The 60,406-nt window shown below is 37.7% G+C and overlaps 5 protein-coding genes and 1 long non-coding RNA gene across 9 annotated transcripts; 3 read left to right on the forward strand and 3 right to left on the reverse strand.

The window, feature by feature from the left end:
* The first annotated feature begins 466 nt into the window (after positions 1–466).
* On the forward strand, positions 467–4,855 carry LOC130470162 (uncharacterized). The gene is made up of 4 exons (XM_056839786.1): positions 467–770; positions 858–2,059; positions 2,150–2,333; positions 2,433–4,855. Exons 1-4 carry the CDS (start codon positions 467–469, stop codon positions 4,853–4,855), a joined length of 4,113 nt encoding a protein of 1,370 aa, XP_056695764.1.
* A 221-nt stretch (positions 4,856–5,076) lies between these two features.
* On the reverse strand, positions 5,077–9,012 carry LOC110778430 (uncharacterized). 3 transcript variants are annotated; one of them, XR_008930069.1, is made up of 8 exons: positions 8,687–9,012; positions 7,085–7,267; positions 6,673–6,910; positions 6,344–6,553; positions 6,156–6,248; positions 5,955–6,059; positions 5,486–5,850; positions 5,077–5,386 (listed from the first exon to the last, which is right to left on the reverse strand). It is a non-coding gene; the product is annotated as an uncharacterized lncRNA (long non-coding RNA). The 3 variants fall into 3 exon arrangements; XR_008930067.1 differs by having other exon boundaries at positions 5,079–5,386; positions 5,467–5,850; positions 8,687–9,011; XR_008930068.1 differs by having other exon boundaries at positions 5,079–5,386; positions 5,467–5,850; positions 6,149–6,248; positions 8,687–9,011.
* Positions 9,013–13,154: 4,142 nt separating this feature from the next.
* LOC130470163 (uncharacterized) lies at positions 13,155–20,501 on the reverse strand. The gene is made up of 14 exons (XM_056839787.1): positions 20,198–20,501; positions 18,909–20,110; positions 18,635–18,818; positions 15,627–18,535; positions 15,385–15,398; positions 15,042–15,201; positions 14,688–14,961; positions 14,521–14,608; positions 14,304–14,425; positions 14,123–14,201; positions 13,900–14,029; positions 13,651–13,808; positions 13,441–13,561; positions 13,155–13,349 (listed from the first exon to the last, which is right to left on the reverse strand). The coding sequence occupies exons 1-14, from the start codon at positions 20,499–20,501 to the stop codon at positions 13,155–13,157; spliced, it is 5,940 nt and encodes a 1,979-aa protein (XP_056695765.1).
* A 1,832-nt stretch (positions 20,502–22,333) lies between these two features.
* On the forward strand, positions 22,334–23,359 carry LOC110793373 (uncharacterized). Its single transcript, XM_021998246.1, has one exon. It carries the CDS (start codon positions 22,334–22,336, stop codon positions 23,357–23,359), a length of 1,026 nt encoding a protein of 341 aa, XP_021853938.1.
* A 10,139-nt stretch (positions 23,360–33,498) lies between these two features.
* On the forward strand, positions 33,499–39,297 carry LOC110793364 (probable E3 ubiquitin-protein ligase LUL2). Of its 2 annotated transcripts, XM_021998231.2 has the most exons (5): positions 33,499–33,737; positions 35,869–35,931; positions 37,427–37,500; positions 37,596–37,887; positions 39,044–39,297. In XM_021998231.2, the coding sequence occupies exons 3-5, from the start codon at positions 37,434–37,436 to the stop codon at positions 39,132–39,134; spliced, it is 450 nt and encodes a 149-aa protein (XP_021853923.1). In that variant the 5' UTR covers positions 33,499–33,737; positions 35,869–35,931; positions 37,427–37,433; the 3' UTR covers positions 39,135–39,297. The 2 variants fall into 2 exon arrangements, with proteins under 2 accessions (XP_021853923.1, XP_021853922.1); XM_021998230.2 differs by lacking the exon at positions 35,869–35,931 and having other exon boundaries at positions 33,503–33,737.
* Positions 33,593–36,837, reverse strand: LOC130470164 (glycine-rich protein DOT1-like). Its single transcript, XM_056839788.1, has 2 exons — positions 36,477–36,837; positions 33,593–33,654 (listed from the first exon to the last, which is right to left on the reverse strand). The coding sequence occupies exons 1-2, from the start codon at positions 36,835–36,837 to the stop codon at positions 33,593–33,595; spliced, it is 423 nt and encodes a 140-aa protein (XP_056695766.1).
* Positions 39,298–60,406: the final 21,109 nt, after the last annotated feature.

Consider the following 60,406-nt stretch of genomic DNA (forward strand, 5'->3'; position numbering starts at 1 on the left):
TTATTATCCCTTAAATATATATAGATATATATATATATATATATATATATATATATATATAATTAAATTTTTTCCTCTCTGCTTATTAGCTTGACAAGTTATGTTTGATTAGAGACCCGTTATTCATACCTCATTAAAAGGTAAATGAATAGATTTTAATTCCGTGGAAAATAAAAAATAAAAAGCATCAAACTAAAATATTTTATTTAATTTAAATTGAACTTTTTGTTTAAAGAAAAAAGAAAAATCAAAAGGAAACACAATAAAATATTTATTGTAATTTAAATTAAAACATTCGTTCAAGTAGAAAAGAAAAACAAAAAGGCATCAACATAACCATAAAAAAACTTTAAAGTAATTGTTTTTTAAAAAAGCACATTATTTAGTAAATAACTTACATTATTCACTCTCCGATATACTTCGTACAACACGTGAATTTTAATACGTGTAGTTTTAGATTTTTGTAATGGACGAGAACGAAGATCAATGTATGCAAGATCAAAGATCCATATGGAGGGATCAAAAGCGACGACAGAGAAAATCGCTCACCCCAGAACAAATAGATCGTCTAAATACCAAACGAAGACTCACTTATGCCTCTGAAAACAAATCAAATGCTATAGCATCCCCTGAGAGTCAACCCCAAAGGCCATGTTCAGAAGGGCCTATGATTGTTAACAACACTCCCAACACTTTGGGAGCTCGAAGGGCTATGGCAGACATCACTAATCGTGCCAATAATGTCACGACTGGATGTGAAAGACGTGAACGTAAGTAATCCGAACATAAAAGATTCATTTAAGTATGTAAAAATTACCACTTACCTAACTAATCAAAAACACGATTTGATAATGCAGTGCAACCTATTGATGAACTTCGTTTACTCGATACTCGGGCAAATCTAGAAAATCGATTTTTTAGCGTCGGTGAAGGTAGGGCAACAAATCTGACAATATCATACCCAACATCAAACTCAAGAGATATGCCCAATCGATTCTTTTGTGTTGGCGAGAGCAGTACAGCCAATGCACGTATACCAGACCCTACTTCAGACGATGGAGACATGCCGCATTTTGTTGAGGCGGAGAATGAAATACGCATTCCGGGCCTATTATTCAATGTCGGTGAATGTCATGCAGTCGACACCAACAACATATCAAACCCTATCTCTGATGATATAAGGGTCTGGACAGTAGGGAGAACTGGTTACAGAAATTGTGCAAGAAATTACCACGAGAGTCATGGGGTTCCTATATTCAGTTTGCCATCCATGAAAACATGTCCACATTTCCAGGCACGCCTTTTCCATTGTGAATCTACTGAACTATGTTGCTTAAGCGGGAAGGTTAACTTACCTGATTTTCCATTGTCCGCTAATATGCTTGATCTATATTCTGATCAATCGGAATATGGGATTTATTTTAGGCAAAATATTCGTAAATACAACCACGTATTTTCATTCACTTCAATGGGAGTTCATTTAGATGACGAACTAGCAAATGCACGTCAAGGCGTGTACACATTTCGTGCACAAGGTTCAATTTACCATCGCATTGGAGGTTTCTTACCTTTGAATGCAGAATATCGTCCCCGGTTTCTTCAACTCTACATTTACGATACTGAGCATGAAAATGAAAATCGTGCAGCCGAGAACTCATCATTGCGGCTCGAAGTCATCGACAGAATCAAGAATATTTTGAATGCTCACAATCCTTTTGTCCACAATCTTCGTCATCTTGCTCAGCGTAGTGACTTAAATGATTGCAAATTTGTCATCAAAGAGCAACCTACAAATAAACATCAATACTCAATGCCGACAGCTTCCCAAGTAGCAGCAATTGTCGTTGGCAGTGATGACATTTCCAACTTGAAAGATAGGGATATCATGATAGAGTCAGTAACTGGGCAACTGAGTTATATCAAAGACACTGCCGGTTATTATGACCCATTGCAGTATCCTCTACTTTTTCCTTATGGTTCTTACGGCTGGGATTTAAACAGTCGAAGTTCCACTGGTAAAAAGTTGACATGCCGGGAATTCTATGCATACATGTTTCAGGTGCATATTTCTAATAACTCTTTTTAAGCCTTATCCTAAAAATTGTATACTTATACCTTTTCTGACCAAAACAAGTATTTTGTGATATAGATGCGTCAAAATCTTGATTCTCTAATCTTGAGAGGCGGCCGTCTACTCCAACAATTTGTTGTCGATAACTGTGTAAAAATGCAAGCCAATAATTTGAGGTGGATTGCACTCAACCAAGATAAGATACGTGCTGATTTATACAAGGGTTTAGAGGATTCTTTACATGCTGGAGAGCATAACACAGGTCCACATTTAATTAATTAAATTGATTATATTACACTCAATATAGTTCATACATTGTTTCACATGCAATAAGGTTTGTGTGTATAATGTCCATTTGCAGAAAATGTTGGACGACGGACCATACTACCATCTTCATTCGTAGGAAGTCCAAGAGATATGCACCAGAGGTATCAAGATGCCATGGCATTGGTTCATAAGTTCGGCAAGCCCGATTTATTTCTTACAATGACATGCAATCCGTCTTGGCCAGAGATACAATCAGAATTGTTGGCCGGACAAGTACCAAACGATCGTCCAGACCTGTTGACACGGGTTTTTCATGCTAAACTTGAAGAGTTGAAAAAGGATGTTTTAGAAAGGGGCATCCTCGGAACGGTTGTTGCTTATGTATATGTGATTGAATTCCAAAAGAGGGGTCTTCCACATGTTCATATGTTATTGATTCTTGATCAGAATGACAAGCTAACCACTCCGGATGACTTTGACAAGATTGTGAGAGCAGTAATTCCCGATGAACAAGTGGAACCAAAATTGTATAAGGCAGTTCTTAAACACATGATTCATGGCCCATGTGGTGTTCTCAACCACAAATCCCCATGTATGAAACAAGGAAGTTGTAAGAAAGGATTCCCCAAGGAATTCTCCAATGATACAAAGCAAGGCAATGACTCATATCCTCTTTATCGCCGTCCACAAGATCGTCCAGCAGTACCATTGCGTGAAAATTCACGAGTTCGTGTAGATAATCGGTGGGTAGTCCCATATAATCCATTTTTGCTCCTAAAATATGATTGCCACATAAATATTGAGATATGCAGCAGCAACAAGTGTGTCAAATATCTGTATAAGTACATCCATAAGGGTTCAGATAGAGTCTCTATGGAAGTTCATAACGGAGATGAGATTGCACAATATGTTGATGCACGGTGGATTTGTGCACCCGAGGCTATGTGGAAACTTTACAAATTTCCCATGACTAGAATGTGTCCTTCCGTAGACCGTTTGCAGGTTCATTTGCCAAACATGCATCAAGTGAGGTTTGAAGCGAACCAACCAATCTCAAGCGTGTTAGAGAACCCAAGAAACTCTAAGACGATGCTCACTGAATTTTTCAAGATGAATTCGATTGATCCAAATGCAAGGAGATATCTTTATCGAGAATTTCCAGAGCATTACAGGTGGTTATCGACTTCACGTGAATGGCAAAAGAGAAAAAGTTCACAACGGGTTTTGGGTCGATTGTATGTAGCTTCACCGTTGGAAGGAGAACGGTTTTATATGAGAATGTTACTCAATCACGTGAGGGGGCCTACGTCGTTTGAACATTTAAGAACGGTCAATGGTGTCATACACCCAACATTCAGGGCTGCAGCTGAAGCCCTCGGTCTAATCGAAAATGATGAAAGCATTCGTCAATGTCTTTCAGAGGCATGTTCGGTACGAATGCCAACTGCATTACGTCGATTATTTGCAACCATCTTGATATATTGTCAACCAACAGGATTGCGTTCACTGTGGGATGAGTTTTTCCCTTACATGGTTGAGGATTATCCAACTTCCAACACAACAAACAATTGTGTTTTTCTCAGTAACAAACTTTTGCAAGACTTGGATAGGTTATTACGACCGCTAAGAAAAAAGATTTCTGACTACACGGAGTTACCAAGTTTACCTGAAAGTACTGATGACATAGACGAGCTTCCTTCTATCATAGAGGAGTACTTTTCTATTCCGGTTCCAGATGAGGATTTAGCATGTGTTGCCACTCTCAATAGTGACCAACAAATTGCATACGATACAATAATGAATGCTGTCATTTCAAAGGCTGGTTGTTCTTTCTTTGTTGATGGTCCTGGCGGCACCGGAAAAACATTTTTATACAGAGCCCTTCTTGCTACTGTAAAAAGTAGAGGCGAAATAGCTATTCCCACTGCAACATCTGGAATTGCAGCAACGTTGTTGCACCAGGGAAGAACATCACATTCAACTTTTCAGCTTCCACTTAATCCAGATAGCTCATCAACTTTCTCATTCACCAAACGTTCTAAAACTGCAATTCTCCTAAAAAATTCTTCCATTATCGTATGGGATGAGGCCCCAATGACACACAGATATCAATTTGAAGCTGTTGATCGGTCACTCAAGTATTTAATGGGGAACGATTTGCCGTTTGGGGGGAAAATTATTGTGTTCGGTGGTGATTTCAGACAGGTTTTACCGGTGGTTCGAAATGGAACTAGAGCTCAAATGATTGATGCATCTTTTGTCAGGTCCCCTATGTGGAGACACATTCGTATTTTGCATTTGAGAGAAAATATGAGATCAATTGATGATAACGGCTTTGCTAATTTCTTACTCTCTGTTGGGAACGGTAATGAACCTACTGTTTCAGATCAGATGATAAGGTTACCGACTGGCATGATTATACCAACAGTGGCAGATAGTTCGATCGAGGCTTTGATCGACCAGGTCTTTCCAAGTTTAAGTGAGCACGTTGGTCACTACAACAAAAATGGGTTTTAACGGCATTTATTTTGTGCTTAAGCGGCATTTAAAAATGCCAGTAAAACCTTTAGCGGCTTTTACCTATGTGCCGCTAGATCCAATGTCGGGAGAACATCTAGTGGGATTTATTTGATTCGCCTGTAAAGGGTCGAATATATGCCGCTAAAGACCGTTTTTTAAAAAAACAATCCTGTAGTAAATATAAAGCTTATATCACATGCTCCCTTGATGTTTTCAAATCAATTGCTAGCTTCCATAATACATAAAATATATTTCAGCTCCCACACAACAATACACAAATGTATAGTATAAGGAAGATAATTATAAATTTAATAGATATGAATAATCGTTGTTACATCATCATCCAAGGTACCAAAAAAAACTTGTTACATCTTTGAACAACTTCAAAACTGATTACACATGATCCAAATAGACATTTCAAAGGCTATTTATGCTCTTCATAACTTCCAAAATCAGCAAAAATCAGCAAAAATCAGATTCAAGCTTCACAAATAATCGACAAATTCACCCCACTTGATAAAAAATAACCTGAAAAACAAAGATCCTATTATTGAAACAATATAATGGTAAATTTAGAAATAAGTATCCATATATAAATTTAAAAATACCTGTTCACTAAGTACTGACATCAAGAACTCTTCTACCTAGCAAGAATGCCTTTAACAACTTGACATCCTCTTTCATCTGAGCTAGAGATTCAGCATTGTCTTTCTCTAATTGTGCCGATTTTTCTTGCACTCTTTTGAGTTCACACTCTAAAAATTGGATTCTTTCATCACATATGTCATGATCATCATGGTAATCTCTTTCTTCATTAGATGAAACAGAAGACAAGGACTTTGGACATCTACCCAGACCACGAACTTGACCCTTTTTTCTGGGCCTACAATAATACTCATTACTTGGGAATATATGTCACCTTCCCATGCAACCTTGCCATTTGTTTCCTCAACACCATTTGGATGTTTACTTAACTTGCCATTTATCAGTTCCTATTAAACAGTGGACACATATACCAACAAACAATCACCCATTGTTCTAATATGATTTAAAAAGCAATTCAATAATCAGCTAAAATAAAATGCATGTTTCTAACCACAGCTTGTTTTGACTTTTCATCCATTGGTGTTGGCACAATTTTACGTTCCTTATGAGTATCCAAGAACACCATAGCTCTTGACGGTGTTGCCCCATTGATAGTCTTGTAACATAGATATGTATATTGGTCACTAATTCGATTTTTTTTAACAAAAAATGAGTATAAAAAGGTAACCTTGCAAGATGTAATACCTCATACCTTGTCATCAGCATAACACGCAAAGCTTTTCGTTCCACCAGTATGAGCCATAACTTGTACCTCACGACTTTTTCGATTTTTTTCAGATCTTTCCTATGTATGCATGAAATCAAAAGATCACATAGAGGAGAGGCAAGGTAAATATATTGTGATAAGCTAAACTAAATGTAAAATTACAAAAAGTTTACCTTGCCTTTAGGAGAATTCCAATAAGTTACCAGATAAGGCTATTGCTCCTCGGGCACAAAATCAGGCTTAGCTTTAATAATATTTGTTATATTTCCAAGGTGTGGTTCACAGCAATCAAGTTTGAGTTCTCCCTTGAAATTGTTCCACTTTTTTCCCATTGATTGTTTTACGTACTTTTCTGCTAACGGGTGAGGAATGATGAACTTTGACTATTGAACAAAAAAACGTTTGTCAAAATACCACTCATGTAGAAATATCGTACTATAAAGGGGCATTTTCACAAAATAACCAAAGCATTCAAATTACTTATTTAGGAAATCACTATTACCTTCACAATATCAAGTGCTTCTGTTCGTTTTTTTCCAGTCTCCAGTCATCATATACCAAGGGACATAATCGAGGATTTCTTGCTACAGTTCCAATAAAGTGAGCAAGATCAGAATGTTCATCGCCAATTGGTTGCCAACATTTATTCCACCTCAGAACTATTCTCTTTTCCTTAGGTTGATTCCAAATATGTGCCATTAAAGTAGGTCCTCTGCGTTTCTTAGTAGAGGTTTCAGAATCTATGGCGAAAAAAATAGAAATTAAGTTGACTTATTTAACTTGAGTGAAATATTCTATATACCAATTTTCACCATGCTAGAAACTACAACATAATAAAGTACGACAAAAAAAAAATGTATATTGGTCTTTACATTATTTACAAACGTTAACAAAAATAATAAAACAAAACTTACCTTCAACATCTTCATTCTCTAAATTCTCATCAATCATCTGATCTTCTAGTTCTTCTAGACTTGCTGATACAGGAGTCATATTTCTTGGAGTGTCCACAATATTTCCACTAGCTCCCTGAGTATCAGAATCTTCATGTGAATGAAGAGTCACTGTTCGAAGCTTCTTTCGTCTTCCCATTGAATCTGTATGCAAGTCAACAAACTCAAATAATAGTTATCTTAATATTCAAACATAAGCTAATATCAAATAAAGAACAAGCAGTTATAGATATACTCAAGACATTAAAAGGCATAGATCCCATAAATAAAGTGCACATCACAAATATTACTCTACATTTAAAAATGACCCACGTGACAAGTAACAGAAAAATGAAGACAAGCTACATAAAAACATCTACACTAATTATACGAATGGTCTTCCATCTACATCTCCATCTCTTCTTCGGTGTCTTCCATTTGATCATCATCTACAAAAGTCCCTTCAAATGCAATTTATATTAGACAACATCATGTCTAATTACTATGCTTCTCGTTTTTTCTTCTTCTCAAGTCAAAACATAGTGGACACTTGCATATTTGAAGAATAACAAAATATCTAGTATTAATTATATTCCTATTACCTTTCTAACTAAAAAGGGTATCCTTGGTGGTCCAATTACTACCTAGTCTGCCACTAAACAAACAAAAAACCTCCAATATTACTAAGATAGTATATAACTGACATATTAGTATTAGTATAGTATATACTAATAGAGGATACTAAGGGTATACTCGTAATTGTACTATTGTATGATATTTATTATATATATGAGTCTCAGACACCCGTATTAGGGTAAATCGTATCATTATATTCACATGGTAACAAGAGCCCTAGGTTTTTCCTTTAGATCCAAAATCCTAAAATCTGATAGTTTTTAATACTGCAAATTCACATTGCAAAAAATACTTTATTGTTCCCAATTGAAAATCAGATTTATTTTAATCAAACTGTTCTTCAGCAATTACATGATGCTGTATTATTAACAATTATTTATAGTTAGCATTCCCAAAAGTCAACTTCTTTGAAACTCTTTTATTTAGCTTCTGCCATTCACTATTAATTCATTGGGTTTCCATTGAAGGAGAACACAGCTTCATTACCACCATATGTTCATAGGAAGGGATTTTGTTGCCTTCTTTGCTAACCAATTGACCTCCATAGTTTACGATTCTACAATTTGTCCTATTCCATCTTCTATGGTTCTACAATTTGTCATGTTCCATCCAAAATAATGGGATTAAATTGCATTAACTTCATTTTCACCCAGGAAAACAGAATTGATGTGAAATAGTTGAAGTATAAGATATTCAACAACAATAGAGTTGTATCCAGGAGATAAAATCAGAATAAATGGACAATAAGGCAATGAAAATGTGAATAAGCCAGAGACTATAATAATGCAAACTAAATGAAACAAAATCTGGCGTAACTAAATCATTAGACCAATTTCCATATGCAATTTTTAAAGCTTAAAGATGGTACAAAAATCAATCCCTTATAAACTTAAACTCTTACCAAATTCAAAGAAAAAAATAGATCTTTGATTAACAAGTTAGACTTACCCGTCCGATCGAAGAAGCACTAACGCCGGACAACACCCGATGCCGCCACCACCAGCTCAAACTCCACCTCAATTCTTCTAATTTTTAGCAAGATTCACCAATTTGTAGTGAAAATATAGTTACAAAGATGTTCGTAGAGAATTGAATCAGTATTTTGAGTATTTAGAATTGTAGATGAGAGAGAAAATGTTGGGGGCGAGGGTTTGAGTTCTGGTTTATGAGTTATGTGAGGGTTTCTTTAGGTTGGAAAAATTGAAGCGCGAATAGAAAAAAAATTGGTCCAAATCATCGCGCCTAGTGGGCTGATACACCGCCAAAGAAATTTTGGGCTTTTACTGGCATATTTTAGAAACGCCACTAATTATGCCGCCTAAAGATGTATTATAGTGGCATTTAACATAAATGCCGCTAGATATATGCCGCTAGATTAGTAAATTGTTGTAGTGGGTGATGGAAATTTTATAGTTGAAAGGGCAATCATCACACCTCTAAACGAAGACGCTGATAGGATAAATAATAAGGTTGTCGAAAAGTTTCTCGGAGAAGGAAAAACGTACTATTCGTTTGACTCTGTTCCTGAAGATAAGAGAAATTTGTATCAACAAGAGTTTTTGAATTCGATTTCTGCGTCGGGATTACCTCCTCATGCTCTCACCCTGAAACCTGGGGTACCTTTAATGCTTTTGAGAAATATTGATCCTAAACATGGTCTTTGCAATGGAACACGGTTGCTTTGCCATTCATTAAAGGAAAATTTCATTGATGCTGAGATATTAACCGGACATTCTAGGGGAAACAGAGTGTTTTTGCCAAGAATTCCCTTGAAAACTGCTGAAGATATAAAATTGCCATTCGAGATGGTCAGAAAGCAATTTCCTGTGAAGTTGAGTTTTGCCTTGACTATTAACAAGTCTCAGGGACAAACTATTCCACACGTTTGCATATACCTCCCTGATCATGTATTTAGCCACGGCCAGCTATGTGGCATTATCACGAGGAATTTCAGAAAACACGACAAAGATCGTGATAGAAAAGGGAAAGGTCCAAGGCTGTGAAGGCATATTCACTAAAAATATTGTGTACAAAGAAGTTTTGTTGTCTTATGATTAGAGATACGAAACTAGAGTATTATTTTGTATTTCCCAGTTTTGTAATAAACGTTATTGTACTCTTGACACTGAGTAGTGTGTTACGTCAGCGTTAGCCGTATTTTTTCCAATGAATTTTATAATATATCGGACGAATTGAGGGATGTGATTTTTATATATCGGAGTAATTAAATTTATTCATGTACATAGCTTTCTTTTCATGTGATATCCATATTCATACATTGTGAATATCGGTTTATGTAATTCTAATTTTATTCTGAACTAACTTTACAGGATGACAGAGTACCATTATCCAACTTTTGAACATTTATATCCTAGCGGGGTACAACGATATGATGTACGAGCCCGACTAATTCGTAATTATGATATTTTCAACTACAACCACAAAGGAACAACTAAGAAAGCATGGAAAATGCTTTTTGTCGATGTTGAGGTAAATGACCATACACTTCATTCAATTTTTTCATTGAATCTGAACTATATCACAACTTTTACATGTGTTTTCTTTTGTAGGGTGAGGGCATACAGTGCAATATTTACGAGTCCGCAATTGAAAAGTTTATAGGACGGTTTCAAGAGGGATTCATTTATATACTCCTTGCTGTACAAGTGATATTTGCTGAAGGGAAAAACAAAATTGTCCCCAATTGGAAACAGATGATCATTAAAGAAGAAACAAATGTGATACGTGAAGAGGAGGATGACATTTCCATACCTTCATTCCACTATAATTTGGTTCATTTGAACAGATTAAGTTGTCACATCGACTGTACCAGTAGAGTTTATGGTACTTTTGTTGGCCTTTTTTCAATATATAGTTATCATGCATATGTCGTTTATTAATTGAAACATTGATGATCTTTTAGATGCAATGGGATTGGTCCTATACGTTTCACCAATTGAGAATATTGGTGTAGATTCATTCAAGCGAGACGTGGCAATAATGGATACAACGTAAGTCCCCTACATTATTAAAATGTTAATTACTTATCGAATTTGCCTATATTTCGATAAATTTGTCTTAATATTGTTTTACTTTCTACTTGCAGCTGGACTGTTATTAAATTAACACTTTGGAATGCTTTTGCGCACGTTCTTGATGAAAATCTTAATCATGTTGAGATTTGTCCAATCATTGTAGCATGTGGTCTGCATGTCAAGAGCTTCTATGGTACATCATTCAAATTAAATTAGATAGTAAAGTCTTTTTAATATGTAGTTCAAAGTATAATATTCATATGTGATAATATTTCCAATTGATAATTACAAACAGGTACATATCTTTCCACGGGATACTACACTAGGATTTATGTTAACCCAGTTAATGAAAAAACAACATCCTTATCTACATGGTATGCACAATTTCGCATAACCTTAATATTGTTTTAATATTAATGTACAACATAACCTTAAGTATTATGCTCACAAGTTTTTTTCACGTACAGGTATACATCGGAAAAACTGGCAAGGATAAGGAGAGATTGGTTTCGTTCATCGACTTTTTCGCTAAAGTCATCGATTGATATTTCTAATACTCCCCGTATCCGATTATCTCAATTTCCAACTGTGAGAAATGAATTGTTTCTAACCTTGAAGTTTGAGTGTTGTCAATATATTAAATACGATATTATGTACTTAATTGTCTAACTTTGTTTTTTTTTGTAGGTACAATACTGTCGAGTTGCCGCATATGCATGTCGTGTTGATGATGTTAATAACGTCATTTATGAAGCATGCAATCGTTGCCTAAAAAGGGTTGCCATTTTTCAAGGACTATTAAAATGTCAATCTTGCAATATCAACAACACTGTAACTATCCCAAGGTAACTATCTAAATCTCTATTATACTGAAACACACATTATATATTGGTAAATATCTATAATAGTATTTTTTTTTAATTTCTTCTTGCTGCTTCGACTTACCATATTTGATAAAAGTGGTAATTTGAAAGTCACGATATTACACGATCTTGCACAATACCTTTTAGGTTGTTTAGCTACTGAAGTAAAATCAGTACTTCAACAGGTTTCAATCTAATACTCTAACAACATAATTTTTTAATATAATTAACTCATGTTGTTTTTACATCTCAATATATTTTTTAACGTTCATGCAGCCTAACGGACGTAATCGAGTGATGGAAAAAGTATTTGCATGTTTCGGAAACAGAGCTTTTTCATGGGTGCTACATCCACCAACTGGAGCTTTTAATCCTGAACATTCGTATACGGTTGGTTATGTGTTGCATATCGATTGGGCGGAGGAGTGCATGTGGTTAAACAAATATATTGCGAGCAAAAGAAGAAAGTGATACTCGCTATTTTGTATGTTTAATAACTATAAGTTTAGTACTTCAAATTTGGTTTTTCGATGGGATGTGTTAGTTGTATCAAAATAATGTTAAGTTTTTTAAATAGCTTTAATTGGTCATAAGATTCGATCATTCGTCATGTAAAGCTACGAGTATTATATGACCTCAATATCACAAAATATGGACTTTGCGAATGATTTTTAGTGCCAATTTTTTTTAAAATTCCGCACGCAAGAAATATTAGGCACAATAAAATTTCTAAAATGCACGCACGCATCGCGTGCATAAAATACTAGTAAAATATATATTAGGATGGATGCCCATTATACCCTTACCCCTATATAATATATGTATGTGTATATATTATATATATGTCTATGGATATGGATGAATAATACATAATTGACATACAGTTTCTCTCTTCCTCTCTCTCCCTTTCTCTCTACTTTCATAATACGTTATCAGCACCATTGTTAACCGTTGATGGAAATCAAAGGAAATCGCGATTGAACAACGAGAATACAACAACAAGAATTGATCATTATCGGTTAGTCAAATATTTTTGTATGATAATTATATTCCTCAATTTCTTTTACAAGTATTATTATCTGGTATCGATTTTAATTGTTTTCGGTTAGTAAAATTATCAGTATTCTAGACTTCATATGCTTTTAGAATTGTTAATTATATATATCAGAATTGTTAATTATTATTCGTATATCATGATTAGTGCGCCTGCGCCTATATATGACTAGTATTTTATGCACGCGATGCGTGCGTGCATTTTAGAAATTTTATTGTGCCTAATATTTCTTGCGTGCGGAATTTTAAAAAAAATTGGCACTAAAAATCATTCGCAAAGTCCATATTTTGTGATATTGAGGTCATATAATACTCGTAGCTTTACATGACGAATGATCGAATCTTATGACCAATTAAAGCTATTTAAAAAACTTAACATTATTTTGATACAACTAATACATCCCATCGAAAAACCAAATTTGAAGTACTAAACTTATAGTTATTAAACATACAAAATAGCGAGTATCACTTTCTTCTTTTGCTCGCAATATATTTGTTTAACCACATGCACTCCTCCGCCCAATCGATATGCAACACATAACCAACCGTATACGAATGTTCAGGATTAAAAGCTCCAGTTGGTGGATGTAGCACCCATGAAAAAGCTCTGTTTCCGAAACATGCAAATACTTTTTCCATCACTCGATTACGTCCGTTAGGCTGCATGAACGTTAAAAAATATATTGAGATGTAAAAACAACATGAGTTAATTATATTAAAAAATTATGTTGTTAGAGTATTAGATTGAAACCTGTTGAAGTACTGATTTTACTTCAGTAGCTAAACAACCTAAAAGGTATTGTGCAAGATCGTGTAATATCGTGACTTTCAAATTACCACTTTTATCAAATATGGTAAGTCGAAGCAGCAACCTATAAGAAGAAATTAAAAAAAAATACTATTATAGATATTTACCAATATATAATGTGTGTTTAAGTATAATAGAGATTTAGATAGTTACCTTGGGATAGTTACAGTGTTGTTGATATTGCAAGATTGACATTTTAATAGTCCTTGAAAAATGGCAACCCTTTTTAGGCAACGATTGCATGCTTCATAAATGACGTTATTAACATCATCAACACGACATGCATATGCGGCAACTCGACAGTATTGTACCTACAAAAAAAAAACAAAGTTAGACAATTAAGTACATAATATCGTATTTAATATATTGACAACACTCAAACTTCAAGGTTAGAAACAATACATTTCTCACAGTTGGAAATTGAGATAATCGGATACGGGGAGTATTAGAAATATCAATCGATGACTTTAGCGAAAAAGTCGATGAACGAAACCAATCTCTCCTTATCCTTGCCAGTTTTTCCGATGTATACCTGTACGTGAAAAAAACTTGTGAGCATAATACTTAAGGTTATGTTGTACATTAATATTAAAAAAATATTAAGGTTATGCGAAATTGTGCATACCATGTAGATAAGGATGTTGTTTTTTCATTAACTGGGTTAACATAAATCCTAGTGTAGTATCCCGTGGAAAGATATGTACCTGTTTGTAATTATCAATTAGAAATATTATCACATATGAATATTATACTTTGAACTACATATTAAAAAGACTTTACTATCTAATTTAATTTGAATGATGTACCATAGAAGCTCTTGACATGCAGACCACATGCTACAATGATTGGACAAATCTCAACATGATTAAGATTTTCATCAAGAACGTGCGCAAAAGCATTCCAAAGTGTTAATTTAATAACAGTCCAGCTGCAAGTAGAAAGTAAAACAATATTAAGACAAATTTATCGAAATATAGGCAAATTCGATAAGTAATTAACATTTTAATAATGTAGGGGACTTACGTTGTATCCATTATTGCCACGTCTCGCTTGAATGAATCTACACCAATATTCTCAATTGGTGAAACGTATAGGACCAATCCCATTGCATCTAAAAGATCATCAATGTTTCAATTAATAAACGACATATGCATGATAACTATATATTGAAAAAAGGCCAACAAAAGTACCATAAACTCTACTGGCACAGTCGATGTGACAACTTAATCTGTTCAAATGAACCAAATTATAGTGGAATGAAGGTATGGAAATGTCATCCTCCTCTTCACGTATCACATTTGTTTCTTCTTTAATGATCATCTGTTTCCAATTGGGGACAATTTTGTTTTTCCCTTCAGCAAATATCACTTGTACAGCAAGGAGTATATAAATGAATCCCTCTTGAAACCGTCCTATAAACTTTTCAATTGCGGGCTCGTAAATATTGCACTGTATGCCCTCACCCTACAAAAGAAAACACATGTAAAAGTTATGATATAGTTCAGATTCAATGAAAAAATTGAATGAAGTGTATGGTCATTTACCTCAACATCGACAAAAAGCATTTTCCATGCTTTCTTAGTTGTTCCTTTGTGGTTGTAGTTGAAAATATCATAATTACGAATTAGTCGGGCTCGTACATCATATCGTTGTACCCCGCTAGGATATAAATGTTCAAAAGTTGGATAACGGTACTCTGTCATCCTATAAAGTTAGTTCAGAATAAAATTAGAATTACATAAACCGATATTCACAATGTATGAATATGGATATCACATGAAAAGAAAGCTATGTACATGAATAAATTTAATTACTCCGATATATAAAAATCACATCCCTCAATTCGTCCGATATATTATAAAATTCATTGGAAAAAATACGGCTAACGCTGACGTAACACACTACTCAGTGTCAAGAGTACAATAACGTTTATTACAAAACTGGGAAATACAAAATAATACTCTAGTTTCGTATCTCTAATCATAAGACAACAAAACTTCTTTGTACACAATATTTTTAGTGAATATGCCTTCACAGCCTTGGACCTTTCCCTTTTCTATCACGATCTTTGTCGTGTTTTCTGAAATTCCTCGTGATAATGCCACATATAGCTGGCCGTGGCTAAATACATGATCAGGGAGGTATATGCAAACGTGTGGAATAGTTTGTCCCTGAGACTTGTTAAAAGTCAAGGCAAAACTCAACTTCACAGGAAATTGCTTTCTGACCATCTCGAATGGCAATTTTATATCTTCAGCAGTTTTCAAGGGAATTCTTGGCAAAAACACTCTGTTTCCCCTAGAATGTCCGGTTAATATCTCAGCATCAATGAAATTTTCCTTTAATGAATGGCAAAGCAACCGTGTTCCATTGCAAAGACCATGTTTAGGATCAATATTTCTCAAAAGCATTAAAGGTACCCCAGGTTTCAGGGTGAGAGCATGAGGAGGTAATCCCGACGCAGAAATCGAATTCAAAAACTCTTGTTGATACAAATTTCTCTTATCTTCAGGAACAGAGTCAAACAAATAGTACGTTTTTCCTTCTCCGAGAAACTTTTCGACAACCTTATTATTTATCCTATCAGCGTCTTCGTTTAGAGGTGTGATGATTGCCCTTTCAACTATAAAATTTCCATCACCAACGTGCTCACTTAAACTTGGAAAGACCTGGTCGATCAAAGCCTCGATCGAACTATCTGCCACTGTTGGTATAATCATGCCAGTCGGTAACCTTATCATCTGATCTGAAACAGTAGGTTCATTACCGTTCCCAACAGAGAGTAAGAAATTAGCAAAGCCGTTATCATCAATTGATCTCATATTTTCTCTCAAATGCAAAATACGAATGTGTCTCCACATAGGGGACCTGACAAAAGATGCGTCAATCATTTGAGCTCTAGTTCCATTTCGAACCACCGGTAAAACCTGTCTGAAATCACCACCGAACACAATAATTTTCCCCCCAAACGGCAAGTCGTTCCCCATTAAATCCTTGAGTGACCGATCAACAGCTTCAAATTGATATCTGTGTGTCATTGGGGCCTCATCCCATACGATAATGGAAGAATTTTTTAGGAGAATTGCAGTTTTAGAACGTTTGGTGAATGAGCAAGTTGATGAGCTATCTGGATTAAGTGGAAGCTGAAAAGTTGAATGTGATGTTCTTCCCTGGTGCAACAACGTTGCTGCAATTCCAGGTGTTGCAGTGGGAATAGCTATTTCGCCTCTACTTTTTACAGTAGCAAGAAGGGCTCTGTATAAAAATGTTTTTCCGGTGCCGCCAGGACCATCAACAAAGAAAGAACAACCAGCCTTTGAAATGACAGCATTCATTATTGTATCGTATGCAATTTGTTGGTCACTATTGAGAGTGGCAACACATGCTAAATCCTCATCTGGAACCGGAATAGAAAAGTACTCCTCTATGATAGAAGGAAGCTCGTCTATGTCATCAGTACTTTCAGGTAAACTTGGTAACTCCGTGTAGTCAGAAATCTTTTTTCTTAGCGGTCGTAATAACCTATCCAAGTCTTGCAAAAGTTTGTTACTGAGAAAAACACAATTGTTTGTTGTGTTGGAAGTTGGATAATCCTCAACCATGTAAGGGAAAAACTCATCCCACAGTGAACGCAATCCTGTTGGTTGACAATATATCAAGATGGTTGCAAATAATCGACGTAATGCAGTTGGCATTCGTACCGAACATGCCTCTGAAAGACATTGACGAATGCTTTCATCATTTTCGATTAGACCGAGGGCTTCAGCTGCAGCCCTGAATGTTGGGTGTATGACACCATTGACCGTTCTTAAATGTTCAAACGACGTAGGCCCCCTCACGTGATTGAGTAACATTCTCATATAAAACCGTTCTCCTTCCAACGGTGAAGCTACATACAATCGACCCAAAACCCGTTGTGAACTTTTTCTCTTTTGCCATTCACGTGAAGTCGATAACCACCTGTAATGCTCTGGAAATTCTCGATAAAGATATCTCCTTGCATTTGGATCAATCGAATTCATCTTGAAAAATTCAGTGAGCATCGTCTTAGAGTTTCTTGGGTTCTCTAACACGCTTGAGATTGGTTGGTTCGCTTCAAACCTCACTTGATGCATGTTTGGCAAATGAACCTGCAAACGGTCTACGGAAGGACACATTCTAGTCATGGGAAATTTGTAAAGTTTCCACATAGCCTCGGGTGCACAAATCCACCGTGCATCAACATATTGTGCAATCTCATCTCCGTTATGAACTTCCATAGAGACTCTATCTGAACCCTTATGGATGTACTTATACAGATATTTGACACACTTGTTGCTGCTGCATATCTCAATATTTATGTGGCAATCATATTTTAGGAGCAAAAATGGATTATATGGGACTACCCACCGATTATCTACACGAACTCGTGAATTTTCACGCAATGGTACTGCTGGACGATCTTGTGGACGGCGATAAAGAGGATATGAGTCATTGCCTTGCTTTGTATCATTGGAGAATTCCTTGGGGAATCCTTTCTTACAACTTCCTTGTTTCATACATGGGGATTTGTGGTTGAGAACACCACATGGGCCATGAATCATGTGTTTAAGAACTGCCTTATACAATTTTGGTTCCACTTGTTCATCGGGAATTACTGCTCTCACAATCTTGTCAAAGTCATCCGGAGTGGTTAGCTTGTCATTCTGATCAAGAATCAATAACATATGAACATGTGGAAGACCCCTCTTTTGGAATTCAATCACATATACATAAGCAACAACCGTTCCGAGGATGCCCCTTTCTAAAACATCCTTTTTCAACTCTTCAAGTTTAGCATGAAAAACCCGTGTCAACAGGTCTGGACGATCGTTTGGTACTTGTCCGGCCAACAATTCTGATTGTATCTCTGGCCAAGACGGATTGCATGTCATTGTAAGAAATAAATCGGGCTTGCCGAACTTATGAACCAATGCCATGGCATCTTGATACCTCTGGTGCATATCTCTTGGACTTCCTACGAATGAAGATGGTAGTATGGTCCGTCGTCCAACATTTTCTGCAAATGGACATTATACACACAAACCTTATTGCATGTGAAACAATGTATGAACTATATTGAGTGTAATATAATCAATTTAATTAATTAAATGTGGACCTGTGTTATGCTCTCCAGCATGTAAAGAATCCTCTAAACCCTTGTATAAATCAGCACGTATCTTATCTTGGTTGAGTGCAATCCACCTCAAATTATTGGCTTGCATTTTTACACAGTTATCGACAACAAATTGTTGGAGTAGACGGCCGCCTCTCAAGATTAGAGAATCAAGATTTTGACGCATCTATATCACAAAATACTTGTTTTGGTCAGAAAAGGTATAAGTATACAATTTTTAGGATAAGGCTTAAAAAGAGTTATTAGAAATATGCACCTGAAACATGTATGCATAGAATTCCCGGCATGTCAACTTTTTACCAGTGGAACTTCGACTGTTTAAATCCCAGCCGTAAGAACCATAAGGAAAAAGTAGAGGATACTGCAATGGGTCATAATAACCGGCAGTGTCTTTGATATAACTCAGTTGCCCAGTTACTGACTCTATCATGATATCCCTATCTTTCAAGTTGGAAATGTCATCACCGCCAACGACAATTGCTGCTACTTGGGAAGCTGTCGGCATTGAGTATTGATGTTTATTTGTAGGTTGCTCTTTGATGACAAATTTGCAATCATTTAAGTCACTACGCTGAGCAAGATGACGAAGATTGTGGACAAAAGGATTGTGAGCATTCAAAATATTCTTGATTCTGTCGATGACTTCGAGCCGCAATGATGAGTTCTCGGCTGCACGATTTTCATTTTCATGCTCAGTATCGTAAATGTAGAGTTGAAGAAACCGGGGACGATCTTCTGCATTCAAAGGTAAGAAACCTCCAATGCGATGGTAAATTGAACCTTGTGCACGAAATGTGTACACGCCTTGACGTGCATTTGCTAGTTCGTCATCTAAATGAACTCCCATTGAAGTGAATGAAAATACGTGGTTGTATTTACGAATATTTTGCCTAAAATGAGTCCCATATTCCGATTGATCAGAATATAGATCAAGCATATCAGCGGACAATGGAAAATCAGGTAAGTTAACCTTCCCGCTTAAGCAACATAGTTCAGTAGATTCACAATGGAAAAGGCGTGCCTGGCAATGTGGACATGTTTTCATGGATGGCAAACTGAATATAGGAACCCCATGACTCTCGTGGTAATTTCTTGCACAATTTCTGTAACCAGTTCTCCCTACTGTCCAGACCCTTATATCATCAGAGATAGGGTTTGATATGTTGTTGGTGTCGACTGCATGACATTCACCGACATTGAATAATAGGCCCGGAATGCGTATTTCATTCTCCGCCTCAACAAAATGCGGCATGTCTCCATCGTCTGAAGTAGGGTCTGGTATTCGTGCATTGGTTGTACTGCTCTCGCCAACACAAAAGAATCGATTGGGCATATCTCTTGAGTTTGATGTTGGGTATGATATTGTCAGATTTGTTGCCCTACCTTCACCGACGCTAAAAAATCGATTTTCTAGATTTGCCCGAGTATCGAGTAAACGAAGTTCATCAATAGGTTGCACTGCATTATCAAATCGTGTTTTTGATTAGTTAGGTAAGTGGTAATTTTTACATACTTAAATGAATCTTTTATGTTCGGATTACTTACGTTCACGTCTTTCACATCCAGTCGTGACATTATTGGCACGATTAGTGATGTCTGCCATAGCCCTTCGAGCTCCCAAAGTGTTGGGAGTGTTGTTAACAATCATAGGCCCTTCTGAACATGGCCTTTGGGGTTGACTCTCAGGGGATGCTATAGCATTTGATTTGTTTTCAGAGGCATAAGTGAGTCTTCGTTTGGTATTTAGACGATCTATTTGTTCTGGGGTGAGCGATTTTCTCTGTCGTCGCTTTTGATCCCTCCATATGGATCTTTGATCTTGCATACATTGATCTTCGTTCTCGTCCATTACAAAAATCTAAAACTACACGTATTAAAATTCACGTGTTGTACGAAGTATATCGGAGAGTGAATAATGTAAGTTATTTACTAAATAATGTGCTTTTTTAAAAAACAATTACTTTAAAGTTTTTTTATGGTTATGTTGATGCCTTTTTGTTTTTCTTTTCTACTTGAACGAATGTTTTAATTTAAATTACAATAAATATTTTATTGTGTTTCCTTTTGATTTTTCTTTTTTCTTTAAACAAAAAGTTCAATTTAAATTAAATAAAATATTTTAGTTTGATGCTTTTTATTTTTTATTTTCCACGGAATTAAAATCTATTCATTTACCTTTTAATGAGGTATGAATAACGGGTCTCTAATCAAACATAACTTGTCAAGCTAATAAGCAGAGAGGAAAAAATTTAATTATATATATATATATATATATATATATATATATATATATATATATATATATCTATATATATTTAAGGGATAATAAGAGATATATATTCATTCATGTTTGGCCATGGCAAATAAGGCAAATAAGGCTAATTCATTTCTTTTTCGGAGAATGGGCCTGGCCATTTCATTCTCAAAGATCAAAAAACAGAATAATCATGTTGCCCAATTTCATTTTTGTTGCTCTTATCTCCTTAAACCTATTTGGATTTGTTTTCATTTCTATCTCCTTCTCACCGCCGCTCATCTTCTCTCTCTTCTCTCTTATTGTTCCATTTTAGTTAGCTTTCCTTTCTCTTTTCTCACCACCGCCGATGAAATACAGCAATCTTCTCTCTTTTCTTCATTCCTTTCTCTCTTTAACCTGGTTCTTCTTTGATCTATCTCAAAAACTCAACAACACCTAAAATTGTTTCTTTTTATGTTTTGAGGGGAAAAATGGCGAACACTATGAAATCGAAATATCAGGAGATCTCTCCCTTCACAGGTATATTACCCTTATTTTCGTCTTAAATTTGCCTTATTTGACATTGATTTAGAATTTTAGGGTTTTGATTATTTAATGTTTTTGGGTTAATAATCAAACTTTACTTCATGCACAATATCGATTTGTAGAATAGATAGGTTATTTAGTGTTTGCTTAACTAATTTATTTCATGGTTTGTTTTCTCAATTTTAGCTTAATTAATTTTTTGGGAATCTTGATTTGCATGTCGTGTTGGAGAGAAAGCCGTCGAGGCGCTGGTCGAGGCGCTGGTCGAGGCGATGGGGCGCTGGTCCAGGCGATTGATACTCTAATGATTTTTAATTAGTCAAATTGCATGATATTTACCGTATGATATTTGATATATCGGTATGTGGTAACTGTTTCTTTAATTAATGCGGCAAACATGAAATTTTTTTATTTTTTTTATTTACAATACTATTGAATTTTTTTTGATTAACAGCAAACCCTATCAATTACTATTGATTGTTTAACGACAAGTTTTAGATTTGATTTAGAATGTTGTTTGTTTCTCAACCGTCATTGGTACATGATATGTTTATTTGATTAGACTAATTCGTGTTATATGATACTTCGTATTTAATTGCATGTACACTTATCGTCAAATTGCATGATATGGTATGTGATACTCAATAACCGTCAATTTTTTTTTTTTACTGTATATGTTCCTTGTTCATAGAATTTGATTTGATTAAACTTATTGATGGAGACATGCTTAACTGATATACTTAATTGGTCTCCGTATTTGTTTTGCAAGTATTAGCCGATATGCTTATACTCCGTATATGCTTATACTCCGTATTTGTTATAGTTATCTCTTAAAGTTTAATTTATTATATAGTTATCTATTAAATTATAATTTATTATATTATCTCATATAGTGAATAATGTCGAATCTAGCAAAATTTGAGATTGTGGCCCTTGATATTACTGGAAAAAACTATTTGTCATGGGTGTTAGATGCTGAAATACACCTAGATGCTAAAGGGCTTGGTGACACAATAAAAGAAGGAAATAAAGCAACATGTCAAGATAAAGCTAAAGCTATGATATTTCTTCGCCATCACCTCCATGAAGGGCTTAAAACTGAGTATCTGACAGTTAAAGACCCACAAATCCTTTGGAGTAATCTAAAGGAAAGGTATGACCACCAGAAAACTGTGATATTGCCAAAGGCCCGTTATGATTGGTTGCATTTGAGATTACAAGATTTTAAATCTGTGAATGAATATAATTCAGCCATGTTTAAAATTACTTCTCAACTGAAATTATGTGGAGAGAAAATTACTGATGCAGATATGTTAGAAAAAACATACTCCACTTTTCATGCAAATAATGTTGTCCTGCAGACACAGTATCGAGAAAAAGGTTTTAAAAAATATTCTGAATTGATATCTTGTCTTCTTGTGGCTGAACAAAATAATGAGCTGGTAATGAAAAATCATGAAGCACGCCCTACTGGCTCAACTCCATTCCCTGAAGCGAATGTGACATCCCATAGCGGGAAAATATCAAAGAATAAAGACCATGCCAGCAGCAGTGGTCGTGGTCGTGGCCAATGGCGAGGCCGTGGGCGTGGACGTGGTTTTGGTGGCTATGGTAGAGGTCGTGGAGGTTATTACAAGAGCTCACATTCCCACATGAAGTGGGACCGCAAAGATGGTAAAGGTGAGAAAGGAAAAAGTGACAATGTGACTAGTGTTTGTTATCGTTGTGGAGGAAAAGGCCATTGGTCACGCGTATGTCGCACTCCAAAACACCTTGTTGACCTTTATCAATCATCATTGAATAAGAAAGGAAAGAATGTTGAGACCAATCTTGTATTTGAAGATGGCGAAGGTGATTCTGAGTCTGGTGATACAACTCACCTAGAAGTTGCAGATTTCTTTACTTTCCCTGAAGGGAATAATTAAGTTTTTAATATGTTGTGTTGGATTTGGTATAGAATTGTAGTATTTTAATTATGACATTATGTGTTTAAGTTATGAACTTTGTGATTGTATTATGACTTTATATTCTGTGTGTTTTCTAAGATATTGTATTATTTTGGATGTTTTATTTTATAATGGTTATTTTGGACATGTTTAGTTTTGTGACACATATTTTTATTTCCTTGAAGAATATGAATACCTCTCAATGTCAATGGGAAATAAATGATGAAGAATTGTGTCTTGCAGACAGTGCAACTACTCATACTATACTTAAGAATAAGAAATATTTCGCTCAATTGATGATGAGAAAAACTAGTGTGAGTACTATATCGGGTAGTACTAATATTATAGAAGGCTCCGGAAGAGCAAATATATTGTTGCCTATGGGAACTAAATTTGTCATCATTGATGCATTATATTCTCCCAAGTCTCAAAGAAATTTATTGAGTTTTAAAGATATTCGAAGTAATGGTTATCATATTGAGACAATTAGTGAAGGAAAAGATGAATTCCTTCAAATTACGAGCATAACTATTGGCACAAAGACTGTATTGGAGAAATTACCTACATTCTCCACTGTTTTGTACTACACGAGAATTAATTCTATTGAAACACATACTATAGTAAACCAGAAGTTTACTGATAGCTTCATAGTTTGGCATGACCGGTTAGGCCATCCCGGTTCAATAATGATGCGAAAAATCATTGAAAATTCTTGTGGGCATTCATTAAAGAGCCAGCAGATTCTCTCTAATAATTTTTCTTGTGTTGCCTGCTCACAAGGAAAGTTGATAATTCGGCTATCACCGGATAAGATAATGAATCAATCAATTTTCTGGAACGTATACAAGGGGATATTTGTGGGCCAATACATCCCCCATGTGGATCATTTAGATACTTTATGTTTTTAATCGATGCATCGACTAGATGGTCACATGTATGTTTGTTATCATCTCGCAACCTGGCGTTTGCGAGATTACTTGCTCAATTGATTAAATTAAGAGCACATTTTCCAGATACTCCTATTAAGTCTATTCGTCTTGATAATGCTGGTGAATTTACTTCTCAATCTTTCAATGATTATTGCATGTCCATTGGGATAAATGTTGAACATCCTGTAGCACATGTTCATACACAAAATGGTCTTGCTGAATCATTAATTAAACGCATTCAGTTGATTGCTAGACCATTTCTAATGAAGTCTAAACTCTCAATTTCTGCTTGGGGACATGCTATATTACATGCAGCATCATTGATTCGCATCAGGCCAACAAATTATCATAAGTTCTCCCCATCACAATTGGTTTTTGGTCAGGAACTGAATATATCCCATCTTAGAATTTTTGGATGTGCAGTTTATGTCCCTATAGATGGGTCCTCAAAGGAGGTTGGGAATATATGTTGGATTTGATTCCCCATCAATAATCAAATATCTTGAGCCAACTACATGGATTTATTTAAGGCTCGTTTTGCTGATTGTCATTTTAATGAGTCAGTTTTCCCAAGTTTAGGGGGAGAAAACAAACAGCTGGATAAAGAAATTAGTTGGAAGGAATTATCATTGTCTCATCTTGATCCTCGTACTAAGAAAAGTGAACTAGAAGTTCAAAAGATAATTCATTTACAAAGTTTAGCAAATCAGTTGCCAGACGCTTTTACTGACCCAAACAGAGTAACTAAGTTACATATACCAGCTGTGAATGCTCCAATTAAGATTGAGGTCCCAGAAGGACAAAATGATGTTGCTAATGAGTCTAAGGCACGCCAGAAGCGTGGAAGACCAATAAGTTCCAAAGACAAGAATCCTCGAAAAAGAAAAGGAGCAATAGTTGATGATGGTCAAATCGAGGATACAATCAATTTTAAAGGATCCCCAGAAGAGACTTTAGACATGATAGAAGATGAAATTCAGGTACCTGATAATGAAGAAATTTCGATAAATTATATCATGTATGGAATTACATGGAACCGAAACCAAATCGACGTCGATGATGTTTTTGCATGCAATGTAGCATTAGATGTTATGGATGATGATGAGGATAATGAACCAAAGTCTATCGAAGATTGTAGACATAGAGATGATTGGCCAAAGTGGAAGGAAGCAATTGAATCAGAATTGAAATCTCTTGCAAAAAGAGAAGTATTTGGACCTGTAGTCCGTACACCTGAAGATGTAAAGCCAGTGGGACATAAATGGGTTTTTGTGCGAAAGAAAAATGAAAATGGTGATATTGAAAGATATAAAGCAAGATTAGTTGCACAAGGATTCTCACAAAGACCTGGAATTGATTATGAGGAGACATATTCTCCTATGGTGGATGCAACAACTTTTAGATATATAATCAGTCTGGCAATGAGAGAGGGACTTGACTTACGCTTAATGGATGTAGTCACGGATTATTTGTATGGCCCACTGGATAATGATATCTATATGAAACTCCCAGAAGGATTTAAGTTGCCAGAAGCAACAAAATCAAGTTCTCGAGAACATTTCTCTATCAAATTGAATAGATCTCTATATGGATTGAAACAATCTGGGCGTATGTGGTATAATCGCCTTAGTGAGTACTTATTGAAAGAAGGCTATAAGAATGATCCTATTAGCCCATGCATTTTTATAAAGAGATTTGGATCAGGATTTGTTATAATTGCAGTGTATGTTGATGATCTAAACATTGTTGGAACTCCTGAAGAGATTTCCATGACCGTGGAATGTTTAAAGAAAGAATTTGAAATGAAAGATCTTGGAAAGACAAAATTTTGCTTGGGGTTACAAATTGAGCACCTAAAGAATGGAATCCTTGTGCATCAAACAACATATACAGAAAAGGTGCTAAAAAGGTTCTCTATGAATCAAGCACATCCATTGAGTAGCCCTATGGTTGTAAGATCACTTGAAGTGGATAAGGACCCTTTCCGTCCTCGGGAAAATGATGAAGAAATTCTTGGTCCTGAAGTACCATACTTAAGTGCAATTGGAGCATTAATGTATCTTGCTACTCATACAAGACCTGACATATCATTTTCTGTGAATTTGTTAGCAAGGTTTAGCTCATGCCCAACCCGTAGGCATTGGAATGGGATTAAACATGTACTTCGTTATCTACAAGGTACGAAAGATATGGGTTTGTTCTTTCCTAATTTATCAAAAGAAGGTTTAGTTGGTTTTGCAGATGCAGGGTATTTATCAGATCCTCATAATGGCCGATCACAAACTGGATATCTATTCACATGTGGAGGTACTGCCATTTCTTGGCGTTCTATGAAGCAAACTATTGCAGCTACTTCCTCTAACCATTCTGAGATTTTAGCAATTCACGAGGCTAGTCGTGAATGTGTATGGCTAAGATCTGTGGTTCAGCATATAAGAGAAGATTGTGGTTTATCTTCCGGGAAAGAGGCACCGACAATTTTATATGAGGATAATGCAGCATGTATTGCACAGCTCAAGGAAGGATACATCAAAGGTGATAGAACAAAGCACATCTCACCAAAATTCTTTTTCACTCATGAACTTCAGAAGAATGGCGATATAAATGTCTTGCAGATTCGTTCAAGTGAAAATTTGGCAGATTTGTTTACTAAGGCGCTTCCTACTGCTACATTTAAAAAGTTGATTCACCTCATTGGTTTGCGCCGTCTCAAAGATCTTTAGTGATGCTGTCATTAGGGGGAGTAAATGCGCGCTGCACTCTTTTTCCCTTAACCATGGTTTTTCCCACTGGGTTTTCCTGGTAAAGTTTTTAACGAGGCAGCATTTCATGCGCATTATAAGGCATTGTATTGTTTTGGATAATGGACATCCAAGGGGGAGTGTTATAAAATATATATTAGGATGGATGCCCATTATACCCTTACCCCTATATAATATATGTATGTGTATATATTATATATATGTCTATGGATATGGATGAATAATACATAATTGACATACAGTTTCTCTCTTCCTCTCTCTCCCTTTTTCTCTACTTTCATAATAATTGAATATTTTTCTTTATGGTGTTTTTATTTTACTTGATATGGAGTACTCCATATCATGAATTGAACCTCTTCGCTAGCTACCAGCTATGCACGTGGTCGTGTTATCCTATACCATGTTACGGAGTATGTATATCTCTACTCTTTAAAAAGTGGGAGACCAAGATACTCCCTTATGAACAGTAACCTATCATTATACATTTACAATTTTTTTTTTTTTTTAAAGAAAATTATACATCTCTACTCTTTAAAAAGTGAGAGACCAATACTCCCTTATGAACAGTAACCTATCATTATACATTTACAATTTTTTTTTTTTTTTTAAAGAAAATTATACATTTATACCTCATTAGTCATTACACCTCATACCCCACTTACTTTTAGAGGAATTCCAAAAGGAGAAATATTGCAGATTAAGATATGAAATGAATTCGTAAGGTATATAGAAGAAACTAAGAAAGAGAAAATACCATGAGAGGACAAACGAGGAGCGAACAGGTACAGAACTTCTGTGGTCTTCTGGTAAGGAAGAATAGAAGGACCGGTTTTTCTTAAGATACGGGTGTAATTGTATAAACGAGTCGAGTACTGTTTGGTTCACTTTTATTTAACCAAGATTCATCTAGGAGAATGACTTATTTATCAATCGAGTCTGGTTTATAAACGAGCTGTTTTTAAACGAGTTTTACGCTCGGAAAACCGAATTAAGAGCTATGTACTTTGGGCTTCTTAATTTTCCTTGTCCATCATCAAGTTTTGGAAATTGGGCATTTGGGCGTATTGAATGCTTTTCTAACTCTATCTAGCTTTCTAATCCACCCGTACCAATTTATTTTTTACATTTTCCGTTTCTGGTGTCCCGTTTTAGGCCCTATTCAGTTTGACTTATTTTGACTTATTTCAGACAAGATAAGTTCAGATAATATAAGTTCAGCAAAAATAAGTTTTTTTCAGACACTTTCACACACAAATAAGTTTATTTCAGATCAAATTTTTTTTTTTCAGATAAAATAAGTTCAGATAAGTTCAGATAATATAAGTTCAGTCAAAATAAGTCATATAAAACGAAGCCTTATTCTTTATCCTTAGAATATTTCCTTTTATATTGTAGCATGAAAGTCCCTAATATTTTGTCAAAAATCGTGTCAAATGATTATTTTAACCAATCAAATTCATCGGGCCATTTTAATCATTAAGTGATCTCTCACACTATTGGAACATTAAATCTTTCTCTTTTTTTCAATGTCAATGTTTTGATAAAAATGAAAATATTATTAATAAACGTAATTTACATTGGTTAAGTTAAACAAAAAAAGAGAATTTTTATCCACGTTAATTATTTGTTAAATCGTGTATATGATATCAAACGTAAAGCGTTTTACACATAGGACTGGAGGGATTAAAATCTTAAATAAAAAGAAGGTTGTGAAATATTAAGATATAGCGTTTTACACATTACAATATAATTTTTTATTCTCTGCAAACACGCTTTGAGATATCCTTTGCGGATCTTGCGATAATTTTGGTGTAGTTCTCTACACATACTTATACTAATGGCATAGAACTTACCTGATATCCATCATGTTGTGCCTATAATAGTTAATTTGGTTTAATGCTAGCTCTTTGTGCCAAGTACATTGAAATGGCATAGAACTTAGACTACTTAGCCATAGAATTATGTGAGTAACTAACCAATCTAAGCACGAGGGAGGGGAGCAAGGTAAATATTCATATCTATCATCCTTCCAATAAATTATTTCAGGAAATCTACCTATTAGCTCCATTTAGTTTTATATACTAATGAGAATATTGTACCTATAATTCTTTTGAATCTAAAATCAAATTGAACTACAAACCCAATTATACGTCTGGATAAATGCTTATAACGCCACACATAACCAAATAAGATTTTCCCAGCCAGCTTTTGAGTTCAGACATGATAATTTTAAAATTTACCAGACATAGAAGAAAGACATTCATTCATGTGATTGCAAAAAATCGATAATCCATTATGGGTGTTAATGTGTAGTGTCACTTGCAGTCAAGAATATTTTCCCAAAAAAATGAGGAAGAACCCACATTGATCCGACAATTAGCGGCAGTTACTTGAAGCAAAGAGTTACAAGCTCAAATTGATCAACACCGTTTTTGTTTTCCATTTGTATATTAAAATATTGGGTGATGATAAAGGTCGCAAGTTGCGACAACATTTAGTTGTCGCAATCTTACGTGTCATAATTTAATTGGTACATATAGGCGACACGTAGGATATGCGTCAGCGGAATATTTTTACTATCAATGCAATATTTTTACTATGAAAATTTGTAAATAAGGTACTCGATATAAAGAAGGAAACAAATTAGAATAATAAGATTTTACTACCTTTTTATTAACATATATAATATGTTATATATTTTAGTTTCCAATTTAAATCATGACACATAAGCATGCCATGTCATCATTGTGACACGGCTTAAAGGTCGCATGTTGCGACCTTTATCATTTTCGTAAAATATTTTGAGACTAATTTATTCAGCTCTAAGTTAAACTGATATTAAAACGTTCTAACTTAATAAGTGGTCTTTCTCGTAGCGCATCCAAGAACATTAGTCTAACAATAGTTTCATAATAGGTGTATACCGAAAGTCGTCAAATTAAGCCTATGTCAAAAAAAAAAAAAAAAAAACAGGCATTGAAGTCTATATAGTTATATACTCATATAGTGGTATGTTTTGTTTGTACATTCTCCTTTTTGCACTTTACAGCTGCAATTGTACAAGAAGCTATGAGGGAGTTATGACCAAGCATATAAGGAGAAAGCCGAGATGTCAAGAATAACATACTTTCAGATTTTGTTGCATTGAAATACTACATATTTTAAAAGATGAAAAGATTTCTTCGTCATTTTAAATTTAGTTACCGTACGTTTAGCTAATATATATACCAACATTTTTATATTTGATCAAGCAATATTTTGTTGAAAGGAGTGAGATTATGTAGCAATGCTTAGAAGCATTCGCTCGACTTCAGATCACTGCAAGCTTTGCTCCTCAAGATAAATCCAATCATATATATCATTTGTCCATAAGATGTTCATATATTTGCATGATAAGATATCAAACCATTTCAATGTTATCAGTATAAAAACGCATAGAGCATTAGATTATTGATATTGACAACTTAGTTATTTCTTGGCATACCGCGCGCCTAGTTTTAATATGGTTTGTTTGGTTTAGGGTTTGAACTGTAAACCATATTGTTAATACGGTTTATGGTTTGGTTAAAAGAATTTTTTTGTCAAACCAAAACCAAAGCGTAAATAGTATTTAACTAAAATTAATTACCAAAACGTATTTTTCAAACTGTAAACCGTATATAACTAAAATTTATATTCAAACCGTAAACCAAACCAAACTGTGAAAATAAGGTTTGAACCACCATTTAGTCTGGTTTAAGGCTCTGTTTGGCACGCCATTTCAGGCGTCTTAAATGATAAGTTGCTGAAAGTTTAAGTCACCTTAAATGATTAGAGCGGTTTGTAACCACCTTAAATGCAGTGTAAGGTCTTGAAATTGACTTAAATTGAGATATTACTTTGAGTATGGTTTCAATTTAAGGTTCTTCAATTTTCATGTATTTTGCCTTTACTTTTTTTATATACAATTATTTTATAAATTTCAGCTCTTAAACTATTAATTCTACCAAAAAAAACTCATCTAATCAGGTACTCCCTCCGTCTCTTTTTGTTCTTTACGTTTGGTGTTTTGCACGCATTTTAATGATTAATTAATGTGCATTGAGATTCCTCTATCTTTTTTTATTTAAACAAGTCAAATTACGTTTATTTATAATATTTTCTCTTTTATCAAAATTCTGATATTAAGACAATGAGAAAAATTTAATGTCCCAATGGAAACGTGTGAGAGATTAAATGACCCATTGAATTTAATTGGTTAAAATTATCATTGGACACAAATTTTGATAGAATATTAAAGCATTTATGAGATAATATAAAAGGAAATTTAAAGAACATTTTGGAACACCCAAAAAGGAAAACGTAAAGAACAAAAAGAGGCGGAAGGAGTACCTTATTAAGGCTCTGTTCAGTTCGACTTATTTTGACTTATTTGAGACAAAATAAGTTCAGATAAGTTCAGATAAATGCAGTTAAATTCAGATAAATTCAGATAATATAAGTTCAACACTTTAACTTGCTGGATCGTGGGATATTGGACCAGTGTTTTTAAGCATGGGAGGTTCTAAGCACATCTGTTGACGATGCCGGGTTGTGCAACCGTAGAATCCGGGTGGCAAAGGAGTTGGTTGAAGTAGCTGGACTAGAATTGCAGAACGGTCTCGGCCCATAATCTTATGGTATCCGTATTTCACTATTTCTTTTTTTTTACGCATAGCACACCCGGTTCACCGGAGCTTAGCTCCGACTACATCCGGATCCGACCCGTGTCGCACACCTTGCTTATGGTGGGTGAGTCTCCCAACAAGAGTTTCTGCATACGGCGAGGCTCGAACCCGAGACCTCCCTTAAGCGACATCAAGCTGCTTACCACTTGAGCCAACTCTATGTTGGTGTATTTCACTATTTCGTTATGCTACTTTCTATATGTGCTATGTACATATGTGACTATGTCCCATACTTAACGGCTCATGTTTGTTTATAGGTCATTTCTTTAGGGACCATCTAAGATTCTAAAGTGAAAAGATGGTCGTGAGTTGGACCAGGTTGTGCTTCGTGCCGAATTCACATGTCTTGGGCCTAAATAAGACTCCCACGCCAAAGTTATTCCGTATTTGGATGTGTCGTGTCAAAATTTTCAAAAAGGAGGCCCACGTACGACCAATATCCACGTGCATTTGTCATAATCTTCAATAATGAATATTTAAGGGAGAGTATTATAAAACATTACGTGGATGCCCATTATACTTCTAATACTTTCCAGAATATTGTAGAGTTTTAAGGTGTATTGTTTTCCAAGCAAAGACCAGTGACGTCTTGATGTAGCAATTAAGACCTAGAGTCTGTGACTCTGTGTACGATAGGCCTCAGTTTAAATCTCCATTTGCAATTTCATTCGCATCAAATAAATGTTTTCGAAGCAAACATACTCCATCCAGTGGCGGAGCTAATGCATGGCATGGTGGGTCACATGACCCACCATTCCCAAAAAAACAACATTGACAAAACAGTATAAGAAAATATTATGTGCCCTTTGTATCACAAAGTGTTAGTTGCCTCACTGGTTTTTGCCGCTCAAGCTCAGTATCTCGTCGCCACTAGCCTCAGGTTCGATTCCCATGAACTGTAATTTTACCTTTTTTTTCACGTTTTTTCCCTTCTGCCTTGTTTTGTTTTCCTTCTTTATTTCATATGCGTTGTTGTTAACCTGTTAAAATATCTCCATTCTTTTATGCCTTTCTCATTTTTTATTTATTATATTAATGGTTATTCAAAAATCAAAATTATGCTTATGAAGACGAATTTATCTATGCTGCAAAAAGTAAAAGGTGATTAGTTTTGTTAGTAAACTCATTCTTTTAGTAAACATATACGGAGTACTATATACGAAGTATTATTCAATGTATTTTCTAGTTGTAATTGTGGTGAATATATAAAGTTGAATTATATTAGAGGTAATTCGTTCATTGTCTTACATTTGAATGTGAAATTCACATTATCATTACATTATATCTATATTGATGCTACTTTAGGTCATACGGAGCACATAGTATGATATAACAAGTTCCACGTTATTTTGATTTATAGGAGTAGTATCTAAAATTGAGGAAAGACTTTAACTTTGTCTGAAGACCATATTAAAAGGTGACCTACCAAGTTTTGAATCCTGGATCCGCCACTGACTCCTGACTCCAGCAATAGAATTTTCTTTCTCTTATTTTAATTAAAATAAATTCTCATAAAAATAATTAAATAGGACAAGTAAAATGAAACGGAGTATATAGCATCAGTGTGATAATGAGCATAATAATGAGCATAATAATGGTAATGTCGGAATAGCGACAAATGTTCGATAGTAAAATGTGGGGCCAGGGTGCCTTGGATAAGCTAAGAATAACCAATAATATGCAGCCATGTGCTAAGCCAACCTAGCTACCAATCTACCATTCCCATAAAAATGGCAACATAAATCAAATTCCTTCTCTTCAAGTCTTAATCGCCCGCCATAAATAAGTTAAGTTGTAAAATATATCAACTACCAGTCACAACTCACAAGTCTCTCCCCCAAAACAATCTTCTACATCTTTCTCTCTATCGATACTCTCTGAGAATCTCAAAGGATTAGCAATGATTAACTAACACGCAAATACGTACTCGGATTATTCAACTCAGTTATCTCTACTTAAGGTATGATTGTATGGAGTTGTGTGTGTGTGTTTTTTTTTCTTTTTTTCTTTTAATTCGAAAGAGAAGAAGACTTGAAACAAACGGAAATTAAACTAATCTAGGGAGAGGCGAAGCTTCACCTCTAACACCCTCCTCTAAGATCTTACTAAGCTCTAAAGTGTGTGTTTGATTAAGGGTGCGTTTTATTACACTTACTTTTTCTAAACTTATTATGAATCTTATCAAAACTTATAGAAAGAAGTGTTCTGTAACATACGAAGTATAGAAAGAAGCATGAAAGTATGAAACTAAAGTTGGATAAGGTATTCTATTCGGTAATTATTTTTTTTACTACTATTCCAGTAATCTATACTATATATTAAAAGGCGTTTACAAGAAAGTATACGTGACACATGGCGCTCTGCTTATGCGTCGTTCTCTCCATGTAATATTCATCCACAAAAAATGGCAAACATGGTTTGTGTAAGGTTTGAACTCATGACCTTGTGTTCAAACAATAAAGTTTTTACCACTAAACTATTACATGTTTCATGTTATCATTACAAAAAATTATATATAAGTAAACGTTAATGTTATTAATTCAGTAACCCGGGGCATCGCCGGAGCCTAAAAACTAGTTAATTTTAAAATGCAGGGTAAAATTACGTGTTCATGTAATCAGTGTTTGATTTATTATTTTAGCTTTGCAGCCTTAAAAGCATATTAATGTTTTCTTAAATTTTTGTAATTTTATCTTTAGCAATTAAATAACTTTGGTTCTACCATGCTCTTGTAGTCGTGTTGTATGAAAAAAATTGCTCTATAGTCCGTATTCTAAACTCCTTTATGGGCTTATGATTATCTGACTTTCCTCGTTCATAACAGTTCTTGGGCCGTGACAGAAATACGAGGCAAAACATAAAAAAAGTTATCTGAACTTACCTCGTCCGTACATATCCTTAATGGTGATTTTACATATTAAACAGCTAATATCTACTCCGTATTAGCTAATTTACCAAAAAAAAAAATCAGACAAGCAGCTAATTCAACCATCTAGTCAAACCAGCTAACAACTCCTAACCAAACAGGGTCCGTACTCGATTTATATTAGTTTTATTTTTACTAATCTACTAATTAAATAATTTTAAAATGCATGGTAAAATTATGTGTTAATCAATTTAGTAGATGTTTAATTTATCCTAATTGTTTTTAGCTTTTTATATGCGGCCTTTTTTTTGACGAGAAATTTAAAGGCATATAGAGTAATGTTTTCCTTGGTTTTTTTTGTACTTTTTAATTATTATCTTGAGCATTTAAATAGGGGATTTTTATTCGACGCCCCTGTTCCGTTAATAACGCCATAATTTATTACGTTAAAGTACGATTCTACCCTTTAAATTCAAATTCACCCCCCCTCCTTCATGAGCCTTCTCCTTCTCTGCTCTCTCCCTCCCTTCCTCCTGCCGGCTATAAACATCTCCGCCACCCTCAACGCCGCCCCATCTCCGCCGCCCCATCTCCGATCCTTACCTGGCGCACGAAATTTGCATATGTTTCATGGACCTAGCGCACGGAATTTGCGCCAGGTACATGTGAACGGTGCAAATCTTGTGCGCCAGAAATGAATAAAATAAATAAAAAAAAACACCATTTTTACCTCCTCCGTTGAAGCTTACGAGCTTTCCGGGAGCGATTTTCCGGGACAACTTCCTCGACTATAAACACCGCCGCAACTCTCACACGAATTATGAAGATACTAACGTTTTCCAGAATTTCAGTTTTCCGGCGAATTATGAAGAAACAGGTATGAATATCAGTTTTCCGACGAATTATAAAAGGGTAAAAAAAAATTCTTGCCGGAATTTCATTTTTCCGGCGATTTTCCGGCAGCCAGATTGGTGGGGAGGGGGGATGAGAGAGAGGTGAGGGAAAGGTGAGGTGAGAAGGGTAAAAAAAATGAAAGGGAGGGGTAAAAAAATATAAGGGTAGTTCTGTACTTTCGCTATGAATAGTAGGACGATTTTAGCGTGGGCGGTGCGTCGAATAGCTATACACTTTAAATAATCTTGCCCTAGTATGTAGTAGTCTGTATTCTATACTTCCGTAAGTATTTATGAAATTATGGTTATCTGACCTACCTCGTTCATAACAGCTTTGGGCCGTGGCATAAATACGAGGCCAAATATAAAAAGTTATGTTGGACTAGTCTGTTGAGGTAAAGCCCTCTTCCTCGCAATATCTCCCCTCACATAGTCACATGTAAATGGGGCTTCAATTTGGGCCGATTACCCAATAATCTGGATGTATTACGTAATATGTATACCTCAAAATCAATAAAGCTTTCATCTTCTGTGCGTGTGGACGTATCTAACACATTAGTCATCTCCTCTATTTATAGACTTAGCTAATACAATTGTTAGTGAACCACGTTAAATCTCTTCATTCTTTATTTACGTTCTTAATTGTTTTTCTTGCTTCCGTTACAATATTAGGAACACCATTAATTACGTTTAGTATATCCGAAAGTTCACTAAAATGATGATGAAGAGATTTTTATAGAAGCATTCCTGAATTGCACAAAGCTTTGAGATAGTAACTTTGTAGGCCCCACTAGTAACTTGCAGACCTCGTGTTTTTAGGGGTCGTTTGGTTCGCAAGGGGTAAACGGAATGGAATCAAGAATGGGATAGAATGGTAATGGAAATCATTCCCTTTGATATAAAAAATTGTTTGGGAGCTTTTTATTTATTTTCATTCTACCTTCCTTCTCACCACTTTTTCTGACCACCTCCACCTCCCCTCCGGCGCCACCCCCTCCGTCTCCTTCTCTCCTCTTCGCCGCCCCTCCCTCTCCTTCTCCCTCTGTCGTCGCCGCCCCTCCCCCGCCCCCTTCGTCTCCTTCTCTCCTCTTCGCCGCCCCTCCCTTTCCTTCTCTCTCTGTCGCCGCCGCCCCTCCGTCTCCTTCTCTCCTCTTCGCCGCCCTTCCCTCTCCTTCTCCCTCTGTCGTCGCCGTCTCTCCCCGCCCCCTCCGTCTCCTTATCTCCTCTTCGTTGCCCTTCCCTCTCCTTCTCCCTTTTTCGCCGCCGCCCCCTCCGTCTCCTTCTCTCCTTTTCGCCGCCATTCCCTCTCCTTCTCCCTGGGTAGCGGTGGTAGAGAGATGTCGATGAGGGTGGCGACAGGCTCACAGTGAAGCTACGCCGGTGAGGGTGACATCGGTGGTTGATCTGGTGGATGAGTGAGGTGGTGGTTCAGGTGACATTTTGGTGTTATAAGGTTGTCAAGGTTGGCCAAGTGGTGGTCAACGTTTTTGAGAGGTGTTGGGGGAATGGGAATGGAAAAGTCTTTGGGGGGGGGGGTGGGGAATCAAGGTAGAGGTTTTGGGGGTAACCCAAAAATGAAATTGGGTAAAGGGAATGGTGAAACATGTCAAACAAACGACAACAAAGGGACTGATATCAGTCCATTACTTTTCCCTCTCCTAAATACCCAACCAAACGCCCCATTAAGTTTATGATTGAATCTAAATTATACTGTGACTTTCAAAATCATAAAACAAAAAACTAAATACTGAAGTTTATACTGAATGGGGCTCTAACTAATACAGAGTACGAAGTATGATCTACTCCTATTTATATCATGTACCCCTTCATTTCCCTTTTATTTTCCTGTTAAAGTTTCCATGACTCGTCTCCGGATTGATGGTCGAGCAGGATTGTTATGGCATGTGCGGCTTGCTCCGTGTACCCTTTTATGGTTGGTTTGGTTACCTATTTTGCAGTTTTAGGTAAACCCTCAAAAATTAAAACTCTGCAATTATTTTTTTATCTCGAAAAAAGTAAAAAGTAACCTTGTAGAGTAAGTGTATTGCATTATTTGCAGGATTGTTGGTAATCATAACTTTCGCAGTCCTAAAGTTTCTAGGGGAATGGAGAGGAAGGCATCCAGAAGAAGGTGAAAGTAACCTTTTGATGCCCCAATATCACATAGATAAGATAGAAACAACTAGCTATGGAACTTATAACCAGCAAGATCCCGAGTTCGGAAATGGCAGTAGCAGCAAGTGTTGGGAGTTATATGATGCTAACATTTGTGTGATTTGCTACGACGAGCAAAGGAATTGCTTCTTTGTGCCTTGTGGTCATTCTGCTACTTGTTTTATCTGTGCTCAAAGGTATTACCATATATCAGTATATCATCGTAATTTTTCTTAGGCTTTGTTTTATTGCACTTAATTATTTTGACTGAACTTATATTATCTGAAATTATCTGAATTTAACTGAACTTATTTTGTCTGAAATAAACTTATTTATGTGTGAAAATGTCTGGAAAAACTTATTTTTGTTGAGCTTATATTATCTGAACTTAACTGAACTTATTTTATTTTAAACAAGTCAAAATATGTTGAATAGAACATAGCCTTAGTTACTATTCTGTTTCATAATGACCATTACAGTTACTATATAATTGGCCAAATATTAAGACAACTGAGAGTAATTGTGTAAAAAGGTGGGTGAGTTATAGAGGAAGTATCTTTGCATATCTGATATGTGCTTGCAAACGAATATCATAGCAAAAGACAAAAAAGAAATTGAATGGTTGTGTTTTTAACAGAATGATACTCTTTTTTAACATGAATGATACTTATTTTTACATGAATGGTACTTCATTTTTTCCCTATTTTGTCGTTTTGCTGACTGATATAGTGATATGTGTTTGCAACACATATCAGATAACCGTCTCGCCGCTCCCGTGAGTTACGTGAATATAATAAAATAGGGATAAAGTAGCAGATAAATTTTAAAAGATGAGTAGGTCTATAAGTGTAAGAAAAAATGAATAAATTAGGGGAAAATGATACAAAAATATGTAAATGTTGTGAGGGTAAGGGGGAATATGATACATTTTCATTTCTAAAAGTAGTACTCCCTCCGTATTTTATTATAAGATACACTTTTGATCGGCACGTAATTTTAGGATAATAAGTTGAATTTTATTAAGATAAGATGTGAGGTAGTTGGTGATGCAAGTAATAGAAAAAATGATGCAAGTAAGTGAGAGGACCACAGGAAGGAGAGAAATATTAATATATATAATTGGAAGTGAAGATCATGACATGCCAAAAAAAGAAAGTGTATTCTTTAATAAAATACGGTCTTTTATAGAAATTGTATCATTTAGTAAAATACGAAGGGAGTATAAAACAAAATGTATTGAGCAATATAAAACGGATCGGAATGAAAAGTGTAAATATTATTATGAAATAGAGATAGTATACATCTTTTGCTCTAAGATTAATGGACTCATCATCTAATTTGTACATTTTGCAGGATATTTTACGAGGAGAACAGAAATTGTCCAGTATGCCGAAGATTCATAGGCAAAATTAGAAAATTGTTCACTTCTTACTTTCATAATTGATTGATGTTCAAGTCCATTTTCTTGTTGCATACAATAGTTTAAGTGTACCATTAGGAGTGTAATTGAAAGTAAGTGTACGGTTGGGAAAAGTTATTACTATAAGTCTACAAGTATACTAATAGGAATTTCCTTAAATTTTAAGATTAAAGTTTGATTCTGTTTACCTTTTTCCAAAAAAATAAGTAAAGTTAAGTTCAAATAAAATAAGTTCAAGAAAAATAAATGTTGTTCAAGTATAATAACTAAAATAAATTTATATAAATTTAGATGAATTCAGTTAAGTTCATACCATATGTTTACACAAGTAATAAAACTCAATTATGTCTATTATGCAAATTTCTCTTTTGATTGTAGCAAATCACCTAGACAACTATACATTGTGTCATGTATAATTAACTCTATTTGTTAATTTTGCTGCCAAATGCCATCGGAATTCGTAAAGTTTCGAAGGTATGGAACATGATTATTGTAACGTTTGATATTTCTCTTGATCTTATGGACTAGATGGATTTTAGAAATAACCCTATTAGGATAACTAAATACGAAGTATCATGTACGAAGTGTGTGATAGAAATATACTATATTATCCTATGCTCTCACTCTTTTCTCTCTCTTTTCAGGGTTTACAAAAATTAGGGTTTTCTAGGGCAGAAATAGCCAATTTTCTTCGGAAATTTGGTTATTTCCGCCCCTTCTCTTCATTTCTGTTTTGTTTTTTGCGTTTTTTTTTTAACACATAGCACACCCGGTTCACCGGAGTTTAGCTCCGACTACATCCGGATCCGACCCATGTCGCACACCTTGCTTATGGTGGGTGAGTCTCCCAACAAGAGTTTCTGCATACGGCGAGGCTCGAACTCGAGACCTCCCTTAAGCGGCATCAAGCTGCTTACCACTTGAGCCAACTCTATGTTGCGTTAGATCTCAATAAAACTACATATTTTTAGTTTCAGTGTAGTAAGTACCCCTATAGTGGGTTTGATTCTAGTAAATACTGTTAGGTTATGATACATATGACAATTCATAAATCATGCGGAAAAACCATATAGCCAGGAAAGCATATTATTTACACATAATCATTTAGCATAGAATAGATGCATACATGTTGTAGCGTGCCTTCCCTAGCTGCGCCCGAACCGAACAAGAACAAGTGTTTAGGACTCCAAATGTCGTCCCTCCGTAGATAGTCCACAGTACGTCCGGATCCGCCTCAAGTTAGACCAACTAGAATCGCCCTTAAGGTGCTTAGGAATTTCGGCTAGTGTTTGCAAGTGTATGGCTGATTTTTATTTCAAAAACTTACCCTTTGAATACTTCAATCGTACCCATAAATTGTGACCCTAGGCACCTATTTTATAGGAGTATGGAAAAGGAATTGTAATCCTACTAGGATGTGGATTTGCTAGTTAGAAGTTTATTAGGACTCTAAATAACAAAACAAATCTAATAGGATTAGGATTTTAATCTTTGCACAAATCCTAATAGGATTAGGATTTCCCGCACAAGCATTGCACAAGCCGTACACCCGCGCAAGCCTTGCGGCCAACGACAGGCGCACAGCCCACGCTGCTGTGCTCTCGCGCGCGCGCGCCCTTGGCTGGGCCTGGCCTTGCGCTGGGCCTGGTCGAGGCGTGCGTTGGTGCGTGCGGCTCGCTGGGCGATGGCCTGGCTTCGTGCCGGGCCTTCGTCTAGCGGGCCTCGTCCGATGCTAATTCGTACGATACGCTTCCGATTAAATTCCCGATTCCGGAATTCATTTCCGATACGAACAATATTTAATATTTCCGATTCCGGAATTAATTTCGGTTTCGAACAAATATTTAATATTTCCGTTTCCGGAATTATTTTCCGATTCCGATAATATTTCCGATTCTGACAATATTTCCGTTTCCGGCAATATTTTCGATTCCGGCAATATTTCCATTTTCGATAATATTTTCCGATACGTACCATGTTTCCGTTTCCGGCAACATCTACGACTTGGATAATATTTATATTTCCGATACGATCCATATTTCCGTTTCCGGCAATATCATCGTTTCCGGAGTATTCATTTCTTGCTTGTGACGATCTCAGCTCCCACTGAAACCAAGATCCGTCGATTCCGAATATCCATAGATAGAGTATTTAATGCCATTAAATACTTGATCCGTTTACGTACTATTTGTGTGACCCTACGGGTTCAGTCAAGAGTAAGTTGTGGATTAATGTCATTAATTCCACTTGAACAGAAGCGGCCTCTAGCTAGGCATTCAGCTCACTTGATCTCACTGAATTATTAACTTGTTAATTAATACTAAACCGCATTTATTAGACTTAACATAGAATGCATACTTGGACCAAGGGCATTATTTCCTTCAGTCTCCCACTTGTCCTTAGGGACAAGTGTGCATTTCCTAATTCCTTTGTCGCTCGATGCTTGCTCTTGAACATAAGGTAAGAGTTGTCATCCTTATTATGTCCAGAGGTGTTTCTCGGTTTCAGAGTTCAACTGATCAAATTAACAGATAATCATAGCCTATGATTCATCCGAGCACGGCCATGCATTTCACAGTTTCTAGCTCTCCGAGTGGCCTTGTACAACTTTTAAGCATCTCATCCCGATTTATGGGAGGACAATCCCAATCTTGCGATCTTGAGATTAGACTTCATTTGATAGGTGATTACCTGAGCGTAGCCTTTATAGCCTCCTTTTACGGTGCGACGGTTGGTCAACGTCAAAGTAAGCAGTTCTCAAACAAGTAATCTCAAATCACTCAGGTATTGAGGATTTAGTGTCTAATAATTTTAATGAAATTTACTTATGACAAATTTTCATCTCTTACAGTAAAGTTTCATAGGTCTGTCCGATACTAGTCTTCCCAAAGTAAGTATCTATGCAAATGATTATGACATTTCCATGTCCACATAGTTCAAGAAACAGAACTACTAGTCATCTTGCATTCTAGTCGTCTAACGTTTTCTATGCGTCCAATTTTATAGAAAACTCCGACTAGGGACCATTTTCAACCTTTGACATTCAAGTTCACTTGATAGACATTTCTTAGTCACAGGACTGGTCCTGACAGTCTATCTTGAATATATCGTCAAATTGAAGGGACTCATCATTTAATAAACCACAAATTAAATGGAAAAATGAATTCTATTCATTTATTGTGAATGATTAACCAATAATGTTTTACAAAGATTTAAACTCTAAAACTTTAAAACATTAAATAAGGATATCAAAGCCATTCTCCAATATGCTTGATTCCCATAGGTGCAGTGTGCGAGTTGTGCTTCGCCTGCGACAGAGGTTTAGTCAATGGATCTGATATGTTGTCATCAGTTCCAATCTTGCTTATCTCGACTTCTTTTCTTTCAACGAACTCTCGTAGAAGGTGAAATCTACGAAGTACATGCTTGACTCTCTGGTGGTGTCTAGGCTCCTTTGCCTGTGCAATAGCTCCGTTATTATCACAATACATAGCTATTGGTCCTTTAATGGAGGGGACTACACCAAGTTCGCCTATGAACTTCCTTAGCCATATAGCTTCCTTTGCTGCTTCATGTGCAGCAATGTACTCCACTTCAGTTGTAGAATCCGCAATGGTGCTTTGCTTAGCACTTTTCCAGCTTACTGCACCTCCGTTGAGGTAGAAGACAAACCCAGACTGTGATCTGAAATCATCTTTGTCGGTTTGGAAACTTGCGTCCGTATAGCCTTTAACAATTAATTCATCATCTCCACCATAGACCAGGAAGTCATCTTTGTGCCTTTTCAGGTACTTCAGAATATTTTTTGCAGCAGTCCAATGCGCCTCTCCTGGGTCTGACTGATATCTGCTCGTAGCACTGAGTGCGTACGCAACATCCGGGCGTGTACATATCATAGCATACATTATTGAACCAATCAATGATGCATATGGAATCCCATTCATTCGTCTACGCTCATCAAGTGTTTATGGGCACTGAGTCTTGCTTAGAGTTATTCCATGAGACATGGGTAGGTAGCCTCGCTTGGAGTCTGCCATCTTTAACCTATCAAGCACCTTATTGATATAAGTGATTTGACTAAGTCCAATCATCTTTTTAGATCTATCTCTGTAAATCTTGATGCCCAATATGTACTGTGCTTCTCCTAGATCCTTCATCGAAAAACATTTCCCAAGCCAAATCTTGACAGAGTTCAACATAGGAATGTCATTTCCGATATGTAATATGTCGCCGACATATAACACTAGGAAAGCAATTTTGCTCCCACTGACCTTCTTGTATACACAAGATTCGTCTGCGTTCTTGATGAAACCAAAGTCACTGACTGCTTCATCAAAACGTATATTCCATCTCCTGGATGCCTGCTTCAATCCGTAGATTGATTTCTTTAGCTTTCATACCTTTTTAGCATTCTTTGGATCCTCAAAACCTTCAGGTTGTGTCATAAACACAGTTTCTGTTAAAACGCCGTTTAAGAAAGCGGTTTTGACATCCATTTGCCATATTTCGTAATCGTAATATGCAGCGATTGCTAACATTATCCGAATAGACTTTAGCATTGCAACTGGTGAAAAGGTTTCATCGTAATCCACACCGTGGACTTGCCTGTAACCTTTTGCAACCAATCTAGCTTTGAAAACTTCAAGTTTCCCATCCTTGTCCTTTTTCAGTTTGAAAACCCATTTGCTTCCAATGGCTTGGTAGCCATCTGGCAAATCGACCAAATCCCATACTTGGTTTTCAGACATGGAGTCTAATTCAGATTGCATGGCTTCTTGCCATTGCTTGGAGCTAGGGCTCGTCATAGCTTGTTTGTAAGTCGCAGGTTCATCACTTTCAAGTAATAGAACGTCATAGCTCTCGTTCGTCAAAATACCTAAGTACCTTTCCGGTTGAGATCTATATCTTTGCGATCTACGCGGGGTAACATTTCTAGATTGACCATGATTCTCACCAGATACTTCTAAAGATCTCCGAGTTTCATCCTGAATGTCATCTTGAGCATTCTCTAGAGTTTGTTGTTCGACTCGAATTTCTTCGAGGTCTACTTTTCTCCCACTTGTATTTTGGAAATGTGATCTTTCTCCAAAAAGACACCATCTCGAGCAACAAACACCTTGTTCTCAGATGTATTGTAGAAGTAATACCCCTTTGTTTCCTTTGGATAGCCCACAAGGATACATTTGTCAGATTTCGGATGAAGTTTGTCTGAAATTAATCGTTTGACGTATACTTCACATCCCCAAATCTTAAGAAAAGACACGTTTGGAGGCTTTCCAAACCATAACTCATATGGAGTCTTTTCGACAGCTTTAGACGGAGCTCTATTTATAGTGAGTGCAGCTGTATTTAGTGCATGTCCCCAAAATTCTAATGGAAGTTTGGCCTGACCCATCATTGACCTGACCATGTCTAGCACGGTTCTGTTCCTCCGTTCCGACACACCGTTCCATTGTGGTGTTCCAGGAGGAGTCAATTCTGAAAGAATTCCACATTCTTTCAGATGGTCATCAAATTCATAGCTCAGATATTCACCGCCTCTATCAGACCGCAGTGCCTTAATCTTCTTGCCTAATTGATTCTCTACTTCACTCTGAAATTCCTTGAATTTGTCAAAGGATTCAGACTTATGCTTCATTAGATAGACATAACCATATCTACTAAAGTCATCAGTGAAAGTGATAAAGTAGCTGAAACCACCTCTAGCATTTGTACTCATTGGTCCACATACATCTGTATGGATTAAACCCAATAGTTCAGTTGCTCTTTCTCCAACTTTAGAGAAAGGTTGCTTTGTCATTTTGCCAAGTAAACATGATTCGCATTTACCATAAACCTCTAAGTCAAATGGTTCTAGAATTCCTTCCTTTTGAAGTCTTTCTAAGCGTTTCAAGTTTATATGGCCTAATCGACAATGCCACAGATAGGTGAGATCTGAATCATCCTTTTAGGCCTTTTTGGTATTTATGTTATAAACTTGTTTGTCGTGATCTAATAAATAAAGTCCATTGACTAATCTAGCAGATCCATAAAATATCTCTTTAAAATAAAACGAACAACTATTGTCTTTTATTAAAAAGGAAAATCCCTTAGCATCTAAGCAAGAAACTGAAATGATGTTTTTAGTAAGACTTGGAACATGTAAACATTCTTCCAGTTCCAAAACTAGCCCGGAGGGCAACGACAAATAATAAGTTCCTACAGCTAATGCAGCAATCCGTGCTCCATTTCCCACTCGTAGGTCGACTTCACCCTTGCTTAACTTTCTACTTCTTCTTAGTCCCTGTGGATTGGAACATAAGTGTGAGCCACAACCTGTATCTAATACCCAAGAAGTTGAATTAGCAAGTATACAGTCTATAACGAAAATACCTGAAGATGGAACGACTGTTCCGTTCTTCTGATCTTCCTTTAGCTTCAAGCAATCTCTCTTCCAATGCCCCTTCTTCTTGAAGTAGAAGCATTCGGATTCAGAAGTGGGTTGACTGACCTTCCTCTTTTCAGACTTGGCGCCAGTTTGCTTAGTTGGGCTGGCCTTGTTGCCACCTTTCTTAGCATTCCTCTTCTTTCCAGATTTCTTGAACTTTCCCCCACGCACCATAAGTACATCTTGCTTATCACTTTTGAGCGTCTTTTAAGCGGTTTTCAGCATACCGTGAAGCTCAGTGAGCGTTTTGTCCAGACTATTCATACTGTAGTTCAGTTTAAACTGATCATACCCGTTATGAAGAGAATGGAGGATGGTGTCTATAGCCATTTCCTGAGAGAATTGCTAATCCAGCCGACTCATATTCTCAATGAGTCCAATCATTTTGAGAACATGTGGACTTACGGGCTCGCCTTTCTTAAGCTTGGTCTCAAGAATTTGCCTACGAGTCTCGAATCTTTCGACTCGAGCCAGATCTTGGAACATGTTCTTCAACTCACTGATGATTGTGAAAGCATCTGAGTTGATGAACGTTTTCTGCAGATCTGCACTCATGGTGGCGAGCATTAGACATTTCACATCCTTGTTGGCATCAATCCAACGATTGAGGGCTGCCTGAGTGACCCCGTCGCCTGCGGCTTCGGGCATCGCCTCTTCCAGGACATACTCCTTTTCTTCCTGCATAAGAACTATTTGCAAGTTCCTTTGCCAGTCAAGGAAGTTTTTCCCGTTCAACTTCTCTTTTTCGAGAATTGACCGAATGTTGAATGAATTTTTGTTTGCCATAGTTAAAACTACAATTGAAAAGAATAAACAAATAAATAACCATTCACAGTTTCTCTTAATAAACTTAAATTCTAGCATACATGCATAATTTAATGTTCATTAAGCATTTTATTCAAGTTATGTGTTCCGGCAGGTGTGAATAAAATGATTCCAAGATCCTAAAATCATTGAAGAATTAAGCACAGTTTGTAGACTTAATCCTAAAACATCTTAGGTAAGCAAAAACCTTTTGCTAATAGTCTAGAAACTACTCTTGGTTGATAGGTACGTCTAAGAACTTATTAGGTAAACCTATCGATTTTGCCACGACATAAAAGGACTCCTTACTTATATCGTTGAGTTTCACCAAAACTAACATGTACTCACAATTATTTGTGTACCTTGCCCCTTTAGGACCAATAAGTAACACCTCGCTGAGCGAAAACTATTACTAGATTGATGTAAAGGATATCCAAGCAAGTGTATATTTTGGCATGGCACCTTTTAACTCAATTTTTAAGTTTGGAACTTAAGGCTCTTACTATGTTGGTTAGATTTTAAGTGAACTAAAATCCTTAATCATGCAACATAATCAAGCTTTGATCTCATGCATATTTAAGACATATTTAAAAGCAATAAATAACTTAAAACATGCATAACATAAATGTGATCTAGTATGGCCCGACTTCATCTTGAAGCTTCAACTTCAAAGTCCGTCTTGAAAATCTCCGTGGGAGGCACCATTTTCTTCAAATAGGATAAGCTATAATTAAAACTAATTACAACTATTTGATGGCACGCAGACCATATTTGAATTGAAAAACAATTTTGGTACTTTAGACCAATTACATTCAAATTAATGGTACGCATACCATATTTTCTATCCTATTTGGGCCATACTAGTCACTTCATAACCTGCAAAACAGTACATATACAATATATCTCATTCACCCATTCATTATCATGAATGGCCCACATAGCTGGTTAGTAAAACACATTATGCATCACATAAACATTTGCAGCAATTAATTAAGGGCACCAATAATCTACAAATTATTCAGTCCTTATTAATTCTAATCAAGTTGTTTTAACCTTAAAGATTTGTAGACCTAATCAAGAGTTTATGACTAAAATGGCTCCCACTTAAACCAATAAATTCATATGCTTTACTAATTTTAAACATAAAAATGTATTTCTAGTCTAACCGGAAACATACAAATTTAATTAAAATTTAAAGCTCATATAAATTTATAATTGAATCCACAAATTTAATTTATTTTCAGTCGTATTTAAATTAATTCATGATTTTAATTTTAGTAAAATAATTAGAATAAAGAAAATTTATTATAATTATAATATTCAAAATTAAAATCCAAGAAAACAATTTAAATTATTAATTTTAAAATTAATTAAAATTACGAAAACTGAAAATTTCAAATTAAAATTTTAAAACGATCTAATCGTAACGCAACAACCCCACGCAACGCACAGCCATGGGCCACACGCACACAGCCATCGCTGGCCATGTGCGCGCAGCCCATGCACTGCGTCGCATCGCTGCTGCTCACCATGGCAAGGCGCGCGCCAGCGCTCGTCGCAACAAGCACGCTGCTCACCATCGCTGGGCGCAGCGCTCGTCGCACGCGCACGTTGCTCACCATCGCTGGGCGCAGCGCTCGTCGCACGCTTGCGCGAGGCAGTGTACGCTGTGGCGCAGCTCGCTTGCTGCCCACACGCGACTGCTCGTGCCTTGCTCTCGCCCTTGCCCATGCGCTCATCGCACACAGCCCACGACGCAAGGCAGGGCTGCTGCCTTGTGCTCGTGCACCATGCCCTTGCTCGCTGCATTCGTACCGCATGGGCGACGAGCTCCCTTGCTCGTCGTCGCATGCCCGCACTATACAACACCCCTTAAGGGTAACACGTAGCGTCCATTGCTTTGTGCGTGCAAGTTATATGAGCGAATCGCATAAAAATTAAAAATTTTATTTTCAAAATTAATGACAAATTAATAAATCGTATTAATTTCATAATTTTAGGGCGAAAAAATCGAAAATTTATTAATTTATTGATTTCCGATTAACATGGATTCAAGTCTAGGTCATAAAAATTTAAAATTTAACATAAATTTACAATTTTTATGGTGGTTTTTAATCATAGGTATCTAATTAAATTATAACTAATTATGAAAATCAAATTAATTCTAAATTATTCCAATTTTCAACAAATTAATCATAATTACAAATTAGATAGCATAATTAACAAGGCTAGGCATTCAAACTTGTTAAACATATACAGTAGGTCAATCAAAAATTCAAGATTTAACAACAAGAATCGCAAATATTTAATTTAACATCTTAAATTTACGAAATTTTGCGTTCGAAAAACTAAAACCTCCGAAATGTCATAGTTAGGCTTCGAATTTGAGAATTCTGGGTTCGGCCGAAAAATATTGTTTTTGTCAAAATTTTAGAATGCCTTTTACATGCGGAATTGACACAAAAATCACTCGATTTGGATGAGTAACGAAGAAACTGCCGAAAAACTGCGTACGTATAATTAAATAAATGCAATTTGCAATTAATTAACAATTACGAAAATTAATCACCCCTTTTAATTCTTGCAAATTTGTAATATTTAACCATGTTTATGCAATTTAGATTATGAAAATAATAAGAGGCTCGTGATACCACTGTTAGGTTATGATACATATGACAATTCATAAATCATGCGGAAAAACCATATAGCCAGGAAAGCATATTATTTACACATAATCATTTAGCATAGAATAGATGCATACATGTTGTAGCGTGCCTTCCCTAGTTGCGCCCGAACCGAACAAGAACAAGTCTTTAGGACTCCAAATGTCGTCCCTCCGTAGATAGTCCACAGTACGTCCGGATCCGCCTCAAGTTAGACCAACTAGAATCGCTCTTAAGGCGCTTAGGAATTTCGGCTATTGTTTGCAAGTGTATGGCTGATTTTTATTTCAAAAACTTACCCTTTGAATACTTCAATCGTACCCATAAATTGTGACCCTAGGCACCTATTTATAGGAGTATGGAAAAGGAATTGTAATCCTACTAGGATGTGGATTTGCTAGTTAGAACTTTATTAGGACTCTAAATAACAAAACAAATCTAATAGGATTAGGATTTTAATCTTTGCACAAATCCTAATAGGATTAGGATTTCCCGCACAAGCATTGCACAAGCCGTACACCCGCGAAAGCCTTGCGGCCCACGACAGGCGCACAGCCCACGCTGTTGTGCTCTCGCGCGCCCTTGGCTGGGCCTGGCCTTGCGCTGGGCCTGGTCGAGGCGTGCGTTGGTGCGTGCGGCTCGCTGGGCGATGGCCTGGCTTCGTGCCGGGCCTTCGTCTAGCGGGCCTCGTCCGATGCTAATTCGTACGATACGCTTCCGATTAAATTCCCGATTCCGGAATTGATTTCCGATACGAACAATATTTAATATTTCCGATTCCGGAATTAATTTCCGTTTCGAACAAATATTTAATATTTCGTTTCCGGAATCATTTTCCGATTCCGATAATATTTCCGATTCTGACAATATTACCGTTTCCGGCAATATTTTCGATTCCGGCAATATTTCCATTTTCGATAATATTTTCCGATACGTACCATGTTTCCGTTTCCGGCAACATCTACGACTTGGATAATATTTACATTTCCGATACGATCCATATTCCCGTTTCCGGCAATATCATCGTTTCCAGAGTATTCATTTCTTGCTTGTGACGATCTCAGCTCCCACTGAAACCAAGATCCGTCGATTCCGAATATCCATAGATAGAGTATTTAATGCCATTAAATACTCGATCCGTTTACGTACTATTTGTGTGACCCTACGGGTTCAGTCAAGAGTAAGCTGTGGATTAATGTCATTAATTCCACTTGAACAGAAGCGGCCTCTAGCTAGGCATTCAGCTCACTTGATCTCACTGAATTATTAACTTGTTAATTAATACTGAACCGCATTTATTAGACTTAACATAGAATGCATACTTGGACCAAGGGCATTATTTCCTTCAAGTACCCCTATGGTGTGTTTGATTCTAGTTAAGTTTTGTGTGTTTAGTTTAGTTCAGGTTGTTTCTTTGGTAAAGATTTATGCGAGATCGAAGAGGAGGTCAATCTTTCGACTACAATCAGACGAATCAGACGTAAATCATATTTGTGATGGCTACAACAGATCTATAGACCCCCTCGTCGATGAAGGATGTAATTCACAGCGATATAAGAGAGGGTATACAGAATGTTTGATATACTACGATCGTAGATATGGTGAAAGGAAGTTTTTATTTGATTCGATTGTTATGTATTTGTTAAATTCAAATCTTTATGTAGATGCCGTATGACTTTTTATTAATGAACTAATTTGATTATCAAAATAAATAAATAATATTATCCTATGAAATTTAGGAAACTTATAAAGTGTAGGATATCTAGCTTATATTATAAATAAAGGTGTATGTCCAGGAATAATATGAGAAAATCAAATACTTCCTAATTTAGCATGGTATTAGAGCAAAGTATAATATAATTCTATCACATACATATGATTTTTCTTCGTGTTTTATTTGTGCGGATTATTTTATTTTATTTTTTTAAAATGAAACATTAAGGTTATGATAATGTTCTCTTGAGACTGTATTATAACTTGTCTAAAGAAATAAAATAAGAAAATTTACTATTTACATAAGGGTACATATCTTGATGAGTCCGAGTTTGGTGATATATAGAGATGGTTGTGGGCCGAGCCGACCGAGGCCAAACCCGACACCAAAAAATCTCATCCTGACACGGGCACCAAAAAGCACGGGGCTAAGCTGCATTTTTTTTGGAAAAAGCACGACAAGGCACGACACGAGTTGACCCGTCACGACAAAACACGTTAAATTTAGTAAAATTAGGCTCAGACACGACGGTTTGTGGGCCTAGGCCCTGTTTTGAAATTTTCGGCCCGACATGACATGATGCAGAGTGGGCTTAGGGTGGGTTGGGACCGTTCTGTTCCACGCCCCATGTGCTCACCCACAACCATCTTTAGTGATCTATGGTTGCAATATAATATGTTGTGCCATTGGCTTATAATACACATGGCTAGATGTAAAATTTTCAAAATGATTCAGTAAATGTTAGAAATCATTCATTAGCAACTACATCTTTGTGGGACATTGTGTTTTACCCAAGGGAGGAATTAGGGGGCCCGCCATTAGCAAATATCATGATCCCTCATGATATGTTTAAAAATTAAATATGCACTAAAAAATCACATGTTTAATATAACTCAAGTGGTTATTTTACCTTAAAAGCTAGAGGTTGTTGGAAGTATAAGGTTCGAATCTTAACTCCCTCGCTTTTACACTTGTTTTTTTTTTGTTATAAAAATTACTCACTCCATATTTTAAAAAGAAATACACTTTCTTTTTTTGACATGTATTGGTTACTGTTGTGGGATCTTTTACGGTGTTGATGTGGCACGCGTTCCTCGGAGGTATCAAGTATGACCTGGCACGAACTTCTGGCAACCTGCAAAACAAGAATATTCCCGTAGGAATATTCACTCCGATGCTTAAGTAAGTATAAGCTAGAGAGAGAAGTAATTTATAGAGAGAAGGTAGAGCAATGATCGTTTTTGTTGGTGGGAATGAATTGGTTGCCCCTTACCTTGGGATCTGAGCTATTTATAGGGCTAGGGTGTCTTGGGAATTGATCCCTCAACCCTAGCTGTGGGATGCGTGCCCCTTGGGGAATTTAGGACACGTGTCATTTGACCAACAATGATGAGCCTTTTACGAATTGGGCATGGCTTCTCAGAGAAGGTGGGCTTTCCAAAATAAGGCTTTGCTCTTATTTCGTTTAGGTACCAAGTTTTGAGCCTACTTCCTAGGCTAGGGCCCAGCTGGCCTGTATTAGTCATTGTAGCTTCTTTGGGCCTTGTGGCGGAGATATTCAGGCCCACATCATTTGCCCCTCATGAGCAGTGAAAACGGACGTTAGTTTTCACTGCTCTTGGAGTGTTCAATGGGATGACGACGCGGGGCAGGGGTAATTATTTCTTACCCCTCTATAAATAAGTGGTCATTTTGAGTGATTTTCCCCCTCATTTCTAGTGATTATTTGAGAGCTATAAGAGAAGGCGACTTCCGGCGTCTTGTATCCACCGAAATTCACTGTAGCGCCACCACAATCTTCAAAGCCCTGTTCTTGCAGTTCTTCATCAAGTTTCTTCAAAAATTTTCCTTGATCTATCAGGTAATGCTTTCTTTTGTAAAAATTTGTTTGTTGATTTTGATCCTTCCTAATTCTCTTTTCTTAACTATGCAAGGGTTACGTCAAACTGAGGGCGTCAACCTGTCTTTTTGACGCCTTCTCTTTTCAAGTAATGCCCCTCGTCTTGAGCCAAGTCTTCAGCCTGTGCAGGATTTCATGGCGCGAATAGAAGATGAAGAACAATTCGAAGGGGAATCTTCTTCTCCCTTGGAGGAGACGTCCCCTCAAACGAGCGCTCCGATGTCGCGCCGGCGAGCACGTCAGGTGGGGAGGAAGGTCACCTTCACCCTAGCGCAATCTTCCCACTTCAGTCGTGGCTGACCTTCCTTACCATCAAGGGGAGGGATTATGGGGAGTCTCTGAATCTAGGTTAAGAGTATAAGTTTCGTATGCCGGCTGGTATGGACTGCACCAGCTTTGGACTGGTGGAAGGGGAATTCGCCGTGTACAGCTCCTTTCTGAAGCTTGGCATGAGATTCCCCCCTCACCCCTTTGTGGTGGAATTGCTGAACGGCTTCAACATTGGCCTAAACCAAATGTCCCCCAACTCTTGGGCTGGTGTGTTCGGCTATATCGCTCGTTATGAGCTCGAAGGTATTACTCCCTCCTTTCCGGCGTTCCTGAGGATCGCCTCCATGTCCCAAGTTTCCAAAGCTGCCGCGGGTTGGCTAATTCTTACATACAAGGGGGCTTATCGGACGGTGATGGGCAAGGCTTCCAAATGGAATCACTGGAGGAAAAAGTGGGTGGTTATCAAAACCACCAATTTGGAGATGTGCGAGCGGATGAGACGTTGGACCGTCAAGCCCAACTTGGTTGGAAAGGGAAGCTCTTTCCCTCCGGTCTCCGCCGCTCTCTAGGAACGGATCTTGTCTTTGTTCAAGGCCAAGCCGCTCATAGTTAAGGACAAGACGACCTACATACCCGAGGGGTGGTTGCCTCATCTGGATCAACTGGCCGATCCCGTTTTCCTCTCGGCTGTGGGCTTGTGTCCGTATATGCCGAGAGGTAATGTATTTATACCTCAAATCTTTCACTGTTTCATCAAAACTAATTTACTAATGTCTTTATTTGTTTTTTCAGACGAGGCCATGGATAAGCTAGACGATGCCTCCAAAGGCCAAGTGGATATTCCGTCCTGGCTGGCAAAGGTACTTGACGCCAGCACCTTTAAGGCTTGGCAGCGTCAGCAGGCGGCCGAGCAAGCCGTCCCAGAGCAGATGGCTCCCCCTCCTGCTGAGGAGAAGGTATTGATCAGGCCTTCCTATGTAATTCCCCTTATTGTTTGCAACTTATATGTTTTCATTTCTTCAGAAGGCGAGGAAGGCGGCCACGGACGCGGCACCTTCTTCTAAGCGCAGGGCTGGCGGCACAGGGAAACCCGTCTTCAAAGGCTCCTAAGGTGTTTGCCGTCCCCAAGGCTGCATCCGCTTCTCCTAGCTTTCAGAAAGCTGGAGCGATGGTCGATCCTCTTACGGGGATTGCTGAAGCCGTCCGCCGGAATATTCCTCTGAAGGCGGAGGAAAGAGCTAGGAATTCTGGGGGTAAGTTTTACTCCAACATCGTAACCACCTGTCGTTCCTCGTCTAGCAGTTCTATAGTCTCTCCCAGGGATTCTAAGGCCGTTGTTTTTCCCATAGAAATTCCCGACCCTCAGAAAGACATTGATGCTGAATTGGATCAGATCCCTTCTTCAGGCGGGTTCAACTCTCATGACCGAAGGAGGATAATGACGTTGATGCCCAATGCCATTCCTCCTAAGTATGCTGAGACCCTTCCTGAGGCGGCCGAGAATATGCTTGCCGCTATGCAGTCCGCGGCACTGGATGTGAGTTTCATTATGCCTTTATTATTTACATATTCTTGTTTCTCTTGTGTTTTACTCTTGCTGTTTTTGTGCAGATGTTCATTCTGCTGGACTCGCTGAAGAAGTGGCGCACTGCTTTGGTGCACGAAGAGGCTCGACACTGTCTTCTGGCCAGTCAGTGTGGCGGTCAGCATTTTGCTGAGCTGGAGAAACTTCGTTTTGACAGGCGGGAGGAGATTGACGCTGTGACCAACGCCCTGGCCTCCCAAAATGATGAGAACGCGGCTCGTCTCCTGCAAATTGATCAGAACTTTTCTCAAATGGAGGACCTTTCTAAGAAAATTAAGGAGAAGGAAGCTGAGTTTTCTCGTCTTGAGACTCAGTTTAAGGAGTTGGAGGTCCAGCTGGAGGCGGCTCGTAAGGAGGTTGCTTCGTCAAAGAGTGTTCTCGACCAGTCGGCCATGCTAGGTGAGAAATCAACCCGAAGGGGCATGGAGCTTGCATGGAATGCCGAATTTACCAGTGAACGTCCCTTCAGCTGGTTCGAGAAGTTCCTCACCTATCAGATTGAGGTGGAGAAGGCTCAGAAGGAAGGACGCACTCCTCCTGAGTTTGTTCCCAGCGAGGATGAGGAATGAGAGCTCTTAAGCGTCTTGTATTTATTTTGAGCTTGTTTTCGTGACGCCTTGCTTAGTGGAACTATGTGCATAATTTTTGTAATTATGACTAATTTTTGGAATGACCTGGCGTCTTTTGAACGTTCAATTGCTCTTTAGCTTTTGTCATCTGTTTTTTTTTTGTGATTGATTCTACAATTATATCTGACGCCTCTGAATTGAGACGTCAGATGCCTGCCCTGGTCTTTTTGCCGAGGTCTTTAGCTACTTTATATAGCTATTTTTAGAAATGTGTGACCCCTGTGTTCTAGGTGATCAGCCTAGTGAGGGTGCTAATCTGGGCCACTTCTTAGGCCTTTAAACGACTAGTCTTTATTTCTTGGGAGAACGTTAGTTTGCATTTCTCCAAGGAATTTGGTAACATATTTGTCATAAAGATTTCCCAGCAAGGCCGGCTTGCGGGGAATTTTTCATTTAATGTTTAAAGCATGCTACATGGTGCGTCTAGGTTTTGGACGTCTTTACAAAACATATAATCAAGATAACATAAGTGTTAATCTAGAAAAAGTACTTCTTGAGGTTATCCGCATTCCATGTACGCAAAATCGGACGTCCCTGCATGTCTTGGATCCGGTATGTTCCGTCTTGAACCTCCTCGTAAATCTCATATGGACCTTCCCAAGTAGGAGTGAGTTTCCCTTGTTCATTGGCTCGTCCGACGGCTTCCATTTTTCTAAGCACAAATCTCCGACTTTTAGTATTCTTCTAGAAACCCTTTTGTTGTACTCCCTCGTCATTCGGAGTTTGTATAGCTGTTGTCGTAGAGCCGCGTTTCCTCTTGTTTCTGGTAAGAAATCCAAGGCCGCCTTCATCATTTCCCAATTGGAATCTTCATTAAACAACATGACGCGCAGAGTTGGTTCACACATTTCAATTGGTAGGACGGCTTCAGCTCCATAAGCTAACAAGAAGGTGTTTCTCCTGTGGAGTTTTTTGCCGTGGTCCGTATAGACCATAAAACATTGGGTAACTCGTCGGCCCATAAGCCCTTTGCCTCATCAAGCTTCTTTTTCATCCCTTCAGAGATGATTTTGTTGAATGCTTCTACTTGTCCGTTAGCTTGGGGGCGTCCTACTGATGCAAAACATGATGTGATACCATGGTCAGCCAACCAATCTTCCAATTTGGGCGTCTTGAATTGTGGTCCGTTGTCAAAGACAATAGACTGAGGCACGCCAAATCTTGTGATGATGTTTTTCCAGAGGAATGCTCTCACATCTTGTGCCTTAGTGTTTTTTAAAGCTTCAGCTTCTACCTATTTAGTGAAATAGTCGACGACAACTATTACATAACGAATCCTCCTGGTGCCGTCGTATAGGGACCTAATAAGTCCATCCCCCATTTGGCAAATGGTATAGGGCTGGTGATTGGTGTCAGTTTCTGCGCCGATCGTCGAATTAGGTGAGCAAATCGTTGGCATTTATCACACCGCTTGACCAAGTTGAGAGCGTCTTCTTTGAGAGTGGGCCAATAGTATCCGAGTCTTAGGGCTTTTTCTGCCAGGGCCCTCCCTTCTATGTAAGAGCTGCATAATCCCTGATGAAGATCTTCCAGTACCTCATGCCCCTTCTCGGGGGTTACGCAGCGAAGAAGAGGTCGTGAGAAGGCTTTCTTGTATAGAGTCCCATTCCATATCTCAAACCAAGTACTTTTTCTTTGTAATTTTTCTGCATGTCTGGGATAATCAGGGAGTACTCCATTTATTTTGAAATTAACAATTTCGTCCATCCAGGTGGCTGTTCGGTCTAGGATATCTGTCCTCGAGGTGTCAATGCTTTTGAGCTGCTTTACTTCCCAAAACACATGACGCGGCGTATCACAAGACGCTGAGCTTGCTAGTTTGGACAGAGCGTCTGCTTTGTTGTTTTCAGACCGGGGTATATGTTGTATTTAAAAGTTAGACAGCTGCTGAACTTCCTGACGGACCTTTTCCAGATATTTTATCATAGCGTCATCCTTGGCCTCATATTCTCCTTTTACTTGACTGACGATTAACTGTGAGTCAGATAAAACCAGGACGTCTGCCGCCCCTGCTGCTTTGCTCATCTGAATTCCACATATCAGGGCTTCATATTCAGCTTCATTGTTTGATGCCCAAAGTTAAAACGCATTGCATATTCATAGATATCCCCTTCTGGTGATTCGCAGATAATGCCGGCTCCTGACCCATTTTGGGTGGCAGAGCCGTCCACATGAACTATCCACTGGATTTTCTCATTCCTCAAATAGGGTGGCTTGGTCAGTTCCGCAATGAAATCAGCAAATGCCTGTCCCTTTATTGCCTTCCGCGGCTCATACGAAATATCAAATGCGTTAACCTCAATTGCCCAGTTGAGCATTCTTCCGGACGCTTCTAGATTGGTGAACGGCCGCTTTAGCGGTTGATCCGTGTAGACTATCAGCCGATGAGCCAGGAAATACGGACGAAGCTTCTTACTAGCCAAAAAAAGAGCGAAGCCGAACTTTTCAACTGTTGGATATTTGAGTTCGGCATTCTGCAACATGTGGCTGACAAAGTAGACAGGTAGTTGCGTCCCATCCCTTTCTGTAAGCAAGACGACACTTAGTGCGTACTCTGAGATGGCAAGGTACAGATACAAGACTTCTCCTGAGAGAGGGCTGACCAGTCGTGGCAAAGTATGCAGATGTTCTTTTAGACGAAGGAAGGCGGCCTCTGCCTGCGAAGTCCACTCAAACTGGGTGCCCTTTTTTATGGTACTGAAAAAGTAATGACACTTATCTCCAGCTCTAGATAAAAATCGCCCCAAGGCGGCAAGACATCCAGTTAGGCGTTGCACATCTTTGACCGTCCTTGGCGACGTCATATTGATGACCGCCTGCACCTTGTCCGGATTTGCTTCAATGCCCCTTTCGTCGATCAAGAAACCAAGGAACTTGCCGGAGGATACCCCGAATATGCACTTCTTGGGATGGAGCCTCATTTGGTATGTCCTGAGGGTCTCAAAGGTTTCTCGCAAATCGTCGAGGTGATCCATCTTTTGTTTGCTTTTTACAATCATATCGTCGATATAGGCTTCTATATTCCTCCCCAGCTGCTTCGCGAAAACCGTGTTCACCAACCGTTGGAAGGTGCCTGGGGCATTTTTTAAACCGAACGACATTACTTTGTAGCAGTACAATCCTTGTTCCGTGACAAATGACGTCTTCTCTTGATCTTCGGGCCACAATGGGATCTGGTGGAATCCGGCTTAGGCGTCCATGAAGCTCATCATGGCATGTCCGGCCGTTGAGTCGACGAGTCGGTCTATCTTTGGCAGTGGGAAACTGTCCTTGGGGCAAGCTTTGTTGAGATCGGTGTAATCAACACACATCCTCCATGTCCCATTGGGTTTGGGTACCAGTACTATGTTAGCTACCCATTCGGGGTACTGACATGGACGTATGAAGCCTGCATCCATTAGTTTTTTAACCTCAGCAGCGGCGGCCAAATTTCTTGCTTCTCCATGATTCCTCTTCTTCCGGCGCATTGGCTTTATAGCGCTATCTACATTTAGCTTATGCACGGCTACGCCGGATCAATGCCTGGCATCTCTTCTACCTTGAAGGAAAATATTTCCTTGTATTCTCGGAGTAGTTGCACTAATGCTGCTGACATGGGGTCGTCAGTGTGAATCCCAATGGGAACCGTTCGAGACGGGTTTGCTAAGTCCAGGATTATATCATAGTGTGCTCCCACTGGCTCAGGTCGTCTTTCTGCATTGTGCTCCGTTGGTGTCTCCCGGGTTTTACGACGGGTTTTACGACGGGTTGTCAGAGGTTTAGCTTGCTCTTTTCCCTTTGGAGAGGCTCCCCAGGCCGTTGGCTCCAATGTCGATAGGTAACAATCCCTGGTCAACTGTTGATTTCCATAGAGAGACCCAACGCGTCCGTTACTTCTACAAATTTGACCAGTAGTAAATGAGGAACGATCACAGCTCTTAGGTCGTTGAGTGTTGGACGGCCTAGTATGATGTTGAATGTGGTGAGGTTTGCTACAATTATAAACCAGATGACGCCTTCTTTGGTCACTGGGGGAACTCCAATAGAGGCCGGGAGTAAGATGGAGCCGATTGGACGAACGATGCTCCCTCCGAATCCTACCAAGGCCCCGTACACTTTTTCTATGGCTTCGGGATCGTGTTTTAATTTCCGTAGACATTGCAGACTGATTATGTCGGACGAGCTCCCCGTGTCCACCAGTACTCTCTTCACCTTGAGGTTAGCCACCTTAATCTCTATAACCAGAGGGTCATCATCATATGGTGCTGACGCCCTTCTGTAATTGTCTTTGGAAATTTCTACAGAGGGTAGATTCATCTGTGCAGGGCGAAGATAAGATGGGCCTATTTGTCGTCCTTCCTTAGATGGTTCTCCTGCAGCTATTCCCCCTGATATTACCATAACTCTTTCGTCTGAATACTTCTTAAAGGTGAGGCTCATTTCTTTGTCCGCGTCCTTTAAATGGATGTACTGGCGGAGGTGTCCTTCAGCCGCGTGGTCACTTAATATCTTTCTCAACATCCGACAATTTTGGGTGTCATGTCCTTCTTCGTTGTGGAAAGCACAGAAAGGGGACTGTTGGCTGGAGGTGGTCAGTCGTCGGGGGGACGGTTCTATTCCCAGACTCGGTCCCTCAGCAAGGAGGATGTTTTCAAGAGCCGTGTTGAATATAAAGGAGCCCCTAGAGGACGACCTCCTTCGCCTTCTTTTCTCCTCTGTGCCGCGGCCATTCTTTCTCAGGATGACGCTCTCATTCTGTCTTCTAGGAGTCTTGAGAGAGTGATGGCCCTGAGCCTCATTATTCTTCTGTGAAGTTCGTCTCGTCCATCTTCCTGGACGTTCCTCTTTTACATGCCGACTCTCCTTCTCCAGGGTGCGTCCTTTCATAGGTGAGTCGGGATCTTCTGACAAAGACTCTACCATCCTGCCATTATCGTGCTTAGGATTGACTTCGTGAGCGCCATTCAACAAGTGCTGCACAGAACTCGCGGCAGCAGGCCGGCTAGCTGCCGCGTCACAAAGAGTGTCAGACCCATCTTTAGACACCCCTCCCCTGACTGGGAGTCCCGTTTTGTCCTCGGGTTTTCCGCACTCAGATTGAAGTTCAGCCATGACACTTTACCTCCCCACAGACGGCGCCAAATGTTGTGGGATATTTTACGGTGCTTATGTGGCACGCGTTCCTCGGAGGTATCAAGTATGACCTGGCACGAACTTCTGGCAACCTGCAAAACAAGAATATTCCCGTAGGAATATTCCCTCCGATGCTTAAGTAAGTATAAGCTAGAGAGAGAAGTAATTTATAGAGAGAAGGTAGAGCAATAA

Source organism: Spinacia oleracea, chromosome 3 (genome assembly GCF_020520425.1).
Source record: "Spinacia oleracea cultivar Varoflay chromosome 3, BTI_SOV_V1, whole genome shotgun sequence".
Taxonomy (NCBI): Eukaryota; Viridiplantae; Streptophyta; class Magnoliopsida; order Caryophyllales; family Amaranthaceae; genus Spinacia; species Spinacia oleracea.

What these genes read in the sequence shown, in the direction of transcription:
- LOC130470162 (XM_056839786.1), top strand. Translation starts at nt 467, where the DNA reads ATGGACGAGAACGAAGATCAATGTATGCAAGATCAAAGATCCATATGG. An exon ending in TGGATGTGAAAGACGTGAAC is followed by an intron (nt 771 to 857) that starts GTAAGTAATCCG and finishes TTGATAATGCAG; the next exon opens with TGCAACCTATTGATGAACTT. An exon ending in TCTATGCATACATGTTTCAG is followed by an intron (nt 2,060 to 2,149) that starts GTGCATATTTCT and finishes TTTGTGATATAG; the next exon opens with ATGCGTCAAAATCTTGATTC.
- LOC130470163 (XM_056839787.1), bottom strand. Translation starts at nt 20,501, where the DNA reads ATGGACGAGAACGAAGATCAATGTATGCAAGATCAAAGATCCATATGG. An exon ending in AATTTCCAACTGTGAGAAAT is followed by an intron (nt 13,809 to 13,899) that starts GTATTGTTTCTA and finishes TTTTTTTTGTAG; the next exon opens with GTACAATACTGTCGAGTTGC. An exon ending in AACACTGTAACTATCCCAAG is followed by an intron (nt 13,562 to 13,650) that starts GTAACTATCTAA and finishes TTCTTCTTATAG; the next exon opens with GTTGCTGCTTCGACTTACCA.
- LOC110793373 (XM_021998246.1), top strand. Translation starts at nt 22,334, where the DNA reads ATGTCGAATCTAGCAAAATTTGAGATTGTGGCCCTTGATATTACTGGA.
- LOC130470164 (XM_056839788.1), bottom strand. Translation starts at nt 36,837, where the DNA reads ATGGCGGCGAAAAGGAGAGAAGGAGACGGAGGGGGCGGCGGCGAAAAA. An exon ending in AAAAAGTGGTGAGAAGGAAG is followed by an intron (nt 33,655 to 36,476) that starts GTAGAATGAAAA and finishes TGAGATTCTCAG; the next exon opens with AGAGTATCGATAGAGAGAAA.
- LOC110793364 (XM_021998231.2), top strand. Translation starts at nt 37,434, where the DNA reads ATGGCATGTGCGGCTTGCTCCGTGTACCCTTTTATGGTTGGTTTGGTT. An exon ending in TACCTATTTTGCAGTTTTAG is followed by an intron (nt 37,501 to 37,595) that starts GTAAACCCTCAA and finishes CATTATTTGCAG; the next exon opens with GATTGTTGGTAATCATAACT. An exon ending in TGTTTTATCTGTGCTCAAAG is followed by an intron (nt 37,888 to 39,043) that starts GTATTACCATAT and finishes TACATTTTGCAG; the next exon opens with GATATTTTACGAGGAGAACA.